Source organism: Elgaria multicarinata, chromosome 4, assembly GCF_023053635.1.
Source record: "Elgaria multicarinata webbii isolate HBS135686 ecotype San Diego chromosome 4, rElgMul1.1.pri, whole genome shotgun sequence".
Lineage (NCBI taxonomy): Eukaryota > Metazoa > Chordata > Lepidosauria > Squamata > Anguidae > Elgaria > Elgaria multicarinata.
This window is the reverse complement of record NC_086174.1, coordinates 105,693,490-105,765,578: the sequence shown is the minus strand read 5'-3', so window position 1 is coordinate 105,765,578 and position 72,089 is coordinate 105,693,490. Positions and strand designations below refer to the sequence as shown.

The 72,089-nt window shown below is 40.7% G+C and overlaps 2 protein-coding genes across 3 annotated transcripts; both read left to right on the top strand.

The window, feature by feature from the left end:
- The first annotated feature begins 18,364 nt into the window (after nucleotides 1–18,364).
- Nucleotides 18,365–23,235, top strand: RIPPLY2 (ripply transcriptional repressor 2). Its single transcript, XM_063124811.1, has 4 exons — nucleotides 18,365–18,489; nucleotides 18,642–18,717; nucleotides 20,121–20,185; nucleotides 23,070–23,235. Exons 1-4 carry the CDS (start codon nucleotides 18,365–18,367, stop codon nucleotides 23,233–23,235), a joined length of 432 nt encoding a protein of 143 aa, XP_062980881.1.
- Nucleotides 23,236–26,573: 3,338 nt separating this feature from the next.
- LOC134398470 (cytochrome b5 reductase 4) lies at nucleotides 26,574–63,265 on the top strand. Of its 2 annotated transcripts, XM_063125784.1 has the most exons (16): nucleotides 26,574–26,674; nucleotides 28,330–28,483; nucleotides 34,919–35,019; nucleotides 35,806–35,893; nucleotides 39,540–39,581; nucleotides 46,021–46,069; nucleotides 46,822–46,879; nucleotides 47,830–47,923; nucleotides 49,913–49,945; nucleotides 51,622–51,744; nucleotides 52,552–52,692; nucleotides 54,477–54,629; nucleotides 55,304–55,454; nucleotides 58,675–58,761; nucleotides 61,246–61,410; nucleotides 62,536–63,265. In XM_063125784.1, the coding sequence occupies exons 1-16, from the start codon at nucleotides 26,600–26,602 to the stop codon at nucleotides 62,588–62,590; spliced, it is 1,569 nt and encodes a 522-aa protein (XP_062981854.1). In that variant the 5' UTR covers nucleotides 26,574–26,599; the 3' UTR covers nucleotides 62,591–63,265. The 2 variants fall into 2 exon arrangements, with proteins under 2 accessions (XP_062981854.1, XP_062981855.1); XM_063125785.1 differs by lacking the exon at nucleotides 39,540–39,581.
- Nucleotides 63,266–72,089: the final 8,824 nt, after the last annotated feature.

The following is a 72,089-nucleotide window of genomic DNA, read 5'->3' as shown; positions in this document are numbered from 1 at the left end:
TTGCTTCTCTGTGATTATCATAGCTGAAATAATCCCTAGTCCCTATTGCAGTTACAATATAGATTGCTGAATGTTGTGCAATGCTTGGGTTCCCAAGTGTCTTCTCCCTGAAAAATGTTTGAACTCAAAAGCTGATCAAGAATAGTTGCTGCTGCCGGCTGGTGTGCTTCAAGCCTCGATTTTCCATAGAAGAATGAGAGATCTTCTGGTTTCTTCTCTCAAGCACTAATATGTGAGCTGGCATAGGTGAGTGGGGGAAGATGGGGATACAGCCTTTTCTTACCCTTAGCAAATAAATCTGCCTAAGAGGCTACACACAGTGTCATGACACTGACATGCTTTTGCTGGGTCTTTTATTCAAGGAGCTTTCCGTGCTGCGGGTTTTCCATAGAGCCAGAGCTATTACTCATCATGCTTGTCATGCCAGTCAAAGTAAGACTTTATTTTATTGCTCCTTCCTCTGGAGATCCATAGCAGCATTTATCTCATCATTAATGCTATTAGTCTTGGAAGCTCAGTAGACTATAGCTATTCATTACCAGCCTTCCCCCCCCCACCCCTCCATTTACAAAACTTAAACTAGATTTATTGGGCTGGATTATTTAAATCTTTAAGGATCTAAATGGCCTTCTTCACTACAATCAGGCAATGCCGCTGCTATATTTTCCTGGAAGAAGTTGCTCCTTGGTGCTTAGAGCTGTCAATGCATATTAGACATAAGAAGTAATTTGATTCTCTATCATTCAGTACAAGATCTCTAGAAGTTTGCATTTCAGTTGCATTTCCTACACCCACCCACCCCAGTTGCTCTTTTTCCTCTTACATGGACACATTTTCCTCCTTGACACCAAAATAGGAAGTGGAGGGAAGCAGTGAATGTTATGTTATACTTTATTTCCATACCGCCTTTTGGCCAAAAGGCACCCAAAGCGGCTCATACACATACACACACACTATTCAACTATACTAAATGCAAGTTTATAGCAGAAATATCCCAACAATATTCAACAATATACTAAATACAAGTTTACAGCAGAGCATCACACTGGAGAAGTGATAGGTCCAATGCTGGTATGACCAGCTCACTGCCACCTCTTGAGGAATTTCCTTTCCATTACCTTGTACCATCAAGAATACCAGGGTAACTATGAGCTCCATCACACCTGGGGAAAAATGCTGGCTACCATGGCTTCTCCGCTCCTGGTTTTGATACTCAGTTACTTCCTGTTTGAAAACAGGAAGTAAACAATGAGCACCAGGCCCATTCAGTCGGGCATTGTAATACACTGCTTCTCCCACACACAGCAGGAGAGATCAGCAACTTCTGGTTTTAAAAATATTTCAGACTTTTTCTGGTTTTTCTTGCAGCGCAAGAAAGGCCAGAAGGGGCAGAAGGCGTGCAAGAGGCAGACAATGTCATGGGAGGGACCTGCGAAAAATCCATGAGTGCCCAGTAATGAGCGTGCAATAAAACGCTCGTCAGATGGAGCTCTGTAATGCTGCTGTATATTGCTGCTGTATAAAGTGACAGCACTAATTCACATGAGTATTGACCTCCAATATGCCATGGGTGGATTGAAGGTAGATCTCTAGATATTTTGGACTTCTAATTCCCTGTCAGGATCTATGCTGTACTGAGTGCTTGCAGGACCCAGGTCTTTAGTCAGGACCTGTCCTGCTGGGGTGGTTTGCAAGCCTCAGGCCCCTGACTAACTACATGCAAGGGGTGTGATTGGAGTCCAGCTGGGTGGGGCCAGGGTAAAAGCTATTTAAGCACTGCTTTTCTCTCTCAACCCTTGCCACAGCAACATTGTTCCTTTGCTGCCTGGCTTCACTGCCTGCAAAACTCTACGTCTGTTCCTGATCATGTTGGTTCCTGACTTCTGGACTGCCTTTGGACTTTGCTTTGCCTCTGCCATGTCTTGTTGGTTCCTGACTTCTGGACTTTGCCTTGCCTCTGCCACACCTTGTTGGTTCCTGACTTCTGGACTGCCTTTAGACTTCGCTTTGCCTCTGCCTCTGCTATGCCTTGTTGGTTCCTGACTTCTGGACTGCCTTTGGACTTCACCTTGCTCCCTGCCCCTGCCATGCCTTGTTGGTTCCTGACCCTCGGACTGCCTCTGGACTACGCCATGGTTCTGCCTCTGTCTTGGCAGGTGGTGCTGGACCCCGGTGCTGGTTCTGGGACATTGCTCCAGCTCGGCCCAGACTCAGGTTCAACTGTGCCTCTGAACTCTTGCACGCTACAGGAGGGGGCCTCTGGCTCTGGCCCTGGCACACACTAGTGACGGTCAATAAAGCTGAACCCTTCTTGATCCTGCTTCAGTGTGGTGTTCTCTTCTGCCTCACTCCCCCGGGTCCCAGCGGCCCAGCCTAGCTCCCTGCCGCCCACACCCCGGATGTAACGTTCCCAGAAGTCCCTGCCAGCATAGTCAATGACCAGAAATGCTGGAAGTTGAAGTGTAAAACATCTGAATATCTACTTTCTGCCCACCCCTGTACTAAGCCACACTGGATAAAGAACTGTATAGGTGCCATCCACAGGCTAGAGACTTCTTCTTGGGCTGTAAGAATAATTAAAATTACAGAACAGAGCTCAAGTACTCTGGTCTAGTTTGTCAACAGAAGTGGACCCAGGCCCTTGAATCCTGACTGAGCTGTTTGGGGCAGAAAACAGCCCATACATCCTTTCAATAACTCTTCTGAGCCCTGTTTCAATGACTAGTGGATGATCAAGTAGCAGATTCCACATAGTCCAAAGGATTTGTGCACATGTCTTCCCCTCTTCTGTTGTGTGTCCATTGTTGGGGAAGCTCCTCTCTCAGGACTTCTGGGAGCGTGGTGGTGGAAGAATAGATGAAGGCAGAAATTGTTGTCTGAATAGTGTCTCCATGGGCTGGTGGACGTATTTGGAATTTTGAGTAAGTGTCATGGGGACCATCAGAAAATGTCTGCTATGGTCAGTCACAAACAAATAAAAACAAAAAATCCAGAGAAATGCAAACTATTGGAGGTTAAAAGATAATGAAATTGCCCCCAAACCTCAGTACGTGGCAGAAATGGGGCTTAAGACCCAAAACTCAAATCCACCCTGGTACATGATGTGGGATGATGGTTTTTCCTAAATTAATTAATCACTATTTTAAAAGATTTTAATATTGTGTATGTGTCAGAAGGAAGGGACCAAAAGACCCCTTCCTTCTGAGTAATGTGTGGGCTTTTGAACAGTGGAAACAACTCTTGTCAGTCTGTGTTTCATTCCCCCTCTCCACCCTGTGTTGTCATGTTTGAAGGAAATAAAATGAGAAGTATTTCCTCCTTCCTTGTTTTATTGCTTGGCCTAGGCTAGTCTAGGTGTAGGCAACGTGCATCCCCAGACAACCTATCTTTGAGGATGCTCTGTCATGTAGCTAAGATTGTGAGGTTCTGCCATGGATCAAATCTGGAGCAGGGCTCAGGTTTCTCAGGAAGCACCATGGAAAGCTCTAAATGGTGCTGGGGCTGGAAGCTAGAAAGGGTTGTCCATATATTGGTCCAACAAGTACCATAGCAGTTCTGAGATTTAAACAGAGCTCTTGCTGAATTTAAGCTGGTTGGTCCCGCCTCCAAGCTGACTGAAAAAGGGCCCTGGTCTTTTTTAGCAATATCAAGCTGCAACAGCATGGGAGAGGCTATGGCATGCTTTTCTGTTGGGAGCCTCTTCCGCTGAGGACAAGGAGTTGGAATCCTTTGAGGATGAGGGTTTAGGGCCCTGGTCCATGACATTAACATATATTGTACATTGGTCCAAGAAAATCCTGGTGGTTTTCTTGACCTTTTTAATAATACACGTGAATCACTAATATTCAAAATATAGCTCAACTCAAAAAGACAGGAATCCCTAGGAATCTCCTAAAAGAAGTCTGGATGGGTAAAATTGCAGAGATTTATAATTATTCTGGGGTGAACTGGTACAGTCTCAGTTGCCCAGCTGTTAGAAGATGACACAAACTATTGTATTACATTTACAAAATCTGCACTTGGGTCCTATAGTACCTGACACTGTCCTTTTAATTAAGCTAGTTAACATAATTTAAATGCTGCACTCTTGCAGGATGTATGCTTAACCCATTTTCCATGTAGGAAAGCACTCATGTATAACTTTTCTCTCCCATTAAGGAATCACACAGTCTTGATGAAGTTACATAATACTTGTGGGAAAAACTAAACAAGAACCCAGTCTGTATAATTAATAACATAATATCCCCAGAACTGAGGAGAAATATTTTTAAGAGGTCTTAATTACATGCTGGCCTAATCTGGATAGAAATGTGGATTTCAATGTACAGGAGGCTCTAATTACAATATTTTTGAAAACTAAACTGTTCATCTGAAAGAAAGATTATGAGTCTATCAATAAAGCTTGAAAAATTTCATACACAATCCTAAGCACTTGAAACTGATTTGCTATTATATTATCTTTGTGTCTTCATTCTTAAGGATGTCTGGATTACTCAGCTATCCCATTCCTTTGCTAGAAAATAAAAGATAATCAACTCAGAAAAGATATGTATCTTAAGAGCAGCCTTCCCCAACCTGGTATAAGCCAGATGTTGTGTACTTCAATTCCCATCAGCCCAGCTAGTATGGTCAAAGGTCAGGAATGCTGGGAGGTGTAGTCCAAAACATCTGGAGAGCACCAGGTTGGTGAAAGCTGCTATAGCTACCTTTGTGTGGCTCCTCACCTGGCTAGATTGTTGGAGCTCATCCTTCAGAACCTATCTCCAGACATTACCAATTACAGATTTCTTAGTCTTGCAGTGATTAAACGGGAATGCATTGGAACAATGTTAACATTAGCACAATACTTAGATCAGAATCAAGTTGTTGCTGAGGAAAAAATTTGCACTGAGAAATAATGGTATGAATGCTGTTTTGTTTGACTTTATGTCATTAGTGTCCTGCATGGGAAGATAAGCTATTAAAATATCTAGCATGTCTTTCATGAAAATCACACACATACACACGCATACACACACAAACACACCCCACAATTACATTTTTCCATGTAATAATGATTTGCTTTCACGAGTGCTGTGGGGATGTCTTGAACTGGATCATGTATAATGCAAAGAATTTTGTCATAGGCAAATGGGAAAAATGTCAGACTACTGAGATTTTTGCTAGGGTTTCGAGAATGTTCATTTCCCTTGATTGTTTTAACAGTGCATGTGAATCATACATACTCAAAGTAAAGCTCAACTTGAAAGATAGGAATCCCCAGGAATTACTAAAAAGGGAAGAAAGGAAAATATGAAGATGTATAATTGTTCTTGGTGAGCTAATAACAAAAGAAGAGAGATCGGGGTTTTTTTATTGAATGTCTTCAGAGTAAGTATTCAGTGGATGATATTAAATATTTATATTGGGATGGGAAATATAAATGAATTTACCTCACTTGTTTGGAAATTGGAATTGCTGTGCAGAGGTCCTATATAACACTAGTAGAAGGCCAGAGGAATAGCTTTGTTAGTCTGCTGAGGTAAAAAATACCAAGAAAGAGGCCTATGTATGACTTCATCTATGCAGAAAGTAGAGTTGACTTTCCTTTTTTTAGTTTAAAGGGGGGAAATATAAAATGTGTATTTTTTCATAAATACAAAGAATTTCAAAAATACAAAGAATTTTGATTCCAATATTAAATAAAGGGATACAACATCAAAAGAAAATCAGTCCCATCTATATGCCCATTTCGTCAATGAAATAAAACAAATGAGGGGAACAGTTGCTGAACACCACTTATAAACTTTAATAAGCACTCAACTATTGTAATGTTACATTATACAATGTGCAATTTATTATATGAAAAGTGAAAATGTTCGAAAGCAGAACAAGTAGGGCCATATACAAAAGCAAGGGGGGGAAATATAATAAAGCAGGATTGAACTTTCAAGATATACAACTGAGAACCAATAGAAGAATGCACAAATCACAAAAGATGAGCATCTTGTGTAGCATAGTCTGTTGAACACCAGTTTAAGTTTTTTACAAGGCCAAAAAAATGGTCAGACACTTATTATTCCTCAGGCTGGCAATCACTCATTTCCTGATTTCATGCCGATCTTAGGATAGTAAATAATAAAGAGCAACTGATGCTTACTATTTCCAGAAACTTTTACAGGTATTTTTTATTGTAGGAACAGAAGCCTTTCCCCAAGAATGAGACAGCAAGGACTTTCAAATGGGGCATGGGATGGGGAATCGTGCTTTCTTACCGTTGCCCTCTTCCTGGTTCTCTTCCCTGTTTAAAATGAGCACAATTACATGGAGAAGAGAACAGCAACCACGTGGCTGGTACATTTCAATGGGAGAGCTCCCTCTAGTGGGCATTTTATAGCGCAACCTCAGAAGAGACAGGTTTTCTGAGGTTTCTTTTGTGATGCTAAAACTGAGAAAAGGAGCTGGATACGTGCAGGAGGCTGACGTTGTTGTCAAAAAGACCCATGAACATCTGTGAGTAGCCAGTAATGAGCATGCTAAATTGCTCATTTAAAGAAGTTCATTGTTATTTTGGCTGCGACAATAAGGTTCACTATTCACAAACTGCAACTGTTTGGGATATTCTGCCTACAAAAGTTCGACACAGTTGTCAAAGCATCATATTTCAGTCTCAATTCCATCATAATATATTTTCTGGATTACTTATATTACCCAGAATGTTGAACTTTCAAGTGCTGACATTGAACTTCTGCACTATCAGCACTGTATTTGCAGCATTTACACCACATACTTTGATGAGAGAGTTGACTTCATTATACAATGTCAATAGCTATTTTCTATTCAAACTAAAAACCATTCAAAATGTTGTGCTGCATATATTTTTCTGATGTAATGAGAAGATTTTTTTTCCTGGGCAAAAGCAATCTTTTCTTTCGCCTCCTCCAGGCATCCTGACATCGTATTTCCTAATCAAAGGGCAAGCCCCACAGAACAAGCAATTGAGCTACTAACTTTGTGTAAGTAGCGTGAGACAAGTCAATGCTAGACTTACAGCCCAATTAACAAACCAATGTTTTGTCTTAATCATTAAGACTTAATTAAATTCAACCCTATCACTTCAGAAGAATTAAGCTTGAGAAGCTAAGCAAAGTTGCCTGACAGTAAGTTCAATGGATTCACAATGTGTGTAGGATTCATTTCACACATTCCATCTTCACTGGTTTGTGGATCAGATTTCCTACCAGCTAGCACCTAGTGATCATGTCTGCTGCCTTAGCTGTGAGCTATCAAGTGCTAAAGTAAGTGTTAAGATAAGAAATCAAGTAAAGTTATATAGGTGGCTGGCGAAGGAGGATATGAGAGTGGATAGGAATCCTCCCTTGCTTACAAGTGAATGTGTTTTAGATAGAGGAAGTGGTAGCCTAGTTTTTAAAATGCTCATTATAGGAAAAGAAAACATTATGTAGTGTTGAAAGTATCTTTGGAGTTCTTAGGCTATATTTGATATGAGAAAAGTTACCAATGCCAGCAGAGACAAAGAGCTCCATCACTCAGGGGGAAACGCTCTCTCTACCGTCACTTCTCTGCCTGTGTTTTCATTGCTCAGTTACTTCCAGAACACAACGAGCACGAGGCCCATTGAGTCCACTGTTCTGTCCTGCACACAGCAGGAGAGAGCAGCAACTTCCGGGTTTAAAATATATCCGACTTTGTGGAGGGTTTTTTTGTTGCGCAAGGAAGGCAAGAAGGGGCTGAAGGTGCGTGAGAGGCAGACGACGACATGGGAGGGACCTGCAAAAAATCTGTGAGTGCCCAGTAACAAGCGTGCAATAAAACACTCGTCGGATGGAGCTCGTAGCCATGTGAGTCTACTGCAGAAAAAGCAAGGAGTCTCTGGCATCTCAAAGACTAACAAATTTATTATAGCATAAACGGATGAAGTGGACAGTGCCCATGAAATCTATGCCATACAGTGGTACAACCTGACATTTTTAGGCCCTGGACTTAATGGTCTTACAGCATCTCCACCTCCCCTGTATATTACTTCAGTTGTGAAGTACACATCTAACATTTCTATCACCCACCATTTCATGCTTTATAACTGTTTCTATAGTCTTGATACGTTGTGGGGGGGGAACCTGTTTGCCAACCCTAATTAATAGGAACAAACACCCTGAGCATGTGCAATTTTTCATGTTAAATTTACTTAAACTGCAGCACTATCATGACTACAGCAAAAAGCTTTTGCTGCCCTTATTCTAAACTTACTTCATTTTATTGTAGAAAAAGATTATATATATTTTAAGTTAAAAAAAAAGAATTTTAAAAATGAGCATTTGTATCCATGCACATGCCTAGCCAGCAGCCCTGACTATAAAATGATTTAAAACCAAGCAAGGATGTTGTGGCAACCAGCGGCAGCTCTGGTGGGGCCTGTCATGCCCCTGCCAGTGTTAGGGCTGATGTCAAACCTGTTTGCCACTGCCCCCATCACCTGCTGCTTCTGGGGCCACTTGGCTATGGAGTGCCAGACCTTGATGCTCTTTTATTTATATTGCTGCTTTATTGGATTTTTTTACTCACATATTTGTGAAGTCCGAATGCCCCCTTAAGTTCTGTAACCTAGTCATTCAAGTAAAATATCACCATTGTCATTATTTAAAGGAGCCGACGATAGGAACGTAGTTAAACAATGTTCTTGTATGAAGCATTGGTGCCCCAATGTACACTTAGTCAACTGAAAAGAATACTTAGCTGTAATTATATCAACAAAACCACGACTACAAGGCAGAGTACAATTTCCCAAACAAGAAGTGTATTCAACAGTGTCTGGTAAGAAACCCTTTCTGGCCATTTGGGGGAAGAGATTTCAGGGGTGTTGTTGTTATTGGCACTTTGAAACTTTTATCCGTAATGAAGTAAGGCCCCTGTTTGCTCAGCCAGAATTAAGGGAGACATGTTAATGTTTACAGAATTGGGATTGTAGTGCTTCCTGAGGCTTAATCTTCTTTTTCTTTTTCTACTCACACCACCTCTCAAATTGAAGGTGCCATTCTAGGTAAGAATACTTACTAGGGGGTATGTCCCATTGAACACATTGGGACATTTATTTATTTATCTATTAAAAGTATTTTTATCAATAAAAAGACACATTCAAGACAGCTTACAATGTTATCAACATGTTAAAAAAAAGAATAACATATAAAATAAACAATAAAGAGAACTTTGGCTATTGGGCGGTATAGGAAATAAATAAATAAATAAATAAATGAGAGAAGAGGCAGCAGATAAAACACTTCAATTAGCAAATTGGGGATATGAAAATGAATACCTTGACAGGTCAAATGTCTGCTGGAAATGAAATGTCTTTGCACAGGAGCAGAAGGCTATCTGAGAGGGAGTGACAACGAGTTCCAAAGTCTAGGCTTGGCCACGGAAAAGGTCTTCCCCTGCATTCAAACCAAAAACTCAGATGTAGGTGGGATGGAAAGGAGAGCCTCCATAGAAGATTTCAGTGGGCAGGCAGGCTAGCTTACTTTATGAGTAGACATTCCTTGGCTCATATTGTGATGATTCTAGGGAAATTCTGGGTAGTTCAGGGTTGTGTGTATATGCGCATGCATGTGCACATACATGTTACGGAATGCAACATGGAGTGCATTTTCTAAAATAGAATTGCAAACACATACACATGAGTTTAATTTCACATCTAACCATTTGTTAAATTTGTCACATTTTATCATATTTCCAATAGAATGATAGTGCAATTGAACTCATTGTTCAATTGGAACATTTCCCCTTAAAGCAGGTTTAATGAGAAATAAAAGATGTTCATGTTTCTCCCATAAGGATTATTTTCACTTGATCATCCAAAACTCTTCATCATCTTGAAACACAGAATTAGTACATTTTGATTAAAATAATAATCTCAATTCATATACACTGAATAACCAAATTGTTTCATCTGCATAATTTTCAGTGTCAACAGTACTCAGAAACATGTAGCCCATATTGAACGTAATAGGTATGTGTACGTTTTTTCTGAAGTAAATTGAATTTCAAGGGAGTTACTTCTAGAAAAGTGTCCATGGGATAATTGCAGTCTGAATCTGATATATTAGCATCTGAATGCTGCATCAGTGCTGCTTCTGAGATCATTACTAAATTGCAGCTAGTTGAATTGCGTTTTTGAAGGTCCTGCTGGTACAATGAGTAGCAACTGTGAACTGGGTTACTACATTACCCAATGTGCCAAAATTATTTTTTCAGAGCCAAAATGCCACTTATGGCAGTCAGGAACCAGTCACATCCCTATTTTTTCTGGGCCACCAATCATAGTTTATTTCACAGGAGCAATTCTATACCTGATCAGCATTCTATGCACTGAGCCACTTATACTTGTCACTACAGTGAAATGGACTTATGATCAGTTACATCAGGCAGAAAATCCCATAATTCCAATGGCACTTTTCCTAGCAGTGAATTACTCTTTTGCAATCACACTTTAATGTCAGAGTCACACATGCATGCTATATTTTACATGGAAGAGCTTCCTGTTTTGGAATTTTGCCACATTTGTAGTAGGCCTGAATGTGTGCTAAATACACAGAAGACCAGCTCAATACACTAATATATATTGTATGAGTCAACTCAAATTGACTTCCCCACAATAGTGTGTGTGTGTGTGTGTGTGTGTGAGAGAGAGAGAGAGAGAGAGAGAGAGAACTGGTCCTGAGTTGAAAATGACCAGTTATCAAGACCGTGGAATCTTCAGTAATAAAAGGTTCTCAACCTCAGAGAGTCACCAGCGATAAAGAGGTGACAAACTAATTAGCTTGGATGTTTAGTGAAGCAAAACAGGACCCAGTTACAACAGTTAAGATCTGTTAACACACCCCGAGCCCTTACACTGGACCCAGAATTTTGTTTATTATACACAAATACAAAGCAGACCGTGCAGCATGATCCAGTGACAGCAAGAGCTGTGTTCAAACCTTGTTCACTCAGAAGTAAATATGAACCGAGTGGAATGTTTTCAATCCAGATATTCCCATGTAAAAGTGCCATTAGCACCAACCTGCGAGATCTCACCCTGAGCCATCTGTGAGAACACTCCTTGTTTGGAATAACACACTCAAATCTGCCCAGATCTCAAATGCTTACTTGTGTGTGTCCTTATTATACTGCATGGTACTGCACTAGAAGTATGGACAATTAATACATTCCTTTAAACAAATTCAATTCCAGATCAAAGTTACTTAATTTATAATCACCTCAGTTTATGTGTGTGGGTCCTAAAATTGCCCAATCCCAGATAGCTTTTGTGAACAATCAAAACAACATATACCTGTGAGTATTGACAATCTCATAAATGCGACTGTTAGCATTCATTAATTTATGTTTGAAAAGTGGTATGTGTATGCATGTGTGTACATTTACAAAATGTATCTGGAATTATCAGCATTGATATATTTGAATGTCAACGCTCATCAAATTTTGGACATTTACTGTAAGAGGTATTAGTATATAATAAGGAAACAGAAGAAGCTACTTTGTGGTTTTCAGGGCAAATTCTCATATCACTTTTTCTAATATGTGCCTTAACTGTTGTCTCAGTTACAGAATATGTAAGATAATATAGAATGTCTTGTTCTCTCATGTGCCTGGAAGTTGCTTAGGAGTTGGGACTTTGTGACACATACACAGGAAGGTAAGCAGACACTTTCAAAGCCATTCTGAAACTACACTTTATATATTTCTTAGGGATGTATGAGAAAATTCTTTCAGTTCATTTTTGAGCTGAATTTAAGTAGTTTGTACCTCCTGGACCTAAATGTGGAGCTAATGCAATCTGTAGTTGAAGTTTGTCCCATTTTCAAGCTTGCGAAGTGATTCGTGAAACCAAGAAATGTGTTTGAAAATTGCAGGGGGGGAGTGTACTTTTGACAAATGTGTGGAAACACATTTTAAGCAATGGAAGAAAAATGCATACATTTCAAAAACGTGCATATGGAAAAATGCACATAAAAATATCCATAAATTTTCCTGCGAAATGAAAACCCCCCACAACAAAACAAAACCAAATCTCACAATCTGATATAGATCCCAGTCAGAACGTTCCAAAGTGGGATATGGAAAACCTAGTTGAGTTCAAGCTTTGCTGATTCACACATCCCTCATAATTCCTCCAGGACGAATGCTTGAATCAAGAAAAAAGGAGCCAATATAGTCTGGTTGTGGAAAATTGGGCTGTGCAGCATACTCCAATGGGATGTACAGAAGTAAGTCCCACTGTGTACATTGGGGCTTACTCCCAGCTGAGTGTGCATAGGATTGTATCCTGAATCTAGGATTTTTTTTACATGAGGTATTTATTGTAAGAATGGGGAAAATGGGATATTATTTCTGAACGCGCTATTTCTACTGGTGTATTTGCACTATTCTCCTATAGCGCAGCTCCACCTAGGTTATATAGAGGGGAAGCACAAGAGGAAACACTCTTTGGGTAGAGCTCAGATCTCAATTCTGCAGTGAGACTGCAAGTAGATACAGATATTAACAGCCTCGTATAGAAGTACTCTACGAGAGCTGCATTCAAATGGCACTTCATGGATTCATTTTGTGGCAGTGTTTCTCTCTCTCTCTCTCTCTCTCTCTCTCTCTCTCTCTCTCTGTCTCTGTCTCTGTGTGTGTGTGTGTGTGTTTGTGTGTTTCATCTCATCTATACAATAGCGAATACTGCCATCCCTAATTGGATTGTTGTTAGGGTGAACATAGTATGGATGGTAAATGAAACAAGTTTTCAGTGGGAAACTTAAGCAGAAGAATCTCACATCTCCTCACCATCCCATCTACCATAGAATTTATTATGAACACTGGATTGATTTTGTGGTCCTCTTGGTATAGATTATTTTTCACCCGAATTTACTCATGAAAAAATAAAATTCTAATTAAACAAGAAGGGCAATTATTAGAGATAAATTAACAATCCTAATGGATTTAGTATTGGGTCTGTTATTAGAATAGCTGAATGAATAGACATAATGCTAACCGCCCAGAGAGCTCTGGCTATTGGGCGGTATAGAAATGTAATAAATAAAATAAATAAATAAATAAATAAATAACAACAATGGATTTAATATTTTTTATATAATTCATATAAGCCCAGAGAGCTTCGGCTGGGGGGGGGGGGTATATAAATGTAATAAAATAAATAAATAAATAAATAATATTGTAGATAAGAGTTTATGGCCCGATTCGCATGCAACGAACAACTGATGGTTAAAAAACCATGGGTTGTTTGGGGGCATGTGAGTGTGCTAGCTTCCAACCATTGCCGCTTCCATTACGCTAAACAACCCAGAGATGCCCTGTCCCTGGATTCTTCCCTGTGATGTGTGAAACTGGAACTCTGGCTTGCTGGGGGAGAAACAATCCAGAGTTTTAACCCAAGAACACACCATGGGTTGAAACTCTGGATTGTTTCTCTCTTAACAACCCAGGGTTCTGGGATCACACATCATGAAGAACAACCCAGGGCTGTTTAGCACAGTGGAAGCAGATGAGTGATCAGGATCCAGCACAATTGCTTCTCCTGTGCAGTCCCAAATGACCCACTGTTCGTCAACTGCGGTTTGCTTGTTGTGTGCGAACCAGGTCTATATGTGACAATGGAAATTATAACTAAACTGATATACATTGCAAAACCATTTAAAGATAATAACATACAAATAAAGGGCAGTATCCAAGACTGCTGCTCAGCCTCCACTAGTTCTGTTACACTCATGCAACCCAAAAACAAAAAGATGGGCTGCAGTTGGAAAAATACGAATAAGAACAGAGCCCAAAGAGCACCCAACTGCATACACAGAATACAGTTAAACACTTAACAAAAGATCATGAGATGTCTGTGTACGCTCCTACACATATACATTATTATACCCAATATGAATTAAAGTTGCAAAAGTATTTAAAGAGGAAAGTATTTAAAGCAAAGTAGCCAGTTATATTAACACTCAAAGTTATATATCATAAACAAACAAATTGCATTTACACATGACAGAATTCCTATACATTCAATGGAATAAACTCCTTGTTGGGTTCATGTGTTTTTGATATACAAAAGAAGTAACGTTCTTGTTATGACAGGAATCTGACAAGTTCATCCTGTTTCATCTTGTACAATTTCTTTAGATAAATAATCTTATTCTTCTGAAAAGTACTGTAATTTTATCATCGCTGTGTGTTATCATGCCGTGCGGGAGTAGCCTCAAGCTAGTAGTTCCCAAAACTATTTTCTATTTCGTTTAGAGACACCCTCCACAGAGAATGTTGTCTTATTCACTGGCTTACAATTCCATGAGCCCTGAGCACCCGTTCAATATTATTTTCGCTGCTTGAGGCTCATGGAATTGTAAGCCGGTGAATAAGACAACATTCTCTGGGGAGGGTATCTACAATTTCTGTGCCCTTTCAGAAATTATTTCTACTCATTTTGGATTGCTAGGTTCCTATTGCATTAGTGGGTGAGGAGGTGTCCCTCTAACATGCAAGCAATATTGGATACTGCCCAATATTCTCAACATTTTGTCACACTGCAGTGTGACCAAGGGGGTGTCTATACACTCCGGAAGCCCTGAGGTGGCTCTGAATTCATGCTGCATCATTATATGATGCAGCCGCTGATGCGGAGCCTCCCCAGGGCAAATAGCCGAAGACTCACAGCAGAGATCCACTGATCTGTGCCCTTCCAAAAACGATTATTTCTGCTAATTTTGGATTGCTAGATTCCTATTGCACTGGGGGGGAGAGGTGTCCCTCTAAAATGCAGGCAATATTGGATACTGCCAAAGTATCTCATTCTCAACATTTTGTCACAGTGCAGTGTGACGAAGGGGCTGTCTATATGCTCTGGAAGTCTGCCGGAGCGACATCAACGTAGCTCTTCCCCATCTGTCCTCAAATGGATGCTGCACTGGGGGGGGGGCGTTCCCAGGTGGAAGGTGACCGCTCATTGCTTGCTGGAAGCTGAGGGAGGGGGCAGGCCTGGCAAGCCTAATGGCCACTGGAAGCCCACGCTGCCTCCCTCCCTGTAAATAATTTGCCACCATCCTGCACCAGCGATACTGCAGGGTTTAGCGGTGGAACAGCACGAACTCGGCACCATGAAGACGGTCCTCAAGACACAGAATTCAGGATAAAGCTGTGAAGGTGAAGGCTTGATGCTGAAACGGAGGTCATCAGGAAGAAGATTTTGCCCCCACCCCAATGGTAGCCCTAAGTTCATTGTTTTCTTTCTTTCTTTCTTTCTTCTGTAGAAGTTAATGGTTGCCGTTTAATCCTATAGAAAAAGGTAAAGCACTGTCCTTGGCTGCAATCTTCATGGGAGACCAGAGCAGGGACAAACATCTAAAACCTTTCTTCTCTTATGGTTTGCTACATCCAAATTGGACCCCCCCTTCCCAGAAGCTGAGGAAAAGAAATGGGCACTAATGAAAGAGATTCATTTGGAGGTGGGAAACCAGCAGAGCACAAGGAGTTAAGATGATCCCACCTCTCCCTGTACTGGTCTTCAACTGGATATTGCAGCCTGGGCACTGCTTTATGCAAAAAACAAAACAACACCAACACCCAACACCCTAAAAATGACATTGGGGAACAACGTATTAGCATCACACCAACTAAATGTCTGTCATTTGGTTTTAAAGGGAAAAATGAAACATAGGTCTTGTGGAACAATATTGCAGCAGAGTCCAGTCCGTTCACCACTGCTGAAAATAGTTGGCCAAGCCTCCACCAACTGGAACCTTATGTGTATGTGCTTGTTCTGCACCCGGAGCATTGCCCACAACACACACACTTCCTCCACAAAGGCCCAACCATTCATAATGATAATCATTTTCAGACCATCAAAAGACTGCAGCTATGTGAGATTGTTCTACCATGGTAGAAAAAAATTAAGGGGGGGGGGGATGATCTTCAGTTGAATTATGATCATGCTATTAACTGGTGCGCTGCATTTCATTGTTACAATTTTACTTTGTCCCTTGACACTAAAGAGTTCATACCTACATCTTGTATGAACTGTTCTGTCTCTTTAAATAATTGAAATAATGGCTACCGCTTCAAATAGAGTAACTTCTCTTGTAAATATAACATTCTTATCAAAGGTGCTGAGGTTCCTGTTTATTATTGTGCAATGCTGGTTTGCCAGTTAAAAAAAAATCTAAACACCTTTAATCCTCCATACTTCATTCATATGGATTTTACCCCTTTTGCCTTCAGTGGAATTTTGTTTTACTGTGTGCTTAGCTCATAAACCCTCCAGCAGCTAATCAACAGCTCCAATTCAAAGGTGCCATGAACCACCCCCTAACTGATGAAATATTCCTAGTGACCCAATAAACGTGGAAAATTGGAGCCAAATGCATCGTAAACAACACATGCTAGGTCAATGTAATTGGCACCCTGATGGAAAACACTTGATTCTTATGGAATTTGCTTGCAAATATGTAATCTTTGGACTGCAGCCTTCCTTCCAAATCCTCTCACAGATCAGCTTTAGAGCCAGGTATGTATGGGTGCCAAATACAAGTAGCCAGTCTGGATTCTTGGGTTTTCTTCACAGTCTCCCATCGCAGAGTCTGCACCAGGCCAATCTTCTTCAAGCAAATTCTAATAGCAACTGCATTGATCTTCTGGGCCAGTTTCTGATTGCTGCTGTAGCTTGGATGAGTTTCAGTAATTACAAGCTGAGGAAGTTGACAGTTCCTTAAAGAGGTTTTGGAGCAAAACCACATGTTGCCTGGAGCTTTGCTGCTGTTGGATGATTACGTCTAACTGGAAGGGCGTGATCAGTTTGGTCAGGGGTGGGCAATCTGTGGCTATCCAGATGGTGTTGGACTGGCAGTGCTGGCTCACCACTAGCTATGCAGGATTGGGTTGATGGGAGTTGTTGTCCAACAACTTTGGGAGGGCTACAAGTTGCCCACCCCTGAGTTAGGACCAGGAGATAATAAACACCTCCTTGAGAGGGGGAGCAGACTCTGTTGCCTTTGCCTACTTGCTCAAGCCAATGGTGACAGTTCAACTCCAGGCATTCTGCCTTCTGGCATAGGTTTGGCCTAAAAATACCTGTGGAACTCCCTGCCAAGAGAGGTTAAGTTCTCTTCCTCTCTGCTGTCCTTCTGCAAGCAGGCAAAGACCATTTTATTCAAGCAGGCCTGGCCTAGCAAACTGAAGCACAATCTAGGTAAGATACCTGACTAGAAGATAGTAAATCCATCCTGTTTTGGATGGAGTTGGACTTTTCCATGAATTTTTATTTTGCCCTTTCTCCAAGGAAATCAGGGAAGTGTATGTCCAAACACACTTTTCCTCTTTGTAACAAGCTTAAGCTGAAAGACAGTATCTGGCTAAAGGTCACCCAAGGAGCTTCCTGGCTGAGTAAGGATTTGTACCTGATTCTTCCCAGTCTTAGTCAGAGTAGCCACTAGCCACTAGCCCACACTGGCTATATGAAGGGTCAGATCCAAAGCTTGGGGCTGATTTTAGCTCCAGACCTGTCTTTGGGGGCCCAAGTGCCATCTATGCTTCAAGTACCTTTTAACTTTAGCTGGATTCTACCCTATGGTCCTCCCACCCCCCTACCACCTTCTGAAGAGAGGAGACTGCTGGCCAGAGATAGGTATTTCTCCTTGTGGCACAGAAACATCTTCCACTTGGCCCTCATTATCATTAGATTGGGAGGAAAATCCAAAAACTTGTTTATTCCATCTGCTTTACTTCGGTTCCTTTATGTTCTTGCCGCCTGTGCATTTGAATTTGTTGTGTACTTTTAATCCCCTCTTTAATTATTTGATAACTGCAAGGTTTTTTGCACACAGACGTTGGGAAATCGCTGCAACTATTTAAATAAACTAATTAGTACAAACCTATTGTTGCAGGGATTTTGTAACGAAGCGGCTTTCTTCTGGCAAGAAGGAACACACACACGCACACTGGAGGTTCTCGGATTCTTTCTCACGCTGGACACGGTGCAGCTAGAGCCCAAAGCGTGGCTTTCCCCTCTTAATGACAACAGCCATGTGTCTGCTCAAGTGTGATTAACACCCACTTGCCAAATCTCTCCCTGGGCCATTTGGAGTTTGCACGCGTCCACGCTTCTTGTTTACCCTGATGCAGCTTTCACGCGCAGCCTTTTTGTTTACCTCTCCAGCAAATGAGATAAAGTGGCTGGAAGACTGCTAAGCAATCATTATAAAAAACCCTCGGGCGGCAGCCGATCCACAACGCAGTCCCAGAGAAATCTGCAAAGGAGAGAGACGAAGATAAGCAGCAGCTGCAACACTTTGGCTGGGTCGAGGGCTGCTACGAAGGACCGAGCATGGACAGTTCGCAGCTCTGCCTCTGCAGGTCTCCGCTTGGAGCACTGAACTCTCGGATCTGCTACAAAGAACTACCGGGGTACCCGCGCTTTGCTCCAGTCCAGCGCATTCACGATGCAGCTCTGTAACCTGTGCTTGAAATTAGGCGGTTTGGCTTGTGTTCCTCCCCCACCCCCTCTTTCCCAACAATCCCCACCCCCTCTCTGTCTCCGATCGCGCGGGGGAAATTGAGTTTTGCTCCGCTAATGCAAAACTGTATATTGTTTGGTTCTGCAGGTCCGAAGGATTCTGGCGACCTTGGATTCCCACCCCAAAAGATGCAGAAAGGCAGTGCAGGCAGCACCATAGGGCGGTGAGTGTGTCGATTCTGACAAAAGCCACAACAATCCCACGCGGGATTGTACCCACCGAACTGGTCTTTGATCCCTCACTTCCAGCTTCCTTGCATGCACGCGAGATTATTATTATTATTATTATTATTATTATTATTATTATTATTATTATTATTATTATTATTATTTATTTATTTATTTATATAGCACCATCAATGTACATGGTGCTGTACAGAGTAAAACAGTAAATAGCAAGGCCCTGCCGCATAGGCTTACATTCTAATAAATGTAAATAAATAAATGCGAGAGTGAATGAATGGGTAGAACCTAAACAAGGAAATTACAATCAATTAGAAGCAACAACAAAGCAAGCTCTTTAGAGGCTGCATATGGAGAAATTACTAGATTAGCCATAGTCCCATCCTCCTGCTTTTAATGAAATATATTTGATTTAAAAAACGGAACTGGGGTACTGGTTTATGTAATAGACCAACATTGTTTTCATAAGTCATACTTAAATCATACTTTTGCTTCTTTTAAAATATATTTTAAAGTGTTTTTATTTTATTTTATCTTGTACACCACTCCGAAATTTTCAATGCGGAGCGGTATATAAATATTGTAAATAAATAAATAAAATAAATAAATTTGCGCATTTCATCTTGTAATTTGAATGTAAAATCTAGATGGGTTTAATGGCCCACCCTACCAAATCAAGCGCCTGAAGCAGCTGCCAACCTGGTTTTAAGCCATGGTGGGTTGTGGTGCATGTCGGTGGCCATTTTGAATATTGAACTCTTAGCTTGGGTTGCCATAGTTGTTTGCCTGTCATCCAAACACAGGTGGCATGGCTTGTTGGGAGATGGGGAGAACCTACAACAGGCCGTAGGTTATTGGAGAGTTGTTTCCCCTCCAGTAAGCCATGCCACCCAGGTTCAGACAACAGGAGCCCAACCTGGTCTTGAATAGGCAACTGGCTCAGCATGGCTTAAAGAAGGCATGCTGAGCTGAGGTGATCATATGAACCAGTGAGGTGGCTATCTCAGGTAGCTGATTTAGAGGTATTACAAAGCAGTACCAATTTATTAGCTACTTAATGTATTATTATTGTATATTTGTGGCAGGGTGCAGGAGAGGTGCTTGTAGGATTTCCTGCCTTGGGTATCAAAATAACATGATCAGCTCTGGATATTGTGAGCCTTGACTGGGGGAGAGAGGGGGAGCTATTTGCTGTGCTGCCTCAGGTAACAAAACGTTTGGGGCCCTGTTTGGGTTTGGTTAAAATGAAATCGGCTCTCCAGTTTTATCAGTATTGTGTTCCATTATCAAATGACGAACTCCAGATGCATTACTTTTGAATATGCCCTTAATCTATATTGTTAATCATTCTGTTTTGACCTGTGTCTCCTACTCTAAATTCTAGCTGTGCAGCCCTTCTGAATCTACAGAAGACTCAGCAAAACTTACGCAGTATACACATCCAGTCAGGTAAGATGTAAGCATTAATATTGTTCTCATACGGTATCAGTAACGGTTATCTTATCTATCATGGTTCCTGCGTCATTATCAGCTGCTTAGCAGAAATAAATGCAACAGGTGAATATGTTCATTACACAACTCCTCCTTGAGGTTTAACTAGTCGGATCAAACTTCAAAAAAAGGAGAAAACACTAAAATTATGTAGGCCATTCAATGCAATTTCCCAGTTTTTCTGCTGCCCTCCCCTTCCAGTCACCTGAAGCCTGAGGAAGGCTAAGTGACTAGGAAACTTGTTTCCAAAATAACTTCCTCTCCCATGTCTTTCACATGCCATGCCATTTTATTTTATTTTCTATGGTTTTAGTGCTGTTTCCTTATGTCTTTAATTATCTTTCCTACCACATAACAATGACTCAAAGATTGTTACAATATGGGCCTCTCCCTCTGAGCTGAGCCCAGCCCTACCATTAGGTAGAGGTAAGTGGTTGCCTGAGGCAAATGATTTTAAGTGTCATGAAAGAAATCAAACTGTTAGTTATTTAATTTATTATTATTGTATTTTTACCATCAGGGGAGGGGGGAAATGCTAAAATAAGACTGGCTTTGTGGGTCCACATTGACTTGACATAGGGGTGCTTTTACTGCTCCGTCTCAAACGCCAAAACATCTTGAGCTGGACCTTGGGCTATTAACTGTACTGCACACCTGTGTGAACTGGCAGCCAGGTGAGCATGGCAGAGCATGTGGCCCACCGATTCAAGAACAGGGAAACTTTACCCTATGATGGATTGGTTATAATATAATGGGTTATACTCTATTGAGCTACAATGATTGAACCAAGGGTTCCAAGGACCTTATGGATGTTTTTTCTAGTCCTGTATGAGTTCAGCATCTGAGTACCTGCATGGCATGAATTAGAGATATGGCCTTAGAAAACACCATACAATGTTGTATATTTCTCCTCAAAAACTGCCTCCTACAATTTTAACCTTGGGTAATGAGGAAGTATCCTATGGAGTTATGTCTATAGTGAGCATCATGGCAGAGTTATGTACATCAATGCAAAGGCAAACTTGCATAGATGTACATAAATTCCTCTAGTTTCTAGGGGAATCCCAAGAGCATTCAGATGTGCAGCCCCAAATTTCCCATCTAATATCATTAAACCATATATGATGTATGGGTAAGAGATAATAATCTGCTTGACCTTGTATAACAACAGTTGTAATTGAGGAGTTGGATGCGATGGCCTTATAGGCCCCTTCCTACTCTAATATTCTATGAGTTACAATCACACACTCCACCCTGTGAGGAGGCTAAGGGGAAACATGATAGAGATGTACAAAATTATACATGGTATGGAGAATGTGGATAGGGAAACATTTTTCTCCCTCTCTCAAAATACTAGAACACAGGGTCATCCAATGAAACTGATTGGTGGGAGATCCAGGACAAATAAAAAGGAAGTACTTCTTCACACAGCACATAGTTAAATTATGGAACTCACTATCACAAGATGTAGTGATGGCCACTAATCTGGATGGCTTTAAAAGGGGGTTGGATAAATTCCTGGAGGAAAAGGCTATCAATGGCTACTAGCCCTGATGGCTGGGTGCTATCTCCAGTATTCAAGGCAATAAGCCTGTGTGCACCAGTTGCTGGGGAACTTGGACAGGAGGGTGCTGTTGCACCATGTCCTGCTTATTCATCCCTGGCCAATGGCTGGTTGGCTACTGTGTGAACAGAGTGCTGGACTAGACGGACCCTTGGTCTGATCCAGCATGGCATTTATTATATTCTTATGTTCTTATTTGGTTGTGTAGAATGGTTGTTTAGGTATTTTGGCCAACGGAACAAATTTTCACTATGGGAACAAGACTGCAGTTTGAGAAGTGATGTGCCTACTAGGCACACTTTGAAGGATTAAGTTATGGCTGTGCATTACAATAGTTTCTGACTACCAGAGTTGAATTCTTACTATTCAGAAAGTATTTTTGTATTGTTAGAACATTATTTTAACATTTTACTGTGTGGAAACCTTAGGTATGAAAGCCTCTAGGTATTTTGTGCTATGATTTTGTAGTTCTAATAAATTAATAAATCGGAACTACATATTACAAGGTTCATAATTATGTTTACCTTGTAACGGTAACCAGGTGGGGATACACATCTGTAAGGAGAATTGGTAGGCAGGGATATGGTTAAAAACTTCACTCCTGTCTGTGTTACTTTAACAAGTGCAAATTATCTTATTCTGTCCCTTTGTCTGCGTACAATTGTGTTTGTTTTAAAATTTTAGAAGTTTAAAAAGCAGCTTCTGTTGCTGAGAGAAATGCTGAAGCTGCAGTAATTTGAGAAATGTTAATATTGTCTGGCTGTATATTTGCACACGTGAAGGACACTGGCTTCAAAGAACTGAATACAGTTTTGGGGGCCTGGGGCTTTTGAGTTGGCAACACTGATTGTATTGCTTAGATACGGACATTAACATTTGTGTTTGAATGGTTTGAATGTGAATTCTTAGCATCAGCATTTCACATCTCCAGCTTCAGAATATTTTGTGACAGATTTATGACAGGCTCTGGGGCAGTATGTGAATGCAGAACTGGCTTTCATGCTCCTTTTAACAAAATGAAAAGAATTTAGCTGTCTTGAGAGCATAAAAAAATCTTTCAACAAATCTATATATACATTGAGTCAGCAGAAGTTATCTTTACTTGTTCCTAGTTTTGTTTCATGGCTGAACATCTCTAAAACCTAAAGATGTAATCCAGTGAAAATTGATTTCAAAGTACCTCTAGGTTAACTAGACTGAAGTGAATCCCAGGGTAAATGATTTTGAATCGCCCTGCAAATATGAAATTAACAAAACATACTATGCATTTTGTTTTAGGTTATTTTGGCCCAAATCAAGGTGCTTTGACTACCTGTATCAAGAAGCGGAAGCACTTCTGAGGAACTTTCCTGCCCAAGCCACAATTTCCTTTTATGAAGATTCAGGGAGTGAAGAAGATAGTGATGAGATGGAACATGATTCAGAAGCAGAATTGGATAATTAATTGTATTGAGTGCTAATGTCACTGTTTATATTCATTAATTTAAGATTAATATTGACATGCTATCATAGTATTTTAAGCTAATTTATATGTAAGTTATTTTTAATTAAAATTTTAAGCATTTTTATTTTTGTAATATCAGCATTTGAGTTTTTATACCCCTTGTACTTCTGAAACCAATTATGCCAGTTACACCAGAACATTAATAGAATTAACAGTTGCAGAAATTGTGAGATGAACTGGGGTCGGGTGGTGGTGGGGAATGGAATCTATAGACTCATTTTCTTCTTATTCCTTAAAAGGACTTTTAGCATATTTAGTTTCTTATATCCAATACCCTGACTGTAAACATATTTGGAGGGGGAAAACCAATGGTTTTAGTGGAGCTGACTCTCATGTAAATGTGTTTAGACTTGTGACATTTTTCAGGGTTACAAATTGTATTATGTGTGAGATTACACATATCAGAATGAGGGAGAAATATGAGTATCTGTTTCCCTCATTAAGATCAAGTATATTGGGTTGTCTGTCCAGTGGAATGGACAGCGTTGGTAGAATGGATTCCCCTTCCTTCTGTGAACCCTCCAAATCTGCTCTGGGGGGTTGGGGGACCCTCTGGAGTAGATTTGAGGGGCATGGGGTGAAGATGGGAGAAGAGAAAGGGGAAATCCTGTTGCATGAATAGAAAACTTAGCCTGTGAAGTCGGTAACCCATTGTCATTCTGGATGCTACCCTTAGAAAATGAAAGGGGTAATTCAATGTAAAGTTATCCCAGGCCCTATTCAAGCATTTGATAATGCACATTGTTTAAACACTTGAAGCGGGAGAGCATACTAGCCCCACCCCGCATTATTGTCACTTTTTTGTGCTAAATGCATGGACGGTGATTTTGTGAAGAGGAGAGCCGCCTCTATCCAAGGGGGGCTCTCTGTGCATCCGAGAACACTGATTATCCATTATTCTGGATCAAGCAGAGAGCTTCCACAGATAGTGGAGTATCTGCACTTCAGAAAGTCACACTCCATGTGTATAGGGCCCCCGAAAGCAACAAAGGAGAGGGGCAGGGCTGGAATGCTCCCTGTCCTCCTGTGTTTCAACAAGATGTTGTATTGAACACCTGAATAGCGCTCCATTCTCAAGCCAATAAGATTTAGCCTGCAGTCCTGTATACAATCCCCCCTGGAAGTAAGTCCTATTGAACTCATTGGGACTTATTTCTGAGTAGACATGTATAGGATTACACTGTAAGATGCAATCCTATGCACACTTTCCTAGGAGTAAGCCCAATGAATATGGATTTATCTCTGAGTAAACATGCATTGGGTTCATTGCACATTATTGAAACTCCATAAAAAAGTTACATCCAGGCTCAAATTAAACAAGTACAAAATGTAGCTAACCTGATAAACTGGATTAATTCAGAGCTAAGTAATCTTCACAGACACTGCTCCACTTGCATAAAATGTGTAAGAATCACACAAACATATACATTACTTGTTGTAAACTGCAGCCAATTTCAGACTTCTAATGGAAATCCAGCAGCCCCTCCCCCCCCCCCCACTTTTCCAAGTGCTTTGAAGACATTTTATTTTGGGAGGACTTTTATAATTTGATAGTACTTATAAAACCCTAAATAGCTTGGGGACAGGATATCTGAAAGATTGCCTCCTCCCATGTGAACATGTCCATAGTTTATGATAAATAAATAAATAAATAAATAAATAAATAAATAAATAAATCCTGTTCAGATGCCCTTCTGCATGTCCCGTTACCAAGTCGGTTAGAACCCAGGATGGGGACTTCTTTGTGGCAGCACCCCACATGTGGCACTCTCTCCCAAGGGAGGTTAGACTGGTCCTTTTTTTGTCCAAGCAGTCTATTAAAACGTTTCCACTCTGCATAACTTTTTAGTATTTTAAGTGTTTTAGCTCCACAGTTTTTAAAATTCTCGCCTGCTCTTAATTCTGCTGTGTGTGACTTTAAAGATTTTAAATCTTTTTTCAAAGTTGTTTTAAGTTTTAACTGTAAGTCACCTTGTGTTGAAGGGCGACTCATAATTTTATAAATATCTGGGTTGAAAGGAGATTCATAAATTTATAAATAAATATCCCAGGAAATGTAGTAGGCTTTACTTCCAAGCAAACATACATAGGCTTGGGGCTGGACACTGAGTCCAAATGGGTCACAATTGCCAAGACTGAAATATTAATGTTTTGTACTTTTAAAAATTAATTTTATATTATTGCAAAGGAGGTTTTCTCTCTCTCCCCTGCCACTCTTCATTGTAAGCCACTTTGAACACGTACTAGTAGGAGAAGAAGAATATAAATACTTCAAAGAAGCAAATACATGTGCAAATATGAGCAGGGGCATGTCTACACGCAGACGCCATTGCGAAGCCATCCTGGGGCAAACCTCAGAAACTCCGCTGAAAAACAGCTGGGCACTTACCCCGACTTTTCGGCAGCGGAGGCTTGTTAAAGCCCATGGTGCCCCCTGATTGGTCGGCGAGGGCTGGACAGGGAAGGGGGCGGACCTCCAGGAGAGCCCTGTGCCCCGTGGTAAATAATAATAATAATAATAATAATAATAATAATAATAATAATAATAATAATAATAATAATAAACAACTAGGAGAGGAACGGAGCCGTTCCTCCCTTTTTTTAGTTTTTTATAATCTGTATCTGCGTTTCTTTGTAGGCGGAGTTGCAACACATCACCTATAATTTCTTAACTGCATGTTGTTGTGAGGATAACATGGAGAGGAGGAGGCTTATGTACGCCGCCTTGGGTTCCTTAGAGGAAAAAAGGCAGGATATAAATGTAATACATAAATAATAAAATACAACAACAAGGGGGTAGGAGGAGGAACGGGCAGCTGGAGGGAGGAAAAGTGTTTCGGCCACCTTGCGTCCCTCTCCTCGTCCGCCTCTGACTGTCTGGTTCCTGCTCCATCCCTCCTGGCGGCCGGGAAAGTTTGCTCTTGCGTTCTTTCCCGTGCAGATGCTTGGATGGAACGCAAGTGCGGGAGCCAGGTGAGCAACGAAGGGAGCGCGGGAAGAGCTTCGACCGCGCGCGGAGCGTTATCTTCCGCCTGCTGCAAGCCTCCTTATCGCCATCTCAGGACAACGAAACCCGCTATGTTTGTTGTATCGCTGTCCATCAACTCTGGTGGGCGGTACCCGAACTGTCCCTCGACAGGGAGCAGAGCGCCACCGCGATCCACCCTCGCGCCTGCGCAGTCTGCCTCCGTTTCTCAAGGGATGATTTCAGGGCTGGGCTGAACCCGGAAGCGGCAGCGGCTGCTTCCTTCTGCTTGTAGTTTGAGAGGAAAAGAAGAGTCGGGGCGGCCGTGGCAGGAGCGGGATGTTGAACCTACCTTCTCCGGCTTTTCCTGCCCCTGCCTCCCAGCAGCGGGTGGCCCTGGCAGGACGCAGCAAGGTGCGGGGCTCAGGGGGGGCTTGGTGGTGCCTGCCTGCCTGCCCAGGTCCATGGTCCCCGGGGAAGAAACCCTTTGCGGGGCGGGATGCAGGCTGTTGGGCGGGGTGATGGTCTGGTGGGGTGTTTTACTCAGCAGCACCTGCCCAGGCTGAATTAAGATGGACACGTTTGTTGTTGTTTAAGACTCTTGTATCTTGAACCGGCTACTTTACAAATGGAGATTCAGCAGGTGGAGCCCTTCCTGGCCTGGAGATGTATAAGATGGACTACACCTGTTTAACTTCTGCCTGTCATGCCGGAATCCTGTTCTGTGCGAAAACGGTGTCATCCGTTCAGGGTGCAATCCTATGCACGTTTAGGCTGAAAAAAGTCCTACAACTCCCAGCATGCCTCAGCCAGCTGGGCAAGGAGATGCTAGGAGTTGTAGGACTTATTTCAGCCTAAACACGCATAGGATTGCATCCTCAGCGAAGTAGGTGTAGAAGTGCTTAGGATGCAGAGCAGCTGTGCTGACCTCTTTACGTTGTGTGTGTTTTATAGGTAACACATATGGATTTAGCTCTGTTTGAGGATCTGGGAGTGTTGCATAATCAGTGCTTAATTTCTGAAATAGAAGTAAGCTTCAGGGCTCCAGCCTGCTTTTGAAGTGCACACACTCTGGCAAGTCCTAATCCTGGACGAGCAATTTCCAACTGTAGTTCTTCAGGGCCGTGGAAAGACAATCTACATATGTTTCATGGCACTCTATCCTATATGTTTGGGACAGAGTACTGACTTTAAAATCCATGGTGAAAATTAAGGTCTGTGGGATGGGATAACATGGAAATCATATTTCGGAAGTGGTGAAGAAACCTAGAGTGTGTTTGCAAGGTACTTTTTCTTGTGTGTGGCTAAAAGTAAAACAGCTGTAACAGCTACAGGTATGGAGAATATTTGGTGGGGGAAAGGAGTTTTAAATTTTTCTGTGTGTAGATATTTCAGTTGATGAAATACTACTTAATTGATTACTAGGAATATGGAATGGCTAATGGTGAATCATTGGACTGTTCCACATGAAGGAGTTTGTTTATGGATGGCACAGTTGAGCACATTTGATCCCTGTAAGCCCGGGGGATTGAACCATTTTCAGCCTGCAGACTGAATTCAGTTTCAGAGAAGCTCGGGGGGGGGGGGGGGGGCTGCATTCCAGTGATGCATGGGGCTGAAAGTGAAGAAGAGTGGGGCCAAAGGCAGAGAGGCTGAAGCTGAAAATACAAAATATTACTAAGTATTAGAGGCATTTGAACCTTTCATAATGGTGGGAAAAAGATCCATTCTATTTATCACTATACTACACGGCCAGTGGGAATTTGTTTTGAGATGCTGTTTCAGAACAGCCCACCTAAACTGGTACAGGATGTGTGCTTTTTCTAGTTTGTGATGCTTCACTCTGTTTTGTGATAGAAATACTTAGGTTGGGTGGGCAGGGGTGGGAAGCAAGGGTGCCCATTGCAATATGTGAATGACAGGAAGTTGAATCAACTGCATGATCAGAGTGGTATGCCTTAAATATTTCAATAATGTTTGCTGTTTAACATACAGGGTGGAAAGATTCCAATCTACTTACTTGTGTAATTAGTTAATGCATTCTTTCCCCTCCATACACCCCTTTCTAGGTACCTTTGAAACCAGGGCGAAGTCTTATGGACTGGATTCGGTTAACTAAAAGTGGGAAAGATCTAACTGGTCTAAAAGGAAGATTAATAGAGGTGACTGAAGAAGAACTTGCCAAGCATAATAACAAGCATGACTGCTGGATATGTATAAGAGGTTGGTTGTTCTGTTGACTGTTGTTTGATGTTTTAAATTTTTCAGCTGGATTTTAGTAACTGGATTGGGATAATAAGCTCTTGAGATATATGAGATCTTACCTCCCATCAGCTAGGTATAATAATATTTGTGAGGTTGTGTTTTTGATAATTTTCAGTTCAGTCATTTGGTATTTTTCTGTGTAAGTAAATAGCAGATAGGGGATTTTTTTTAAAAAAAAAGCTGAACTAATCTGTTATTTTTAAAATGAGAATTGATACTATTGTAATGGTAATTGAGCAAATATATAAAAGCTGGGTTACTAACAAAACATTTCTGATTGCACTTCCAAGATCACTAATTTAATGAATATAACCTTCTTCACTCTGTTTTATATGTTGTGTCTTTCAAATATTTTTTTTAAATTATTATTATTATTATTATTATATTTATTTGTATCCCGCCTTTTGCCAAATACTGAGCCTCAAGGCGGCCTTACAAAATTTAAAACATATAGATTTCAAAACCTGTGAAAAGAAATATACAGAACTTAAAAATATATTAAATATATTACAATATTAAAACATTAAACATTTAAAATACATGACAATTTTAAAAGTCCTTAGCATAGATGGAGGCCCAGATTATTTGCCAAAGGCCTGCCGGAACCAAGAAGTTTTTGCCTGCTTCCTAAAGCACACCAAGGAGGGAGCCAGTCTAGCTTCCCCGGGAAGAGAGTTCCGGAGCACTGGAGCAGCCACCGAGTAGGCCCTCCCCAAAGTTCCCACCAGGCGCGCCTGTGAAGCTGGTGGGACTGAAAGAGGGGCTTCCCCAGAAGATCTCAAAAGCACAGGCAGGCTGATAAGGGAGAATACGGTCTTTCAGATAACCTGGACCTGAGCCATATAGGGCTTTATAGGTCATAACTAGTACTTTGAATTGTGCCTGGAAACAGACTGGAAGCCAGTGGAGCTGTTTTAACAGGGGAGTTGTATGCTCCCTGTAACAAGCCCTGGTCAACAATCTGGCTGCAGCTCTTTGAACCAGCTAAAGTTTCCTAACACTCTTTAAAGGCAGCCCCACGTAGAGCGTTTTACAGTAAACCAATCGGGATGTAACAAAGGCATGTGTCACCGTTATCAAGTCCGACATCTCATGGAAGAGTGTAATATTGCACATTTGGCTTACTTTAGAGTTTAGGAAAAGAAATCAGTTAATAGCAATAACGTTTGTTGTTTAGATAGGAACAAGTGAACTTCTCTGACTGTATTGTCAAGTGTAGCACTGAGCATGTTCTTTATCTCTCACTCTCCATGGAGATGGAGGGAAATTTATGGAATTTCCAGTGAGGCTTCAGGGTGAGAGGCGGTGCCTTTATTTTTCTTCATCCAGAGCTTTTGAGATCTGCAGCACAATACTGTATATGTCTCCTCAGAAGTCAACCCCATTTAATTCACTAGTGTTTATGCCCAGGCATAGAATTGCAGCATTAATACTCTTTAGGGGAAGTGGGACAGTGATGCAAAATCAGTAAAGAATGGGCTTACGCTCATTGCTTCCTTCCATGGTATTCTGTTTGCATGCTAGGTTTGAGCTTGTTGCTAATATATAGTTGTAGAAATTTGTGGCATGTTTGGTGGACTTCTCGCTTCCTATAAAATCTCCTGAAGTCAGCAGTCAAATTGATTTATTCTATCCACTTTTGTGGGAAATAATTTTATCAAATTTTTGGTTCAGGTTTAGTTTGAGTCCATGTTTTTGATATACTTGAAATGAGAGTCAATCAGAACCTCGATCAAAACTCAGACAGAACTTAACTTTTCCGTAAGTAGAAGAAAACCATGATTTGATTCCCTGGATTCTCTTTCACTCATGGTTATGTCCTGACCAGCACCCTGGGAGGTTAGCTAAGTACTAAATGCTCATGCTGATTGTACTCAATCCCAGGGACAGAGTATGTACCTGCTTTGCAACCAGTTCTGAAACAGTGAAAGAGACCAATAATTAGAAAGTGATTTCGTTTATAGTATTTTCTATAGTATTTTTCATTCATTGGCTCCAAATCTATATTGAGGGTTTAACTAAAAGTGCAATTGGAACAAGTTCTTTGGGTCCAAATTCCATTATGCAGGGGATAGGCTGTGTGCAGCTACCCATCATGGATAGCCATTAAATCAATTGTTAATTGTTAAAGAATCTTCTTCCATTGCTTCCATTTCTAGTTCTGCCAAAATGCAATCTTCCTGTTACATGACCCTTCCTTCCTCTGCATGGCTCTTGTGTAAGAATTCTGGTTTACAGAGTATTACTGCAGGGTTGGGATGGCAACATAAGACAGCCTTCCCCATCCTGTCACACTTTAGATGTATTGGATTACAACTCCCATACTTTTGGAGGTTGAAATCCAGTTGTAGATTATAGGATTTGTAGTCCACAACTGGAGGGAGCCAAGTTTGGGAGGGTGACATAACCCATGTCTTAACCTGGTGCTGAAATGAAGCCAGTGCCGGCGCCAGTCAGGCCTCCAGGTGGAGGGCATTCCACAGCTGGGGTGCCACAACAAAGAAAGCCCTCTCCCAGGTCCCACCATAGCGTATATCTTGCGTTGGTGGGGCACGGAGAAGGGCTCCTCCAGAAGGTTTCAGGTCTTGGGCAGGCAGATACAGGGAGAGGCGCTCCCTCAAATATCAAGATCCCAAACCATTTAGGGCTTTAAACGTCACTTGAATTCCGACCGGAAACAAATTGGCAGCCAGTGCGATTCCTTTAAGACTGGTCTTATATGGTCTCTATGAGATGTTCCAGTTAGCAATCTACCTGCTGCATTTTGCACTAGCTGCAACTTCCGTGTTGTCTTCAAGGTTAGCCCCATGTAGAGTACATTGCAATAGTCTAATCGGGAAGTTACCAGTGCATGTATTACTGTGGCTAGGTTATCCCTATCTAGGAAAGGACGTAGCTGATCCTAAGTACTCTGGGCCACGGAGTCCACCTGGGCCTCCAGTGACAAGGATTAATCTAGGAGTATTCTCAAGCTACGCACCTGCTCCTTCAGGAGGAGTGCAGCCCTATCCAGAACAGGTCGCTTACCCAATTCCCAGACTCGGGAACCACCAAGCAGCAGAGCTTCCATCTTATCAGGATTCAGCTTCAGTTTATTAGCCCTCATCCAGCCCATTACAGCCTCCAAGCACTGGTCCAGCACTATCACCATCCCAGCTGATTCTGACAAGGAGAAATAGAGCTGAGTACCATCAGCATACTGATGACACCCAACCCCCCTAATGACCTCTCCCAGTGGCTTAATATAGATGTTGAATAGCATGGGGAAATAGACTAGAACCCTGTGGCACTCCACAGCTCAATAGCCATGGGGTGGAACAGGAATCCCCCAATACCACTCTCTGGAATCGGCCCTGCAAGTAGGAGCGGAACCACTGTAACACAGTGCCTCCTACTCCCATCTCGCAGAGCCAATCCAGTAAGATACCATGATTAATGGTATCAAAAGCCACCAGGAGATCCAGGAAGATCAACAGAGTAGCACTTGCCCTGTATTTCACTTGGAGAAGTCAGAGCAACCAAGGCTGTTTCAGTGCTGTGCCCTGGCCTGAAACCAGACTGAAATGGGTCCAGATAATCTGTTTCTTCCAAGAACGTCTGAAGCTGCCCAGCCACCACACGGTCAAGCACCTTGCCCAAAAAGGGGATATTGGTGATGAGGATGTAGTTCTCACATACCTCTTGGTCCAGGGAGGTCCTCTTCTGGAGAGGGTGCACTACAACCTGGTTCAAGGCAGTAGGCACCACCCCGGACCCACCCAATCAATCCACCTCTGCTGGATTGTATTAGCCTAGATGGGCAAAGGTCAAGCTTACATGTGGCGGGACGGACTGATTCAAGTATCTTGTCCACATCATCAGTCTGCAACAACTGGAATTGATCCCAGGAAATATGACCAGACGGGGCACTGGACACCTCCCCAGGCTCTGCGATAACTGTGGCATCAAGTTCTGAGCGAATACCAGCAACTTTCTCCTTGAAGTGCCTAGCAAATTTATTACAGCAGATGACCAAGGGTTCCAATCCTGGTTTCTCTAAACCTGAGCCTGGTCCCAAGAGGCTCTTAACCACTCAGAATAATTCTGCTGGGGTGACATTTCGAGGATGAGATAAGTGAGGCAAAGTAGGATTATTATTTTTTGCCATCCCGACTGCCGCATAATAGACACATCGAAGAGTTTTTAGTAATCTTTGATCATAATCTTTGATTACTAATCTTTGAACTCAATTTATGCAACTGATTTTCTTAAGCTTCCTCTACTAATCCTTAGATGTTTATGTAGGAAGCAATGTTGTTATCTGTTTGTTTGTCTTAAGATGGTGCTCCTACTATGCAGAGAGGTGAAGCACATCTACATGACCTGTTTCAGCTTTTCGATGATGATGATGAATATATAAATTCATGTCTGTCCAGGATACCCTTCAGAGATTTTAAAAAAATGAGCAGAAAAGTGAACAAAGCTGCTCACAGAGGCAATGCGGAACAGTCCAAATTTGTCTAAAATTCATGTGCAGTGCTCAGTATTTTGCACGAGATGGCACTCTTCGCTCATGTAGGAAGAAAAGGTTTTCAGATATAGCCAAGTACTGTTGCATCTGTGTTGCGCTAAGAAGTAGATATATTTGGACAAATGGTTGATAATGACCGCATTGATGTAGTACACTAATGTATATTATGCTACTACTTAATAGCTAGTCATATACCAAAATGCACCCTCTGGAGTGTCTTGCACAATTTGGTCCTTGAATTTGCTTCTCTTTTAAGTCAGGGGTGTTGAACTTCAGGCTAGATCCCAGTTCCCCAGATGGTGACACCAGTTTCCCCTGCCCCAGCCCCCTTTCCCCAACCAACAATGGTTTGGTTTCCTGGCTTTGCAGAATTATTCATTCTAAAAGGTTGAAATGCTTTTCCTAGGGGTTAGTTATTGGGAGTAAAAGCTTTAGGTTCTGATACTTGGCCCCATCCCTTTTGCCTCATCCACTACTGGAATGTGGCTCCTAGAGCTTCTCCAAATAATAATAATAATAATAATAATAATAATAATAATAATAATAATAATTATTATTATTATTATTATTATTTCTTACCTGCCTCTCCTTTTGGATCGAGGTGGGGAACAATATCAGTACAACGATACACTACAATATAAATCAAATACATAAAATTAATTAAAAGAGCACATAAAATCAATACAGCATCAAAATAACAGTCAACAGATCTTAAAAATTCTTGGTTTAACATTCATCTGGGTAGGCCTGCCAGATGAGGCTAGTCTTTATAGCTGTCTTAAACTCGGAGAGTTAAGTTGATGAATCTCCTCAGTCTGGGGGTGACAGAAGAAAAGGTCCTCTGGGTAACTGTTGTCAGCCTAGTTCTGGGTGAATGAAGTAAGTTCTCCCCAGAGGACCTGAGTGTGCGGGGCAGATTGTACGGGAGAAGGCGATCCCACAGGTAACCTGGACCCAAACCATATCAGGCTTTAAAGGTAACGACCAAAACTTTGTACTTCACCCAGAAACTAATTGGCAGCCAGTGGAGTGATTTTAATGTTCAGGTAATATGATCAATCCTAGATATACTGGTGACCAACCTGGCTGCCATATTTTGAACTAGTTGAAATTTCCGAATGTTGTACAGTGGTAGCCTATATACAGTGCATTGCAGTCAAGCCTCGAGGTTACCAGTGAGTGCACTACCGTCTTTAGTCTTTAAACTCTAGGAAAGGGCACAGCTGATGCAACAGCCGAAGCTGATAGTAGACGCTCCTGGCTGAGCTGTCATTTGGAACGCTGGATCCAGGAGCACCCCAAAACTGTGAACACAGTCTTTCAAGGGGAGTGTAGCTCCATCCAGAACTGGTTGACACACCTCCAAACCCAGTTCAGGGCCCTTGACAGCAAGCATCTCCATCTTGTCTGGGTTCAGCTTCAGTTTGTTTTCCCTCATCAAGCCTATTACCACCTTCAAACATTCATTCAGAGGAGACACACTATCCTTAGCTGATGCTGTTATTGAAGGCATAGAGAAATATATTGAATTCATTCCTTGGGTTGAAAGAGGTTCAACACCACTGTTTCAGGAGTCTGAGTAGACGGATTAGGAGGGTGTTTGTGAACAAGAAAAGACCCACCGCTGAAGGCCTGTGTAAGTGAAGGATTATTGATGTGTTCATAGAATAGTTGAGTTGGAAGGCGCCTATAAGGCCATTGAGTCCAACCCCCTGCTCAGTGCAGGAATCCAAATTAAAGCATTCCTGACAGATAGCTGTATTTTTTATGATGCAAACAAAATACCTGTTCATGTATGTTTAACAACCTTTTCCTTTGCAGTGAATCTGTTTTAACTGGAGACCCTTTAAAAATAATAACTGTTGTTGTTTTTCACTTTGTAGGTCTTGTATATAACGTCACACCATACATGGAATATCACCCTGGTGGTGAAGATGAGTTAATGAAAGCAGCAGGAGCTGATGGCACAGATCTGTTTGATCAGGTACAACAGTGCAGGGGGCTCCCAATTCATCAAAATAAAATCCAAGAACTGTGCAGAATGACGTTCTGTTGCTTAAAGAAGAAACTGCTGTTCTCTCATATATGAGAGAGAGAATTTGTACACATTACCTCAATTACAGGATATAAATGTATACCCATTTCCTCAGTACTTAAGTACAGAATGTAAACCCATTAACTGTGATCTGTATTAGCTTTCAGTTTCTTTTTAGAGTGCTAAAACAGCTTTTTTGAAGTCCTAATTAAGGTTAGTCCTATTGTCTCTCATTTGTACACATTGCCTCAAGTACAGGATATAAATGTACATTCCTAAATAGCAGAATGAGTAGGTTAAATATGTTAGTCCAACAATTGCGTTGTTCCCATTGTGAGTGTAGAGGTATATTTTAAACAGCTGAGTGTTTTTAAGTCAATATTCTTGCTTTTCTTCATCTTTGAGTTTTCAGCTTTGGGAAAGTTCAGCTGAGAAAAAAAAGGCAAAGCGCTCAAAATATGTATTTTTTCATTGAGTTGACGCATCCTAGAAATACTCCCCATATGTAGAGTTTTGGAAGAAAAAGCAATACTCAACACTGCAAGCCTTTTGAAGTCGCAGCTACTCAAATATAATGTGGTGGCTTGGGACCTAGCTCTGTTTGTTCATTCAGCAGTTCTATATAATGAGGTTGTTTCGTTCGTTGCTTTTACTACACATTTCTAGTTGCTTAGAAGCAAGCTTTATCATCAGTCCTTTAATCCATTAAAGGTAGTACTGCTGTTTCCTGTGCAGGTTCATCGCTGGGTTAATTATGAATCAATGCTGAAAGAGTGTATGGTTGGAAGAATGGCACTCAAACCTCTTGCGACTGCTCTGAAAGGTATAAACACAATCTATCATTCTTAAAAACCAAACAAACCCTGATCACATCTTGTTGCTGGAGGTTGCATGATTTGGAACTGTTTCTCTGAAGCCACTATGAACAGTGACATTACAAGAGCAGTATCTTGAAATATACTATATACAGTGCTAGTGGGTGTATAGCAAATCAGATGATAATTCAGGGACCATTGTATGCCTTCTGTGACAAGCCAGCTTTGCCCTGTGTAGTGTAACATGGTGGGTTGCTAAAACCAATCCTGACTTCTTGTGATCCCTGGGTTTGCAAACACATTTGTTGTTTACACTTCATAATTTTAGGTTCAAGCCAAAGTCCCAGCATTGTTCACCATTGGCCATGCTGTGTGGGGCTAATGGGAGTTTATTAACTTATTTCTTATATTTATATCTTGCCTTTCTTCCTTTGTGGAACTCAAAAATGGTTACATAAGGTTCTCAGGTGGCCTCCCTTCAAAGCACTGACCAGACCCTGTCCTGCTTAGCAAAGGGGCTGCTTCATGTGCCGTTAGACTGGGAGTTAAAATTCAAATCACCTGGAGAGCACTAGGTTGGGGCAGGCTAGTCTACCATATGAGGGTCAAGATCTGTTCCTTAAAGCAGTCTGCTGTAAGAGTGTAGGTAGATCTTTTCATTCTCTTTTCTTGCAGAGGCAAATGAAGCTATCTTTTCATTATCTGATGAGGCATCTCCTTACTTGTGCATAAAGCTTCCATTTTCAGTTCTGGGAAATTTGGGTCATATTTGATACTTGCCTTTTTATAGCTGGAGCATTAAAATAAGTAATGGGAAATGTCTTTCACAATGACCATACCACAAATACTATGTTTATAAATCACATGGGATATTCCTAAAATATCCATCCAAAATAGTGCTAGGTCTTTTTAGAACCTTAACTGGGTGAAAGCTCTTTTTAAAGAAGATAATGTGAAAGTTCTGGTCAAACTTTGGTTGCCTTTAGAAAGTCTTGCAAGATTTCTTTGGATGTCATATAACAGCTTAAATTAACTCTGAATTATTCATAATAGGTACACTGTAACAACTCCAAAATTCTGTTCAAACTCGTACCACTGCCAACATCCAATGTTTATGCACATGGACTTTCACTCATGCAACAGGAGTTACTCTTCCTCACTGTAGCCCCATTGCATGTTCCCCAAATCTCTGGAACAGATTTGGGAGCAGGGTGGGTGGGGGTACAGGGTCCTGCCATGGGGAGGAGAAATTTGATCTACTGGCAGAAGGATGATGTTAGATACAACCCCATGTTTTTTAAATAGTAAATGCCCAAGTTGGGGAAGCTATAGAGGTTTACTTTCAGCATGACAGATGCTTTCCTTTCCTTGAGATTTCCTCTATCAGCAGTGCTTGGTAGATTGTATTCTTGATGTATAAAACTGGATAGCTGATCATTGTCTTATCTCTGCAAAGCAGGGTGTTTTCATTTAATATATACTCCTAAATAACGTTTTGTTAGTATTCATACATATTTCTACTGTGTGACAACATCTCTAAGTTTGACTTAAAAGCCACTATTATAGACTGCTCTTTTAATCTACGGATCTCATAAACCCAGGAGACTGGGTTTTATTGTTGCTAGGCAGCTGATGCTATTGATATTCCAGGATGCTGCATTGTATAGATGTAACCAAGCAGAGCTGTCTTCTTGTTGTCCTGAAGCTAAATCGACTTAGCAGTCTGTAAGTGCAATAAAACTGCTTTAAAACACAGCAGTCTAGGTCTAGATGTATCACTGTTATGTGATTAAAATAATACTAAAGGACTGTCCTCCCCAGACAATACTTGGCTTGTGAGTCATGCTTAGGGTTCCTCCCCTTCCCCCCCCCATAACTCTATGGATTCTCTCTCTCCCTCTCTCTCTCTGCCCAATTGCTTTGCTGTGCATCTGCTGCTTGCTCCAGGGCAGTTTTGTGTGGTCTTTGGGCTTTGTGACTTCCTGCTGATTGCGAGATACTGAAAGGTTGTTTTTCCCCTCAATAACCTGTGCTACATTTAAGTTGATTTTAAACTTCTGGGGTCACTAAGGAAATCGCCTCTATATAGTATGTCTTCAAAAATTAGGAATGTGAAAACTACTGCTTCAAAATAACTAATCTGGGTCAGTATCTTGGTTTTTTATATTTATATTTTTTATATTGTCACTTTAGAATTAAGTATAGTATCTAGTACAACCTTTTCAAACTTAACTACTTCTACAAAGGTACATTAATTTTTTAACTGGGCAGAGCAAACTTCTCCCAGTGCCTCCTTTTGAGACCCACCCACCAAGTAGTTTTGGAGCAAACATAACACTGTAGCCCTTGAACATATCTCAGCCAGGCAATCCAGAAGGATGCCATGGTTGATGGTACTGAAAGCCACCGAGAAGTCCAGGAGTGCTAAGATGGTGCAGTCCTTATGTCCATTCACCATCATCATCCCTTAGGGCGACTGAGATTGTTTCATCTAAATTTGTTTGTGGGTTTTGGTCTGAAGTCTTCTAAATGTTCAAATGGCTTTTCTGAAGATGTTCTATACTATGCTTTTCATTTGCATTTTTTTTTAATTTACAAATATTCAAAGAATACCTAAATGAAGTAACCAAACTGGTCAATACAATTGAAATTTAAAATCTGAATCATTTATCCATGGAATAGACTTTCTACATCTTCATTAGCTGCATCAATTGCTATCATTGACTCATTTTACATAAAAAAGGACAAATTGTGAATTACAGAGTTTTTGTTGCAAATAATGTTTGAAAAACATGCATCTTTGGCTACTTTTTCACATGCTTTGACTATTTTACATGGATGTGACCTCTAGCCCTTTCATTTTAAGTAAGTTGTCATCGTATCTGGCTGTAATCTTAAATCCTACAGATTTATCCCATTGGAAACATCACTGGTACAAACCCAAAATAATTCCCCTCTGTCCCAGGGACTGATGCACATTAATAAATGCCAAGCAAAACATATTCTAAACTGCTTCTTGTGACAGCTGCTACCATGTGTTAAGGTGTTTGTGTGCAATATTTTACCTATGGGATGACTTTCTCCACACATACCACACACATCATGCAAGGGCATGGAGACTACTCTCTCAAGCCTTTGCATTTAAATGACTTGTCATGAGGAGGCAGTTAAATATGGCCTTCGTTGTGATTTTTGCCTTCTCCAAAATATTGCACATGGCATCCTACATATTTGGAGCACAATGCTAGTACACTGTTACTGCTTTACACAGCCAGTTTTTAACTTGTCACTTTGAAGAAATATACAATAAATGTTCCTGTATAGGAGAATTTTTTTTCAAATATATTATTCAGTCTGTCTAAATGCTCACTTTTTAATAAACTTTTTTTTTTTTTTTAAAAAAAGGATGATAGCAGGTCATCCAATAGTTTTACCTTCATACAACAGGGTATTTCTATCTTTTCAGTAAGGTGCTGTTATTTCTTTAGCCTTGACATTTTCTGTTGTAATTCGTACTTCTCTTAAGCTCAGTTCTCAGCTTGTCTTATTTTTTTCTGAGTAAATATTTTTTGCCCAGAATGTTTGCTTATTGTTTCATAACTCGGGAGACTTTTCTGCTATCATGATCACTGCACTTTTCTTGCATACTTGCAGAGACTTGTCCCACTGTACCTGAAGAAAACAGGATCTTAAATGGTAAGTTCTCACTATAACAGCATCCCATTTTTTTTTTAAATGCCATACTGTAATAGAGATGTGCAGTTCAGCATATACCTGGTCACATATTTGGATTTCTTGATGAAAAACCATCTAGCAGGACAATCTATCTCCAGTATTCCCCTTCCCCCACAGTCTAAATCGGACCGCGCAACCCAAACACAAGTAAAGGGAAGATGTACACAAAAATGGATCTTGGGAAGAACCGACAGCATTGGACAACTTGAGCAAGACTGCTCAAGTTGAGAGCTTCCATGATGTATGGGAAGTAAAATGTCTCCCAGATCTGCAGCCAAGACTTCTGCAGTAGTTTGCCTGCTTGGAGTACTTTTTCTTATGGTTCAGTAGGAGTATTCAAACCCAAAAAATTATAAATGGCAATCTATTCTGCCGCAGCCCCCTTTTGCTTTAATGTTGAGCTCTAAAACTATTCGTATGGCTATAGAAGGAGAAATGTCTTGACCTCCTCTTTGGCCTTAATTCTATTTATGTCTCTGTTCCTGTGCTCCTTGTTCTTATTAACACTGTTCTTGACTTCCCTTTTTATTACCTTCTGCTTTCACATAGTGTTCCTTGAATGTCTCATATTAAAGATTGGCTTTTGTGGGGTGGGGAGGAGAGGACAGACCAACTCGGGGCAAACTGATGCACAAAATTTTATTTATTTATTTATTGCATTTTTAAACCACCCAATAGCCGAAGCTCCCTGGGCAATTCACAGAAATTAAAGGCATTCAAAGTATAAAACAAACAGTATAAAAGCATGATATAAAATACAATATAAAAGCACAACCAGAAAAAAATGTGTTTATCTGCAAGAATGAGGGAGATTAAAAAGGGAAGAATTTATCAGAAATGTAAAAAAAAAAAATCTTCCAAAATATGGGCTCTCTTAGAGTGGAGTAGAGAAGAATTGGTGAAATGATGAAGTTGCACTCCCTATATATCTTCCTGCCCCCCCTTGTCATCTAGGGATAATGCTGAGTATATAAAAACTATCCACTGAGCTAGTAACTGCTTATTGAATGCTAGCTGATATAGCTGGTGTTGCCTGTGTGCCTGAATAATGTATAGTAGGGAAGCAGATCTCAGTGAACTTTTGTATGCATGTGCTCTGAACTCCCTACTATTATTATTAGTTTAAAAAGGGAGCTAAAGAGGAGGCCAGGGTGGTACAGCCCCCTCCCTTTCTTTCCCTCCCCTGCATGTGAGGTAACAGACCAGGCTCTTGCACATGTGGCAGCCCTAAAGGTTTCCAGGTAGGGGGAGGAGGCCTGAGGCAGCCATAACGGGGTTGGGAAGGAAAGAGGGAGGACTTGGCTGTTATCTGGGAGCTGCCCCAAGCTGTCCTTTCCCCGTTGCTGGGATGTGGGCATCTGTGAGCTTCCATGCCCCACGGTGACGGTGGCGTTGGTATGTGCGGTGGGAGTTTAGGCTGAGCTTTGGGCAAGGCATGGTTGGAACTGCAGCCGTTACAGCAATCTTGTCCACATGGCTGCGAGCATTCCATGATAAAATGCCTACACCTCCCAGCATGCCCTCAGTTGCTTGAAGTTGTAGGCAAGGTGGGAATTGTAGGCGTCAGAGTAAGCTTAGTTTCTAATTAATTAAAAATAGTTGAAGCCAAGAAATACTGGGTGTTAGGTTTTTTTTATGATCACTGTACAGACCTATCTGCATGCCCAATTTTAAGGTTGGACCTCGACTCCATGTGGGTAAATATTTCCAACATACAAACCCACACACATAAAGCTGGTAGGGAGAGATTTGAGGATAAGAAAAGAAAGGAATGTATGGTTGGAAGGCTGTAATGGTTGCTACTGCTACATTATTGCTTTGTACTAATATCTTCTGAATATATAGTACAAGCTCTGACATCACACTCATCTTGAAAGTAATAGTTATTGATAATGTACTGTCATGGAGTATTTATTTACCCTTTGAAAGTTAATGAAAAGTTGATTTCAACATGTACCCAGGATGAGTTACTAGTACAGCCTGCTTCTTGAATCATCTGTTTCATTTTCAGATGAATATGGATAGACAATAGTACGGTTGCTCTACCAGACATGTAAAATGTGGATGGAATTAAGAATTCATTACACATAGGTGTGGGCTGATATGAGTAAGATAAGCATAACAGCCGTGAGTCATCCACCTTGTGTAAATAAGCCCTCTGACTCAGCTTTGGCTCTTGGCTCTCTATTTCTGAGAGATAATCTACCCCATAGCCAAGTCTTCCCTTTTCCGAAGAAGCCATTTTACCCTGCAATTTATGAAGAGAATGGGAAAGAAGTTATAATACAGTGTAACCATATATTGTTCTCTTGCCTTTGCTCATTGAGTAATTTATAAGGACAGAACACAAGAAGAATTGATACACAGTGAAAACCATGAGAGCCTGTCCCATCCAGTAGATAATTGCATTAGATTTGGAACAGGGCTTATTATGGGGCCTTGAGCAAATTACTTTCTCTCACTTTCTGTTCTCCATCTGTAAAATGGGGATATTATGGACTGGACTTGTGGCTTGGCTGTAAGAATTAATCAGATGACAGCCTGCATTCAATAATGGGCTGGATGAGGGTAAACAAGGTGATGTTAAACCCAGGCAAGATGAAGGTGTTGTTAGTCAGTAGGAAGCCTAACTCTGGGATTGGGATTCAACCTGTTCTGGAAGGTGTTAGATCTGTAGCTTGGGATGTTGCTTGATCCTATGCTGTCCCTTGGATCTTCAAGTGGCAGCGGTGGCAAGGAATGCATTTGCACAATTACACTTCGTGCATTTTACTCTATGATTTTTTCTTATTCCTTGTTTAGCACCTTTCGCAAGATCTTAAGGATTTAACTCTCACATGTTAACTGTATGCTGAGTGAAGAAATGTCCCTATTTATTTTATATAAATATTTATATGCTGCTCTTTGTTCCCTTACAGTACCCCCCCAAAACAACCCATAAAACATAATAAAAGCAGTGACAGTCCCAAAATAAAACCAGTTAAGCTTACCTTTGTTTGCCCTGATCCTATTTCCAGTCAGTTTAATTGAATGTTCCAAAGTTTGTGCGTTCTTCCCTCTTCATATTTTTAGTTAGTATTTTTAAAATTAGAGCCCTAGACTAAGAAAAGTTCCAGTCCTTTGAACACATTAGTAGCCCTCTTCTGTATTTTTGTAGCTCTATAGCATATATTTCCCGATATGATTAAAGAATAGTATATGTTGGTCCCATTCCTTGGGTTAATAAGTAGAGTTGTACAAGGCCTTTCCTTCACAAACACACTCCTCCCTTCACAGTGGGTCTGAATGGAGTGCAGAAGTCTCTGTTTAGCCATAGTTTCTTGTTTCATCAGAAGTGGAAAACTATGGTTACCAAGCTTCAGATCAAGCCAGGAACTTAAATCACATTTAGATGTGGTTTAGGATCCTGACTTGTTATGAAGCTGATAACTGTAGTTTCCTGATTTGGATGAAATTAGAGGCTGTAGTTAATTAAAGGTTTCCAGATTTAATCACGGCTCAAGTGAAAGGAGGAGAGACGGGGCTGTGTCTGCAGGCAAAAAATTACTAAACTTATGATCATCCGACCATGGCCCGTATTTGAGCTGTTGTCACATTGAGCAGTTTTAATACTGATATTATTTTTACAATGCTCTGTTTATTCTTAACATCGCCATATTTTCTGAGCCATAGCAGAGCACTGACATTTTATTTTCATTGAGCTGTTCATTGTGATCTTATCTTTCTTGTGTAGTTTAATCTAGTTTTAGACCTCTGTATAAATGTCACTGAAGCATTTAGAAAGTCAGGAAATCAAATGACAAGGCTTGAAAAGTCAATCTTCTTGTAAATCGTTCCCCAGCCTCATGCCCTCCAGATGGTTTTGACCTCAGTTCCTATCATCCCAGCCAACATGGCCATTGATCAGAAATGCTGGGTGTTGTAGTCCAAAATGTCTGGAGGGCACCAGGTTGGGGAAGGCTGTTCTTGCACAAAACTGAGTTTTTAGTTAACTTTTTAAGATGTGCTCTGCAAATTTCCATTGGGAGGGAAGAGAAACGCAAAAGACAGTAAACCATCAAACAGTCAGTGGCTGGGGGAACGGGAGCAAAGCCGTCTTGGGGAACTCTGGCAGGGTAGATTTGACCCCCAGCCTAAGGTTCTACATTGGAACTTAGGAGAAAAAATAATGAATGTAGGAATTATTAAAAGGGTAAAAAAAAAACCTGCCATACAATCACAGAACAAGGAGGGTAAAGTTTAAGGCTCACTATATTTCCTTGTTTAAAAACCATCTTCAGTGTTCAGTTTTTGTTTTGCATTGGTTTTGTTTGAGTCATTATTCCCTTTTCGAACTTGTTCTGTTAAATGGCACCTGGGAAGCTTATGGCCAGCATTTTTTAAATGGCGTTTCCATTCCTGAGTTAAGGTCATATTTTCAAATAATGAAACTATATGTAGATGAAAGAGTTTTGATGGCATGCCTAATACTATGAGGAACATGGTTTTCACTTTGGTAAATGTTCCTCACTTTTACAGATTTTGGTTTGGATCTTAAATGGTCTGTTTGCTTAAAAAAAAAAGCTTTTGATCCAGCAGAAACGTCTACCAGCACTAGTGGCGGAGGTGATATTTGTTAATTCCCTGAAATCCTTTATGCCACCCCACCCCTACTGCTAGGGGCGGGGTGGGATGGGGTGGAGAGGAGAGGAGACACTGGAGACAGCAGAAGGGAGCAAAAAATCAGCACAAATGGCCACTTGTCCCTTCTGCCTGCATGAGCATCTTGTGTGTGGAGTTTGACTCATGGGAATTTTAGGATCCAAGCCTTTGTGTTTTTAGGAATTGAATCTGTTTTATAGCTACATTGTTTCAGTTAACCTCAGACATAATAGGCCAGGTTCAGATAAAGTCAATTGTGCTTAAGTTCCATTGAAATCATTAGGACAAGTTAGCTCTGATCAATTTAGGTTGCATTGTTTTCAATGGCTATCTTTGGATTTGAGATATTGATTGTCTCTGGCTTCTCTTGGCTTTCTGGTCACTCCAAAACTATTCTTCTAGAGAATAAGAATATTACTGTTAGCCTGTATGTCTTTGAGTTCAGTGAATCCAGTATTTATTTTGATCCTTTAAATACAGTTTCATGTAAGGAAGACATTGGTTTCTTTGGAGTCTACCCCTATGGATGCATTGTGTACTCCAATTCCATGCATAGGATTCCACTGTAGCATTGCAAACAATGAGGTTTCTGCTGATGAAGTGGAGGGTAGTCCTGTCTTGGAAAATGAGACAGGATGAACAGTATCTGGCATTCTGGATGGAGATCAGGTACTAGTGAGACTAGGTTGCTTATCTGTGCATTGTAATAGTGTGCTTTGCTTAACACTTTCCCCCACTTACACAAAGGTTATTTTCTCAGTTCTCTAAAACGTGATGTTAGATCTCTCTAGGATAATTCTGCTGTGTTCACATGCAGCTGAATCAGTACAGCGCTATGGTCAGATGGATGACTACTCTAGTTGAGCCAAAGAGTGTTGTACAAAAACATTCAAATGGTGGTGTGCAAAAATGAATATTGTGAAGGTTGTTCTTGCTATATCATGTTTGGGAGGGCTTTCCTATGGAGACTTGCAGTTGCTAAGAGAGTGTCCTACAGCTAGAACCCCTCTGCAATCTTGCAAGGTAAATGATCCTGTGTGTTCAGATATGTGGGGTGTGTGTGTGCTGTAGGTATTTAAAATACTATTTATAGACTTCAAAATTTTATCACACAGCATGATTGATGTAGATGTACTGGGAATAGTCAGAATCCTATCTGAGGTTACATGACTTAAACAACAAATGACTTTAAAAATCCAGGATCCCATCCATCCCGTTGACGAGTGATACATGATTCGATACTTTCCTCCTTTCCCTTTGATCTGGGTGTTTTCTATGCCTGAAAGAGTATTACAACGTAGTTACACTTGGGGAGGCATGTACCATCTGTCTTAAACTTAGGGTGCTCTTATATTGTCGAAGTGTAACCAAGTATTTAAAGTACCCAATAAAGACAAACTCTGAACTGAACATTTTGAACTTCCTTCAGTAGGTATCTATGTCCCAAATAAACAATGTACATTATTTTTGCTATTTTTGCCATTATTACTCTGCTGTACTCTTCCTCCTCCTACATTTTCATCCTGCCCCTCCTCCAAGAAGCTTAGGGCTGCATATATGTGCCCCCTCCCCATATATCCTCACAATAATCCTAAGAAGTAAGTTAGGGAGATCTGTATCTTCTGTCAGTATAATAATATGAAATGCTATATCTGTTTATGGTTTATCTATTGAAATGTGTGCTTTTGGGGCCTTTATATACTAAATCTCATGTATTATATACTAAATCTCATTTATTATCACATTTTTTCATTTGTAGGTATGTTTCCTAAAAAAATGGACAACTGTTCAAAAGAGGTAGTTCCCAGGTACTATGATAATTCAGCTTGCACTTTTTCTATATCTGTAAGGTTATGTTTTATATAAGATCTGGATACAAAAGTATTCACAATGTGTTGTGTGGTTATTTATTTGTGTGGTAAACAAAATACTTGACTAAACCAGTATTGTAGAACAGAATAATTTTCCCCCACTTTAGTATAGCTTTATGGACTTTAGATGACCTCCCAAGAGGAACAAACAGAACTGTATTTTTTGTTTTTGGGTTTTACGTGGTGATTCTGTTCCTGATTGAAAAATCATAGCTTCAGTAATAATGGGCAGCTTGTAGTTGGCTCGCCTAGAGGGTTCCCATAAACAGCTGGAGTGCTGTGAGCATTATTATTACATTATTTTCTAGTCATTTAATGGGATTCATGGGTGGGGATGGAAAATGGGTAGTTAGATTTAACTGTATTTTTGAAATTAATTAAAACAAAGTAACTCAGTATCTGTCTCATGGTGATGCTTGTCAATTTACTGTGAACTGAGAGGATAGCTTCAATTTTTCATTAAACCACCAGAATTTTGCTCTATTCCCATGGCATTTGGACCCCTGAAATAGGTTGTCCCCTGATGTCATAGTTTTTAGTAACTTATTAGAGTGTTTTCAGATGCTCCACTTATTTTAGGCATATTTCTTTCGCATATACATGAAGACAGATCCCTATGGAAGAAGATACTTTATCTATGTTTGTTCATTTGTTTCAAAACTATTTATAGTTTTATCAATCTGTTTCAGTTATGATTGGTTCCAGACAGACGGTTTAGTCACTGTGGTCATATACACTAAACAAAAGGTAAAGAATTTTGTTTTGTAGCAAAGAATTGCAAAACTACAGGGTTGTATCCAGTTCTGACTGTCAGCGGAATGGAAACCTCTGGCAAAACAGGTTTTGCTTTTCCCACTCCCACATACCCCAAATCTGTCCAGAGGGTTGGGGTACTTCCAGAACAGCTTTGAGCAGCAGTAGGGGAAGAGGAGCAAAGGTACGTCCTGTTGCACAAGAACATCAGAAGAGCCCTGCTTGGTCAGACCAAGGATCCATCTAGTCCAGCACTCTGTTTGCACAGTGGTCAACTAGCTGTCAGCTAGGGACCAACAAAGCAGGACATGGTGCAACAGTACCCTCCCACCCATGCTCCCCAGCAACTGGTGCACACAGGCTTACTGCCCCGAATACTAGAGGTAGCACACAACCATCAGGGCTAGTAGCCATTGATAGCTTTTGTAAAGGAAGCACGCACCAGCAAACCTGGCCCTTAGACTGGATTTAGCACAGATCCCCAGAAGAGACACTCACAGCTCACAATTTGGAGGTTTAAGACCATTTATTTCAGGAAACGGGTAGGTTACATGGGATTAGCATACTAAAAACTATTAAAACATGCATATATATAAGAACCCAGAAAAAGCAAGCCAGAAAACTAAAACTACAGTTCATACATCACCCAGCCTTGGAGTCAGCCAGCCGCGCTGAGCTCCCCCCACAAAGTATATTTTATTGTTTCTTTTCTCCAACTCCTTGCCCCCTCCCCTTGGCTTTTCATACGTAGATCTTTCACAGGGTGATGGGAATTGTAGTCCAACATCATTTAAAGAGTAACAGATCTCCTACCCTGGATTAGATTGTAAGTTCGCCACAGCATAGAACTGTCTATCATGCCATGCACAATGAGGATGATGATAATATAGAATAATCCCTCAACATTAACACTCGAAATAGCTAATTTTTCCTTCCTCTGTAAGGATATGAACTCTGAATTGGTGATAGCTGATCTTCAGGAAGGTAAACTGAGAGGAGAGATCCTTGTGAAAGACTACTCATACCTTTTATATGTTGGTGAGTCCTTTAGTAGCAATTTTTTTAAGCGCTGGTATTTAAAAAACAAGGGAGAACATGGGTTGGATCTGGGATGGGGAGATGTCACCACTCCATTTTCAAGCATTCTCCCTCCTCTGCCTTCACCTTACCTCACTCCATTCAGCAGGATCCCTGACCCTCTGACCTAGTTCATATGTAATGAGAAGCCGCCATGGGTGAATTGCCCTGTGGAGTTCTTTGTTGTGGCAGCAGCTGCCATTTTAAATATTCAAATCGCATGCCATAGCTTGTCATTCCATGCAAACCCAGCAAGGGTGGGTTGTTGGCATGGTTGACAAGCCACAGAGCCCATGGGCTGTTTTAGGGTTGCGGGTGGCTTGTTAACCACCCCAACAACCACCATCACTGGGATTGCTTATAACAACAAGCTATGGTGTGCCCCTGCCGCAGCTTAAATATTCAAGATGGCATCTGCCACTGCAACAAGAAGTTCCACAGGGAAATTTACCCACGGTGGCTTCTCATTATGTGCAAATAGGGCCAGTATGGATGGGCTGTTGTGGGGAGGCCGCTTTCATTAGCCCAGATGCACATGCCTAAATCTGGACCCAGCCCCATAAATGCAATCCATTAAATCTCTATTAAATTGCAAAGTTCGCCCAGTGATGTCAGTTTAATGTGGATTGCACCCCAGCTATGGTATGCCATATGCATGCACACATTTATGTCAAATTAGAATCCACATATATAGATTGTGCACTGTGGGAGTAATACTTGTAGTTTTGTTCTCCCCTACAGTTGTTCCTTTATCTGGAGCCAAGAGCCAGTAGTCATTTTAAAAAGCAGCTTCACTCTCCATCTGTGGGAATAACTAGGCCAAGTGAAACCTTGACTGCTTGACTTTAAGGGGCAGTATATTGTTAGATACTGAACTTGAATAAAACAAAATAACTGGGACAAGTTGGAGATGCCATTTGGAATTTCTGTTTCTGGCACAAATATATTTTTGGATCAGATCTAGGAACAAGTGTGAAGAAAAACAGAAAAACAGGAGTAGAAACATAGGAAGCCACCTCATACTGGGCCTGTTCAGATAACACGCTAAGCCATGGTTAGGCCGCTAACCCTTTTGGAGCAAATAGCTGGTGAGTGTTTTTAAACTGTGGTTATGCAGCATGATTAGGAATGGTTCGTACAACACGCTAAGTCATGGCTCATATGACACTCTAAGCCATAATGTTTAGTTCAAAATGCTTAACCACGCATGATATCTGAACAGGGTCACTGAATGAGATAGTTCTTCCATCTAGCTCAGAACTGTCTACATTGAACACCAGTCTCTAAAACTGGTCTCTAAAACAGATGTTTTCCCCAGCTCTATGTGCAGGTTTCAGGAATTGAACCTTGGGACACTGCACGTGCAACACATGGGCTGTATAAAGGCATCCAGCTGTGTGCACACATCACATCTTGGTATCCTGGTTTAAGTCTATGGCGCAGTTCAAACATGATGCCAAACAATTATTTCAACATTGCACGAAAAGATCCCCTGTTTTGCATGCTCTCTTTTCCCTCTCCTCAGAGTCTGCTGTTACATACAAACTATGGCTTCCCATTCTTTTTTTCCAGGCAAACTATGGTTAGTGCAAACCTGGTTTTGCTTGGTTTCCATGTAAAGGGAACCTGTAGTTTGACGACAGGGAAGGAGGAAGAGAATTGCAGCATGCTAAGAAGGAGAGAAGGGTGTGCTCCAATCTAGGCTCATTCATGTAGTACCAAGCCTACATGTTAATGGGATGGAATTTTACAGGGTAGTTAATTGAATGGGTTTTACCTTGTATAGAACTCATCGCTTGGTTTAAAACAACTGTCCCTGATCGAAAGCTACATGTTCAAATGGCTTCCTATTCTCTTGTCCCCTTCAAATTTAATGGATGGTACTAATAATAATCATGTAGATGGTAGTTTGATATATTTTTTAAATCAAAATATGTACTTTCATTTTAGAACTGAGTCATGCAGTTCATGAGGATATGGTAGGTAAGTAAGTATGTCTTCTCATGGTCAAAATGTATGGGTTAGTACATTCAAGAGCTGATGATAACTTTCTATATCAGTAATAGGAATATTCTGTTTCTTAGTTTTTTTATATATATTTTCATGCTGGATTTTAGTTACATCACTCATGTTGCCGAAGAGCTATTTTTAGACATTTAAGGCACAATCCTATGCACGTTTAGATAGAAAAAAGTCCTGCAATTCCTAGCATTCCCCAGCTAACCATGCTAATTAAGGAATGCTGGGAGTTGTCGGACTTCTTTTCTGTCTAAACATGGATAAGACTATGCCTTTAACTGAGCATCTTCTATGGTAGAGTGTCCCCAAATATTTCCCGATATATCTGTTGATGTGAGGGATTAACAGTTGTGCTGATCAAGCAACTGATATGTCCAAGCCTAGGTTTTTACTTGCTGGTGTAGCAATTCTTATGATTCTGCTATTGTCTTAGTGTGCTGTGCATGGTGCATCATACATTTATGCATGCTTATACAAAAACTATTTTATGTGTACGTAGTGTAGCATTCAGATAAGGTGCCAAAAAAAGAAAATGATTTGTTGTCACAGAAGCATATTAAATTCAAGAATTGAAATCACCCTCTTGGATCACCTCTACTAAACTTCTATATGTATTTATTTGATTGATTGTAATGCATTCATATTTATTCAAAACAGCTGCCATGAGGGCCTGGCTAGAATAAAATAAAATGCTGGCAGCACACCCACCCAGTTGGGTTTGTGTGTATGTGTATGGTGGGGACAGCCAACACAGACATATGAAAGTTTTAAATATGTGTCTTTTGTTTAAGACACACCCACAGATAAAACATCCCTGGTTCCTTCCAGCTGCTCCCAAAAGTCTTGTTAGAGTCGGAGGTTTCACAGTTCTTTTAGATTCTGGGTACTGTGTATAATGTCCCATAATAAGGCTCTGTCTTCTTTTGAATATATATTATCTTAGTGGTTTTTGCCATGCTATTTATGGCCAAAAATGTCTTCATAGAAATGCATACTTGTCCACTCTTATTTAAAGACAAAAACTAGAAACAGTCAAGCATGGATACTAATCAGATTCTTTCCCCAGTTTTTAATTTACTACTTTTCTTTATATCCCACCTTTCTTCTGTCATGGCACCCATGGTGATGTATGCAAGATTCCCAGGCGCTAACTAAATCTAGACCTGCTTTGCATCTGCAAAGTTGCTACATCTCGTGCTGTGAAATGCAATAGGTTTTTATGGTGTTTGTTACTTAATGATAAGAGGGAGCCAATTTACGCCACCCCCTAAAACTGGTGGTGGAAATAAGCCACATTTTCCCTTTAAAACCAAGCATGCGGAGAGTTTAATGCAAAATTGTGCTCCCTGGGGACCCACAATTTTGCATTGAAACAAGACGTGTGCAACTGTGTGTCTAGTTGTTACGGGAAAATGCATCTCTTATGCCACCGCTGCAGTACATCAACAATTTTGAGTGCCCTTGCATGCAGCCTGCATGTTGCCCTCTCCTGCATTGGTAGATGGGTCCGCACACATTTTGGTAAACTGAGTGGAGACTGCTCAGCGGCATGGCTGCTGAACTGTGAACTCTGTCAATATATTTTCTGTTTGAAATATTTCACATATATTAGTATAGAACAACACTATTTATATTTTTAGTGCAGGTCTCTGAAAAAGTGGGGAAGGTGGAACTTGTCCTAAGGAAGAAAGGAACTTTGTCTTGGAAGACACTTGGGCAGCCGCTGGAGAGTCATAACTCTTTTGTCAAGCGCACAGACAGAGGTAAATAGTTTTGTTGTCATGGCCAAGGCTGTGGGGTCCCCAACCCTCCAGACCAGTTGGGGTGATGGGGTAAGAGTATGTAGGGAGGAGATCCCTTCTCCTACATCCCCCTTCCACATTCCACCAGTGGATGCCTTTCATCAACAGAGAGTCAGTAGCTGGATTACACCTCATTTATTTCATTCTTAAGGCTGTGTTTTATCTGTAGTTTCTGCCTCTGCTTGGATTACAGTTCTATTTTAATTTAATGTATTTTTATATGATACTATGAATTAAATGTTCAGCTTCCTTGAGTAGTACATAGAGACTAGAAGGATGGGATAGAATTTCTATATAAATACATGTTAAACCCATGAATACTAGCTTTTCTTCCTAGTGGCCTATAAATGTTATCCAGAGTGTAAAGCATCTAAATCTATTTTAAAAATACAAATTTCAAAAAGGATCAAGAATGTACCTGTTGCATTCAGTTCTGTGATCGCTATGTTTTATATAGCCTGTGCTTAGGTGACATTTAACAATAGCAGAACTCTTGTTGCTGTTGCTAGTTCAATCAAATGGTTTAACACCACTGATGGTGCAGAAGAATAAAATGCTTGTATGATATAAGTGTGTGTGTGTGTGTGTAGCTATTTTACACACTATTGCTTTGGATTAACCGTTTTGGTTCTCTTCACAGAGAATTCTGCTAACAGAAGAATCTTTTCCATAAATTTTGAATCCAGTTGATAAATATATTAAGGTTTAAGAATGTGAATATTTGAATAATGTAGATTTAACTAATTATACTGTTCCTGTATTTCTAAGGTCTATACTACAGAAAATGCAGATTGCTATCGAAGACAAATGTCAGTCATGACACTAGGCTCTTTTCTTTGATGTTACCACCAGGAACTCATCTCCAGGTTCCAGTTGGGTACCACGTTTACCTCAGACAAACCATTACAGGTAATACAGTGAAAAAAATATTGTAGAATAAATAGAATTTGACAGCTCTAATTCTGATTTTTAGGAAACACACAAAAATGGCCACACACGTTGAGAACGTATTCCTTCTTAAATGAAAAGCAGGTAATGGCAACTTGTGATCTTTCAGATGTTTTGAACTACATCTCCCATCATCCCTCACCAATGACTATGCTGGCTAAGGCTAATGGGAGTTGCAGTCCAAAACATCTGCAGGGCTGCAAGTTGCCAACCCCCGCTTTAGAATGTTTCCTGTAATAAAATACATACTACTTTTACACCTCATTATATAAAAAAAACACTTTTAACATCCAACCAGTTGACCTTGTATAAAAAGGTAATATAAGCCAAATGCAAACCAGTATTGAAGCATTGGAAATAAAGAAAAACTTTTCATCACAGCAAAAGCGTTTTACTCCTGCATGCTTATTTGAAGGAGACTAATTTCACTTATTGGGAGTGGTTCATAGATCCACAAACTGCTCATGAAGAATAGCAGGGAATACAACACTCTAATTCTTCTGAAAAGTGAATTAGAATACTTACCAGGTTTACAGGTTTTAGATCAATTGAGATAGATGAGGTGCCTTAACTTCATAAAGATAATACTTTAAAAATACTTTCTGCTTTTTAAAATTTTATTTATTTATTTATTGCATTTTTATATGCTTTTTTTAACAAATGAATTTCTGGGATGTTGGTTGTCCTTTTGCTTACTGTGTGCTTGTTTGGAGGAGATGAGTTCCGGAGGTCTCATTTCTTGACTATATTTGGTTCTAATGGAACATAGCTAAAATTATTATAAAATTACCTATATGAAGAAATGGCACGTAGATCTACAACACACTGTATCGGAGAAAACCCTCTGTTCTATTTTCACAGTGGGCCTTTTTGGACGATCATAATAGGGGAGGACACCATTGTAGCATCTTCCTGCGTGCCATGTGCGCCATTTGCATAATTCCCTGTGCTGCACATCGTGGGTTGTAGGGTGGGTACGAAGTCTCCACCACTGCGCCACGCACCAGGTTTGGATGACAAGCCAACCCATGCTGCAGCGGGAGGAATTATGCAAATGGTGGGCATGCGCACAGTACATGCAGGGGCGGGGGGAGAAGCCACAATGGCTTCTTTCTCGGTTGCAATAGTCCAAACCCAGTCACTGTGTTACGCCTTTTCATGATTTCGCAGTACAATTTTAAAATGGTTAAATGGGAGTTAAGACAAGTCTCTTCTTCTGGATTTCAGAAGTGTTGTGAATTTTGAGCATCTTATTTATATTTCTTTTAAAAGAACAGCTGCATATGAAATAGCAGCCAAAATTAAAAGAGCAATGTATTTGCTATAAGCACAAGCATAAATATATCACCCCTGAAATGTAGCGCAACAACTTATAATTATATTTTAACTCCAGGAGAAGAGGGAGAGGCTACAGGCAGTAGAAATACTTTATTCCAGAAATGCTTATAAGCTTTTTAAGAAGTCCGTTATATGATATTCAGGACTTTGGTGGGATTTTTTTAGCCTTTTGTTCATACATGGCAGTATGTCTGTGTGGGAAATTAGGTTTATCTAGGAAAGAGAATGGGGCTACTCACTCCAAAGAGTACCACACTTAGTGGGAAGTTTTTCATGATTTGCAATATCTTTAATATTCTTGTTCTCGATATTGATGTCTCTTGTTACAGTAAAACTGCTTATTATATTCAGTTAATACTTAACATCCATTATCCCCCCCGCCCCAATATATATATTTTTTGCTTTAGGCACAGAGATAGTGAAGCCATATACTCCCGTGTCGTCTTCCTTGGTATCAACATTCAAAAAACCCTCTCAAAATGATAAGGCACATATATTTTTCATGATCAAAATTTACCCCAGTGGGCTATTCACACCAGTACTTGACACTCTGGAAATAGGTGAGTGCTAGTTTTCTCTTTCAGGACATCCTAAGACTGTGACTTGGGTTCACACAATACAATAACCCACACTGAAGATTGAGCATGGGTTGAGTGTGAGTTCTTATTGAACTGTTGGTTGTTGTGTTGTCTGAACAAACCGCGCTAGCAAACTATGATTTGTTAACCATGAACAACCCATGAAGAGAACCATGGTTTATTGTTGGTTTATGAACTGTGGGTTGTTTGTGGCTAATAAACCATGGTTTGTTTATCATGGCTGGATTTAGACAACACAATAAACCACATTTCAATGACAGCCCATCCTCAACCCATACTCAACCTTGAGTGTGGCTTATTGTGTTGTGTGAACTCAGTCAGTTTGTGGTGCTATACTGCAAAGGTATTTTTATTGGCTAAAGGGCAGGGTATAAATGCTGTAAGTAAATAAATCTTTCCATTTTAAAGTTTTAAAATGTTTTTGAAATTCATTGATATAAAAATTATGTAACTTAGGAGACATTGAAATGTGGTTTATCTGAAAATCAGGCTGCAAACTGTTCATGAAAATTATACTACTAATAATAAGAAATAAAATGTGAATACAAACCGGCTTATTTTGGTGCATGAGTGTTAGGAGCTCCATTATTTTCTTCTTTCTAAGATGATTGTGCTAATTGTGTTTTCTTCCACAGGGGAGTATATTTTTCTGAGTAACCCCGAGGGTAACTTTATGACATCGCAAATTCAGAATGTGGAAGATCTATTTTTATTGGCAGGAGGCACAGGGTTCACACCAATGGTTAAATTGCTAAACTACGCGTTGACTAGTAGCAGTAGTCTCAGGTATCTTTCTGTGCTTATGACAAGATGCTCCAAGTGAATTCTGTAGCTCAGTCCTAAACTATTGGTGTGTGTCCCATTCCAACCATGTATGTACTGGTGCAATAACCCTTAGGGTAACTTATATGATTAATTTGTAAAGGCCATAAGATCAGAACTCCCTCAATAATTCTTTGGTTGTTTATGCACCTATGTTCATCTGTATAATGGAAAATAGAACATTCTGCAGTGGGGAGGAGGAATATGAAAATGGCTGCATGAGAATTTCAGAGATTTTTCAAGTAAAACTGACATCTCAGAATGTGAACGATAACAGTACAGCAGTACTTAAATCACATTGTGTAACAGAGCTACACCAGCAGTCTTCACTAGAACAAAAATTTTAAAATTAATGTGTATACTAAAATAATAATCTAGTCCCCTTTATCTTATGCAGTTCACTCTTGGATGTCTAGCAGTTACACTTAATTGTGCATATTGATCAAGTAGTTCTTGCCACTGGAGATATTATCCAAAGCAAGAACATTTCAATATAATGGGCAGATATTCTTCAGAAGCAAGATAGTATTTTTTTAGTAATACTGCTCAGTCTCTGTTGTAAGGAACATTTGGACAACAGTGAACAATATTACTGGAAGAAATGTATAGCATTGGTCCAGACTTTGCCCCTGCTGGTGGGAGCATCCCCTGAGTGGAGTTGTCTTCTCGCCAGTCCCAGCTTGGGGGTTCTCCTAGAACCATCTCTTTCACTTGAGGCTCAGGTGGCCTCGGTGGCACGGAGTGCCTTCTACCAACTCCGGTTGGTGGCTCAGCTACACCCCTATCTGGACAGGGATAACCTAGCTGCAGTTGTCCATACTCTGGTAACTTCCGAATTAGATTACTGCAATGCCCTCTACATGGGGCAGCCTTTGAAGACGGTCCGGAAGCTGCAGCTTGTGCAAAAGGCGGCGGCCAGATTGATAGCTGGAACAGGGAGGTTTGAGCATATAACACCGATTCTGGCCCACTTGCATTGGCTGCCTATACATTTCCGAGCCCAATTCAAGGTGCTGGTTTTAACCTATAAAGCCCTACATGGCTTCGGACCGCAATACCTGATGGAACGCCTCTCCTGAGATTAACCTACCCGTACACTGCGCTCAACATCTAAGGTCCTCCTCCGAGTGCCTACTCCGAGGGAAGCTCGGAGGATGGCAACAAGGAAGAGGGCCTTCTCGGTGGTGGCCCCCCGATTGTGGAATGATCTCCATGATGAGGCTCGCCTGGCGCCAACATTGTTATCTTTTCGGCGCCAGGTCAAGACTTTTCTCTTCTCCCAGGCATTTTAACATTTTAACAGTATTTAACAACGTTAAGTTTGTTTTTAATGGACCCCAGAATTGTTGTTTTTTAAATGGATACTGTTTTTATACTGTTTTTATGTTTCTGATGGTTTTTTAAATCTTTTATACTTTTTAATGTTTACTATTTTTAACTGTTGTAAACTGCCCAGAGAGCTTCGGCTGTGGGGTGGTATATAAATGTAATAAATAAATAAATAAATAAATAAATAAACTCAAAGAACTCCCCAGGTATGCAGAAAATTGTTAAGTTTTTTTCTTTTAAAAAGACTCCAAAAATCTACCCAAATGAGCGCATATGCACAAATCCTGTGAAACCATGGAAACAGTTAAAAGCCCTGACAGTGATGAAAGCAAGAGGGGAAAAAGACAGTGGTCTGAGAGGGGTCAATTCCCTAATTCAAGAAAGGCTTAAGAGTGGGGAGTGGGGAGAAACTCCCCCAGACAACATGGGGAGGTGGCAGTAACCCCCATTCCGCAGTGAACTGCTCAGTTTGTCCACTGTGCAGCCACTCCCCATAGCCACCTCTTATATGTAGTGCTATATTGTTTACTTGTGGGGCAAGGAGGGTGCAGTGTGACCAGCTTGCTCTGCAGCCATCCCTACCCACTTCTTTTAAAATACTATAGTATTTACATTTGATACTGACAATGTAGCATTGGCGAGTCAACTGCCCTTTCTACTCTCTACCACTTGGGTTGGAGCCCACCCCATCACACTATCTGCCCATTTCCGTTCCTCAGTTACTGCTTTGGAGGAAGCTCAGTCTGTGCCCCCCCCCCCAAAAAAAAGTGTTACGGTGGGTCTCCAGCTTGTCTGTATATATCTCATAGCCAGTTCCCAGTTTTCTGTCTCTTTTGTAGCTTTGAGCAAGATAGAGAAATAGCAATTTGTCAGTTGCAGGGGGCAAAAACTGGCTTGGGGTAGTGAGCTTCCATGGCCAAGTAGGGACTAGAACTCGGATCTCCCGACTCCCAGTCCAACATTTTAGCCACTACACCACACTGCTTCACAAGGGGACCATCAGAACGAGGATTCCCAAACTTAAACTTAAAGTGAATCCTCGTTCTGATGGTCCAGTGTGGTGTAGTGGCTAAAATGTTGGACTGGGAGTCAGGAGATCCGAGTTCTAGTCCCCACTTGGCCATGGAAGCTCACTGGGTGACTTTGGGCCAATCACAGACTCTCAGCCCAACCTACCTCACAGGGTTGTTGTTGTGAGGATAAAATGGAGTGGAGGAGGAAGATTATGTACGCCGCCTTGGGTTCCTTGGAGGAAAAAAGGCGGGATATAAATGCAATAAATAAAATAAAATAAAATAAAAAAGCAAACAAAATGGCTCCCCAGACCAGCCTTCTCCAAACTGGTGCCCTCCGGAAGTTTTGGACTAGAATTTGCACACGCCCCAGCCAGCATGGCCAATAGTCAGGGATGATGGGAGTTGTAGTCCAACCTGTTTGGAGTGTACGAGGTTGTTTAAGGCTTCTCGAGATGCTGCGCCCTCTGAGAATGTTCTTTTCCCCCATTAATGGGGGGAAATGAGCAGTGTCACCAGCAGGGTATGGAGGCACATGGGATGAGGGTGGGAGGAGCACAGGAGTAAAACAGGCACAAGCATCTCCAGAGGGGCAAGTGGCTGGAGTCTTCCCATCGCAACCTACCCCAAAAATCCTTTGTGGTGCGTCGCTACAATTTTGTTAACTATTGTTAGATTACAGTGTGGTACCACTAAAAGCACTTGGGGGTTCTTGCTGAGGAGGACCTAAGATGTCGCTTTATTCAATGTTCTTTGCTTATGTACAATATTCCTTCTGTACAGTAAGTCTTGTTACTGATGTTGGTTTTAAATATTGAAGCTGTGATACCTCTATTTTAAAGGGCAGTGAAACTGATATTCTTCAACAAAACGGAAGATGACATACTGTGGAGAAATCAGCTGGAGCAATTAGCCCTTAGTGATGCGAGGTACTGATTTGCAGAAGCCCACTTATGAAACAAGCTAGTTGTCATTCTTGCCTGGTAAACATTGAAGTAGTGTCAGATCTGCGCAACACAAGGCTACGACACCAGCCCATAGTGTATTTCTGGGGAAATGGTGAGCCTCTATGCATGACATGGCCGCCTCAGTGAGGGTTATTTAATCCGCAATGAGCCATGGCACGTGTGGCTGCCGGTTTGAATATGTGACCCACAATCAGGGGTTGCGGCGTGTTGTGTGACCCCTGCCATCATGCATTATTTGAGGGTTAAACACCTCTGCATAGCTCTCCTACTAATCGAGGGTTATGACCCATGTCATGTGCACCAAGAGAGTGGCATGTTCCTTTTTTGGGAGAACAGTGGCTCATTTGTCTCTTCTTTTGAAGTAAAAGCCCGCTCACTCCCAGTAGTGTGAGCAGTACCAAAGTTACTGTGGCAAGAGCAAATGACTGCTGTAATTTATGCCAATGCAGCTTGATTGGTCAGCTTTGAACAATGTAGATCCTACGTAGAGATCAGAGGGTAATTGGTGTGGTTGTGGTGAATATATTGTCTACATGAGTTTGTAAAGGCCCTATTACTGAACGCTCCATCTCCATAACTCGGTGTTTTACACTCCCATGTTGCATTCTCTGTCTAAAATGTAGCCTACATTTAGGCTACATTTGTCTAAAAATTAATTGTCTAAAAATTATTTAATTTTTTGTCTTCCGAATGACTATGAATTATTAATAAGGTGCTTTTGGCTGTGAAAGCGGACGGGTTGCATACTTATTCATCTTGTTTAAAGTTAAGTGCTGAGCTTTACGTGACCAGCGTCATATTGCTGGTTGATATCAAAACAGTTAGGTATTTTTGTTATGGAAAGGGGCCTGTGAAAAACTGTTTTCCCCCTCCCCCTGAAGTTTTATGTGCCTCCTGAATTATGTACTCTGGCAGAGCGGGGGAGCAAGGGAGTGACTTTCTATGTTATTTTAATAGCAAAACACAAGGAAACTATTTTTCTCATTGATTTTGACCAGGAATATAGGAATCATATTTTTGCCTGTGATGGTGTTTCCCAACTCAACTCTGATCTTCTTATTGTTAAGAACTGCTTGTCCTGTTCATCATATTTATCCTCCCCCACCCACCCTAAAATCAAGAATAGAGAGAAACCTGAAGACACTAACTTTCAGCCTGTCCAAATGCAATGAGGACTGTAACATTGCAGGGATTCGATTTAGCCTCTCCTTATCCTGGCTTTTTGGGACGCTTTTGAAATGACTGACCATTTGTACTGAGGCAAACTGAAGGCTGAATCACCCATTTAACTTAGCTGAAGACCTGCTTTGGATGGAGGAATAGCAAGTCCACACACCCTTTTCATCAATATTATGCATAAAGGCTAACATCCTCTCTTCTGCCTTGGAGAGAAGATAAACTATTATACAAATAGTCCACAAATATGGACCACCTCATATGTGAATGTGGGAAAGGGGGCAGAAACAGATACTGGTCCAATTCAGAAGACTAGCCTGTACATTGAGCATTTGGAAATATGAACTCGGGATCACTTGAGAGCAAAATTCATTGCTGCACTAATAGACCTAGTTCACATGTCACACACAGTTCCCGGGTTAAACAATCCAGGAATTGGCATGGCTGTGTAGGAATGAGCTAGTTGCTTCCCATACCCTCACTGCTTCCCGTTTCTGCTTTAGGGGTTAATTCTAGGTTGTTTAACTGCTAAATAACCCAGAGTTTCACAAAACAACCCAGGAAGGGAGCATTCCTGGGTTGTTTCAGAAACCACAAGTGGTGAACACACAGGAGGTAAGGCACTTGCTCCCATATAGCCACACCAATATCCGGATCATTGTATGTTCCAGAAGCCAGTTACATAAAATACTAGCTTGAAATGATGAGCAGCCTGAATCTATGGCTTGCACATCATGTTAAGGACCTGCATTTCAACACCTCTGGCTGATGGATATTTCAAAGCGTGTTTGCTTAGATCCAAGATTCCCTTGAGTGAAATTCCACTCATAGGGCACTCCTGCTTGAAGAAGGACAAGAAGTGATTTCCCCCAATTTCTCATGTCTGTGTCCCCTGAAAATCTGCTCTGAAGGTTTGGGGGACTCTCCAGAACAGAGGAAGGATGTTTTGTGGCAGACAATAGTGTGAAGGGGGAATAGGTGAAAAATCGGCTCTTCTTCCAACAATTGCCTCTCAGGCTGTTTTGAAAATGGAAGGGTAACTCCGAATCCAAACTATTGTTCCAGTATTATGCAAATGCGATTGATATACTAGTGTACAAATACTTAGGATTAAGATGCTACTTCCAGTTTATTTTACAGGGCTTGTGTTCGTGTATTGTACTTTAGTCAGTATCTCCATGGGGCTGACAGGATATAAATAGATTCTTAATTTTTTTAAAAACAACAACATGCCTTTTAAACATTTGCCTTCATCATTCTATTTTTCAGGTTTGACATTCAGTTTGTTCTCTCGGAGCCAAAAAAAGAATGGACAGGAAAACAAGGAAAAATTTCTTCCTCTCTTCTTTCTCAATTTGTGAAAAGAAGTAAATGTGATTCTAAGATGCTCATATGTATCTGTGGTCCATTACCATTCATGGAACAAGGAATACAGTAAGTGAAAGGGTGGAAATAATGATCACATCCTCTATACCTTGCACGCTTTTCACTTTTTTTGAACAGATGTTTACTCTTGTGAGCCATTTTGAGCATAATTATGTAAACTACTAATTATTATTATTATTATTATTATTATTATTATTATTATTATTATTATTATTATTTCTTACGCACATCTCCCTCTGGATTGAGGCGGGGAACAACATTGAATACAAAAATATAAAATGCATAAAATTGATTAAAAACATAAAACCAATACATTATTGAAATCTTTTAAGACATCTTAAAATTGAACTGGGTAGGTCTGCCGGAAGAGATTGCAAGATCATCATAGCTTATACCCCGGATGTTTCTAGGGTGGAAATATTTATATAGGCATTAGCTTAAGCCCTCATTTCAGCTATTTGTGAAGTTTTGTGAGTATGTATTATAGATGGGAAGAGACCAATACGCACCAATCTAAGGTAAACCAGGCATGTCCGTTCTGGTGAACCAGTATATGGCATTAATGCCCGAGGTCCAGAGGAAGCAGGCACCTATGTAGGCTTGTGATTGCTACTGTTACCTGGAACTGGTGCCAGCCTGTTCTTGGCCCTGTGATTGAGCAAACTACTTGATTTGTCTTGTTGATTAGGACTTGCAGAGTGGAGGCCTAATCATGTGGGAGCAGTGCTTCAGCAACTACTGCATCACAGAGCTAATGAATTAATCAGGAATGAGTTAAAATAGAGTTTTAGTCGAGTGCTGTGTTATGGAATGATATTGAAAGTGCATATCAAGCATATGGGCAGTATCTTGTGCTGCTTGCACACTGGCAAGACCTAGCAATGGGAAGCTAACATTTCTGGACACGAGCAGAAATCCTTTATTCTGGAATGGGGCAGGTTAGTGGACCTGATCTGTCCTGTTCCGGAAACAAGTGTTTCCACTCATTTCCAGAGTTGGAAGTGCAAGAATGGGATTGATAATGTATCAACAAACTACTCCTTTTTAAAACAGGAATGTGCTGTACTAAAAAAATATTGTTGCACTCCTTTTTTATTGCTTCTTCAGTGCACATTAACGCCAGTCTACTTCCTAGCACATTACCACATATTGTGTTTTGTTTTTCAATTTCAGGTATCTTCAAGATCTTGGGCAGTCCTGTCAAGAAATACATTGTTTTACAGCCTAAACAAACATTTAGGACCCCAGTTTGCACAGTTGACAGACATATTTATTTTTTTATTCGGATTCTGAGAGGAAAATGTTATGCATGAATAACATGTTCTTTTTATGTAATTACTTGAATCCTGTCATCTTTGGGGCGGGGATAATTTTATATTCCGCTGCTTTGAAATTGTATTTATTTTTGTTACTATGTAAGACTTAACTACAATATTCTAGAAGTAAATAAATTAGTACAATTCATGATTGTGTTGAGCAGATATATAAACTCTGACCATCAGGTAAGATCGAGTAGCATCCTTTTGCACTGATTACTTTAGCTATATAAGCACCAGGAACCTTTTCTTAAATTATAACTTTATTACTATAAAACAGTGGTGGGCAACTTCTGGCCTTCCAGATATTTTGGCTTACAACTCCCATCAGCCCTAACCAGCATAGGCTCTTGACAGCTGTAGGCCAAAACATCTGGAGGGCTACAGGTTGCCCACCCCCTGCCATAAAACATCTGTTGATAGTATGAAGTTATATGTTACATGGTTAACTCAGGAAAACGATTGGTTTCAGTACAATCTTACTAATATCATAAAGCTGTAGTATTGTTAATAAGTGTGTGTTCTTATACATAGAATATCAGTTTTATATACTAAATTAATTTTTGTATAAGTCTAATAAAAAGAAGAGAACGTTGAATTGAAATCAAATGAATGTACTTATTACCCCTTTGCATTGCTCCCATCTAGATAGTCTCCTAAACTTCTCAAATTAGAGTTACCTGACATCTCATATGCTGGAAGAAGTTCATTGTCTCAGCGAAAATAGCTGTCTCCTGTTTTAAGATGCTGAGGTTCCAAAGTGATGCTTGCTTTGGAGATCTTGATCCACACCTTTTCTGTTTATTGATTCAGAGCCGTTTCCCCACCTTTCTGCCTCAACATGAGGCATTTAAGATGGTGCATAGCAGGTTAAAAGAACTATTTTTAAAAAGTGCAAATTGAGAGACAGGAGGTAGCCGAGAATAAAAACAGAACAATAGCAGGGAATCGAGCAAAACACTGGGCTGTAGTGCCAAGAACATTCTGTAAATGGAGGCCCCAGGGAGATGGATGCACCCCCAGTTTCACTTCTTGCAGGGGTTCTAGTAGGGATGGATCCTGTGCCAGTTGTGTTCCCAGTGAAATCTCTCCCCTGTCCCTCTCCAATACATCCTGCTAAGGTGGAAGGGTGGGTGGGTGTGATCCAAGCGGCTACAAGATCTCTGGTAGAGGAGGAGCAGGGCCATTACACAAGACAGCCACAGAAGAGAGTTCCTTTAGGCTTGTGCTGGGCTCCAGTGTTAAGCTGGTTAGCTTATGAATTCGGTCCTGGTCCCCCTTACGCGAGTGCACTCTTGCCAGCACATTCTCTCTCTGTCTCCCTCTATTGCTGTCCAGTTTTGGAGGAAAACTATTTATATAACTGAAGGCAACTTCTATGAAGGTGTGGTCTAGGAAATTAAGCTTGGTACTTTGGGTGGAGCTGGTGGCAGCTTTATAGCAACAACTTGAAAACTACGCTATGTTTTTCACACTTGTGGAAGTCATTGCACTGCACTGGTAGTACTCAGTATTATGCTCTTGTTTGGGGGAAAGAGACCGGATTTAGCTCAAGTTACTCAAAAGTGATTCAGAAAAGGGTGGTACAAATGATCAAACCTTTACAAGGCGAGTATTTTATCTTATTGGTGCTTCACTTCTTTGCCAGACACTTTTCCTTCCACCTTTAGCATTTTACACTGCTCCATTTCTTGCTTAAGCTCCCCTCATGTGCAGTGGAGGCGTGTGGCTATTAAATACCCAAACTTAAGCATATGTTTCTGTCAACCCGCAAATGCTTGGTTGCTGCCATGGCAACATTGTGAAAGCCTCTGATGCACATACGCTTTTTCAAACAAATCCTGTCCAATGGCTCATCTCTTCAAGTGTCCTGCTTTAAGCTGGACTATAACACCTTCTGTGCAATTGGCCCAGTGCCACTTACATAGTGCAAGGGGCTGTTGGTAATCTCTTAAGGGACCCTCACCTTTATAAAAGCAATATGTAGTTTTAGTCTGTAGCTTTAATTTCTTACTGCTTTTCAAAAAAACAGGGCCACAGCTGGTGTCTGCTGGGGCCTATGCGCATACAGGCACACATACCCTGGGGAATGGCAGGGGGTTGTTCAGCAGGCTTCTCTGTTTCTACGTACATGTACAATTCCAAATCACTTAGAAGGTTCTGCTTATGGCAAAGGTAAGGAGAAGCTTCCTTGCAAATAAACCATTATAGTTGCCTCTTTGAACAAACTTCATAACGGGATGAGCTTTGATGAAGTAAAGAATAGGGCCCCCAGGAATAATCACAGGTGATCATGCATTCCTTATAATGATACCTAGATGGGAACAGATTGTAAGAAAAGTCTGTGCTGGGATTATCTGATATTTAGCAGTCCTATTGGCATGGAGGTTGAGAATATGCCTGAACCTCAAATGTATGCGGTTTATAGAATACATCTTTTCTTGGTTTAGTAGAGGAGAAAAATAAAGAAGATAGAAGTGTGAAATTGGTTGCATGCATTCTTCTCAAAGTTCATTAGCTAGTAAACACTCATTGAAATAAAGAAGCAAAAATAATTATTTTTTTCCCACCACTGATTTTGCATATTTTAGGAGAGGCACAAGGGATTATTTCAGGCCCAGTTTTCTAAGCACCATAAATCTTGCTAGATTTTCTCCCCAGCTTCCAGAACTTTAGCAGCTTGTTTCAAGCTTCTCTTTCATATGGGTTAGAAACTTGATTTAAAAATGAGAAAAGAAAATGAAAGAAAGATGAGGTTCTTAGGCTGTTGAACTTTATGCCACATACCAATTTCTGCACTTTTGCTATGTGATTAGGAATTGTGGAATGCACATACATAATATGGCTTTCTGAGACCAGAATTTAGAGTTTAACATTAATTAGCTTGGATAGCAATCCTATGGCCCCTAGACTCTCCAAGAGGCCATAGGATAGTGTGGATTCCAATATCCAAGGTTGGAGACAACGATCTGTTCTCCCCTCCCCTTGCGGCTGGTGCAGAAAAAACTGTGCCGGCTGCCTCTCCCGAAGTCACAAAAGCAACCTCGGAGGGAAGGTAGAGAGAGTGTTCCCTGGGTGGGGAAGGGATGGGATGGGAGAAGATGGGTTGTGAGGAATCCTCCCATCTCCCCAGCTTCTTTCCTTTTCCTTCCCCTCCCCGATGCCTCAGCTAGATGGGTGAAAAAGCCCATCTAGCTGAAATACAGCGCAGGTGGAATGCAGAGGTAAAGATCGCCTTGGCTGCACCTCCAACTTGGCATTGGATGACATGCAGAGTAAGTTCAGATGCTTACAGCCATCCCCATAGGATTGCACCCTTACGGAGTTTAGCCTTGCGCACTATTGTGCTGGCACTGGCACAGATGCCTTTAAAAGGTCGCTTGGGATATTTTATTGAATACGTTGCTATATCACCTTTGTGCTACAACAGTCAAGGGAGTTTACAATTTTTAAATACTGAAATGAGCAAATGTTATGAAAAACATCATAATATAGTCTTCTCAGGCTGTTGATGGAGCTGAGGCCAGGAGCTACTCAGTCTAGGCTTCTCCTCTTCTATCTTCCCTTAGGGCGCACAATATTTGTTGAGGATAGGTCAATAATACCCAAAACAAATCTTCATTTTTGAGGCAGTCTGCCTCTGAGGAGCAAACAGGACAGGATAGGATTCCAGCCTTCATTGCGTTGCTTCTGGACTTCCGGAAGGAATCTTGCGGGCCTGAGTGGGAAACAGGACTGGATAGTCTGTTCCAGCAGGTCTCTTCTGTTCCCACTGAATGACTATGTTTTCCACCCCCTGATCATTTGTAGTTTCTTTGCATTAAGTACTGAATTACTGGAAGCAAAACAACTTGCTCTAGAGTCCCCGTTAAGAGCGTTGTCATGGTAACATGGGCATGTGTAAACCTAAGGGAAGGGAACCGCTGGAAGATAATCCCGGTTTGTTCTGCATTCAAAGGTGATATTGGTCACAACAACATCTTTGTGGAACAGGCAAAATCAGATGCAGCACTGAATGACACACAGCTGAGTTGCTGTTCAGGTGAGAACATCAATTGGAATATAAAACCGAGTAAAGTTGTCCACAGGCAATATGCTAAAACACTTATTTTGGAGGCCTGGGCAACTTCCCAGATTGCATTTGCTTTTTCCCCTCCTGAGTATTTGAAAGAGCATTTTCAAGTGATTTTCTTGCACCTGGAAGTGGGAATTGAGGGCCTTTTAAAATTACATGATATGGAACCCAACAGGCTGGGAAATGTTAGGAGAAAGTTCATAATTTATTGACCATGTTAGAAGTTTCCCTTGGTGAAACCTTTCTGAACTGTTAGAAGTGTGAACATGGCTAGCATTTTATAATAAAAATGGAAGAGAGAAAGCTAGAGTTGTAAGACCAAACCCTGGTAAAAGAAAGATAGTATCCTCATAAAATCGAAAGATGGAAAACATATAGAGGGTTATCTTTTTCAGTGTGTCTTCAAAAACTGAAAAGTTCCCCTTCCATTAACTGTTATCAGAAGATGCTAGAACATTGTCACTGTTACTCTATATAAGCACTGAGACTTCTCCGTATTGAGATAAGAGGGGTTAGACATTGGCAGATAGATGTGTACGCTAGCCTTTCAGAGAATCAATATCTCTCCATTTCTCTGCAACCTTTGGCCACAGAAATGGCAGTCAAAATTGTCAAGTAAATGGATTCTCTGCTCTGCTTCAGTCTTGTACTCTGGCCTATATCCAACATTGCATGAGTGGACATCCAATCATGCAACAGACCTTACCTGACCTCCCCCCAAAAATGCTCCAGATGGTTCCCCAACTCTTAAGGGCAGAATCTGGGCTGACTCAGGGGCTGCAGAAGGGTGGGAAGGGAATCTACTCTGTTGGCAGATGCTGTTCCATCAGTGGGTTGACACAATTAGATTTCACCCTTTAAAAAACAACAACCCCTGAAGCTCAAGCTGACTTACAAATCAAATGTTGGATGCACAATGGATGTTCCTCCAGGTACAGGTTCTAACAAAGTCCATATCCATTGGCTTCCCCATGCATATGTAGAAGCCAATCACAAAGGGAGGAATTTTCACAAGGATGGCCCTTTCCCTAACAGGATCAGGGAAGGCCACTTGGGCAAGAGTTCTAGAACAAGGTGACGCTGTGCTTAGCAGGTGACATAACATGGGGTTAAAATGTGGCGTATGGCCCCCAATTTCCCCATTGAGCTATGTTCTTAATTGCTAGCTTTCTTCATAGAGTGATACTGTTTAAAGACGTCTGGAATCCCTTGATCTTAAAACACGACCTCACTGTGGCTGTGTCTTGACGGTGGGGCATCTACACATGTCACTAATTTGCATAGGAAATAAAATATTTTAGCTTAGCCTTTAGCTAATTTTCAAAGTCATTTTTTTATTGTATGTGATGAATAGCCATTACAAATAACATAGCTTAATACATCATGCAATAACAAAACAAATCATAGGTTAACCAATCACCTGCAAAATAAATTGCAGCAGCATTCAGACTGACTGCATTAATACGTTTCGTGGCCTTAGCAAACAAGGCTGTTTTATATGTGACATAATGACTGCAATCTGACAATAATCAGTGATACAAAAGAGGGCAGGGCTCCTGCAGCTTTAACTGTTGTGATGAAAAAGGAATTTCACCAGGTGCTGCATGCATACAAATGACACCTGCTGAAATTCCCTTTTCTATGCAATTATTAAAGATACAGGAGCCCTGTCCTCCTTTTCACATGGTCACCCTAGATAACCAGCAATAACCACCCTGTAGAGATGCCAAATTCTGTCCCAAGAATCTCTCCCTGATGTTTTGATATACCCTGTTTCCCCAAAAATAAGACAGTGTCTTATATTAATTTTTGCTCCCAAAGATGCGCTAGGTCTTATTTTCAGGGGATGTCTTATTTTTCCATGAAGAAGAATACGGTACACATTTATTGTTGAACAAAAAAAAGGAAATTTATTACTTGTATACGGTACGGTAGTAGTTGTCATTACAAACAAGTAGGTCTTATTTTCGGGGGGGATGCCTTGTATTACAGCGAGAGGCAAAACTGGAAGTAGGTCTTATTTTCAGGGGATGTCTTACTTTCAGGGAAACAGGGTAGATTGCAATGCAGTAAATAATGTGAGATACCCTCTACCTCTCTCACATCAAATACAGAAACATAGGTTTCTTGGAACATGCCTAATTCTTCCATCCAAGAATGCTGTGGACATAGTTTGGAAGCGTAGTTCTATAAATGAAACCCTGAATGATGCAAAAGTGAGAGTTTGTAAGTGGTTTTATCCCTTTTAAATAGGCAATGCTACTGAGAAAAGAAACACCTGAAAGTTTAATTAGGTATAAGTTCTGGCTATTTTCCGTCTCATATATCCAACCTCTCAATTTGCTTTTTGGTTCCTGGCATAGTGAAAAAAACTGGTGGAAAGTTTTTGGAGATTAGCAACTCTTCATGACTTGGCCCAGCCACCTTCTTAATTCGTTCTCTGGAGCAAAGTTTGGGGAGGTGGCCCTCAGGCATATCCAAGACATTCTTTTCATATAAAAGAGCTGCCTTTTGAGACTTAGCTCCATGGTACCAAACCTGTCTCTACTCTGAGGGAGAAAGATGGTGTCTCTGGGAGTATTGCCAGTTTATATCGTAGGAACATATCAGGAACTAATTTTGACATACCTCCATCTCCTTCAAATTGTTGTGCCTTAACACCCCAAAATCTTTATACCATAATGGATTTGAGCAACCACTTTTCCAAGGAACACTTCTACTGCTGGGACCATCAACTTACACTCCTCATGAGTAAAAAAAAATGTAAAGATAGCTCAAGTTGTCTTCTGTGCTATTTTATTAGCCTTTAATTAATACATCATTTTTTCGGCATTCCAACATGCTTTATAACTGGTTTTAGACCTGTTTTATAGTTTTTATGGGTTTTGCTTCAGCTCCTGTGATTCTGTAGTTTTATAAGAAAATAAAGCAGTTTGTAATGTCCATGTATTCACCTAATCCCGTTAAAAGCTATTTATGTTGCTGGCTATCACAGCAATCTGTCACAGTGAAATTCATTTAAGTACATGTATTGTGTGAAGAAGTACTTGTTCAGTCTCCTCACATATATCCTCCCCTGCCTCTTTTGTTTTTATTTTTGCCTTCGATAAGGCCAGGGAAAAATGTCATTCATGCTGTTTCTCTGGGAGGGAGAGTGAAGTAAAAAAATCCTCTTTAATTACATCTATGAAATTAGATTTTTTTTCCTTTCAGATTGGGGAAACTTCCACATTTGCCTTTTTCTATAATATCAACACTATCCAGGCACTCATTTATTTCTGAAAATCCAGGGGATTTTTCTCCCAAAGTGTTGCATTTCCATGTTTTCTCCACTGTGCTTTTCTTCTTCAAATGCTAGTTGAGCATGGCTTTTAAAATCTTCCAATGCAATTGCAGCCCAGATCTTTCAAAAATAAATAGATAGTGCTAGAGACCCAGTTGGCACATCACAGAGGCAAATTGTGGGTTATTTAACCCACAGTTTGCAGGGATGCAAGCTAATTTTGCTTTGCATAAATAACCCCCAATCATCATGATTGGAAGTTGTCAGTGTGGTATGTGGACCCGGATCAATGGGTTGTTTAGGGGCTGAATCATAGTTAACATTGGTCTGGGTTCACACATCATGCTGACAACCTCGATTGCACTGATCAGAGATTGTTTATAGAAAACAGAAGCATGTCATGCACCCTTCAAATTTTGGGTTAATTAACCTATGATTTACCACCAAATGCTGCTGTGATGTGTGAACAGCCCTATTGTTTCGCCTGGATCAGACGTGTGGTTTTGATATGGTTTGTTGGAATTCTCATTTCTTGCTTGCCTGCTTCTTTCTTGTCTGCCTTTCCACCATTATCTTCGCTGCCCCCACTGTCTGCTAGCCAGTAAATCTCATAAGGTGTCTGTGTGTGTGTGTGGGGGACCTTATCAATTTCAATTGGCTTTAAAAAAAATTCAAAGCCTTATTGTGCACCCTAGCATTTTTATGAACACATGTCCTTCTTTTAAAGAAAACAAAATCAAATAAAGCTTTCTCAGGGCAGCAGCACAGAAAATCCCCATGCCATGAGGTGGGGAAAGGTCATGTGTCAACAAGCAAAGCTCCAGGACCAAGTTGTCTGAGAGATGGCCTTCTCCCGTATAGGCTGTCCCAGTCTTTACATTCTGAGGGGGAAGGCTTGCTGACCATACTGCAGCCTCCTGAGTTTCATTTGGGCATGGGGAAGGAAAAGGCCTTCTCATTTGTGGCAACCACCATGTCGAATGATCTCCTTGTTGAGATCAAGTGGGCTCCTTCTGTGGACTATATTTTCTGCCGACTTAAAACACACGTCCCTGACTTCTAGCATTGTCAGCTACTCTTGTTTATTTGAGAGATTTATTATTTGTATCATTGTTTTATTGCTTTGATGATTGGTTTTATTGTCTTTTATCATGATTTTATTTTGTAAACCACTTTGGGGTTTATTTTTTCAACATGAAAAGCAGTCTGGATAATTTCTAAAATTAATTAATTAATTAATTAATAGTATAACTCTAGTATTTAACAAAAATATTGCTCCTATTTTTTGTGGTTGTCCAGAAGCAAGTGAACCCAACAGCATAATAAATGTATTGGAGAATTGGTGTAATTTTCAATTTATGATATGCACAATCTGTAAAGATTCAATTGTGATGTAAGATTCAACTGTGAATCTGGTTGGCTTCTGTTCATAGAATGAGTGTGTGTGGGGTGGGTGGGTAGGTATTCCTGCAATATCTTCTGTCCTCTGAAACACTGTAATCTGATGCAGTAGTGGTAAATTCTGAAGTACAGATATTCATCATGACAGTCCCCATAGCCACACCCCCAAAGGCAACTGTGTTGATCTTTATTATCAAACCTCCACTGGAGCAGGTCTTTTAAAAAGCTATTGGGTCCAAATTGTTGGTGGAAGAACGATGCTAGAGGCAATTCTTTAGCAGTAGAGAACAAAAAAAAAGTTTATTCTTAGAACAAAAATGAAACATTAATAGATAGAATAGGAGAGGAGAGATAAACTAATGGTATCAAGACGTCTTACTAAATGTCATTAAAAACATAACTATCACAGAGAGAGCAGTTAGAACCAGGAAGCAAGCCCGAGAATTGCATTATGGGACAGACCCAGAACCAGTTAGTTAAAGAGATCCTAAGCAGTCAAAATAAAGAACATAGTACAAACATGTCTCTGACTGATTTTCTACTGCGTTCCTCCCATATGACAGGCTGAGTTTCTTGCACACTTGATGATGACGACATCTAATATTAATTGCCCATTGAAGAGCAGGCTATCTCAAAATTCTTTGCTTTATCA

Coding starts and splice junctions, on each gene's coding strand:
- RIPPLY2 (XM_063124811.1), top strand. CDS start 18,365: ATGGACAGTTCGCAGCTCTGCCTCTGCAGGTCTCCGCTTGGAGCACTG. Junction 18,490..18,641: donor CGCATTCACGATGCAGCTCT/GTAACCTGTGCT, acceptor TTGGTTCTGCAG/GTCCGAAGGATTCTGGCGAC. Junction 18,718..20,120: donor GCAGGCAGCACCATAGGGCG/GTGAGTGTGTCG, acceptor TCTAAATTCTAG/CTGTGCAGCCCTTCTGAATC.
- LOC134398470 (XM_063125784.1), top strand. CDS start 26,600: ATGTTGAACCTACCTTCTCCGGCTTTTCCTGCCCCTGCCTCCCAGCAG. Junction 35,894..39,539: donor TCTTGCGACTGCTCTGAAAG/GTATAAACACAA, acceptor GCATACTTGCAG/AGACTTGTCCCACTGTACCT. Junction 47,924..49,912: donor CTCATACCTTTTATATGTTG/GTGAGTCCTTTA, acceptor CTTTCATTTTAG/AACTGAGTCATGCAGTTCAT.